Source organism: Rattus norvegicus, chromosome 8, assembly GCF_021556685.1.
Source record: "Rattus norvegicus strain SHRSP/BbbUtx chromosome 8, alternate assembly SHRSP_T2T, whole genome shotgun sequence".
Classification (NCBI taxonomy): Eukaryota; Metazoa; Chordata; class Mammalia; order Rodentia; family Muridae; genus Rattus; species Rattus norvegicus.
This window is the reverse complement of record NC_141541.1, coordinates 93,692,873-93,764,961: the sequence shown is the minus strand read 5'-3', so window position 1 is coordinate 93,764,961 and position 72,089 is coordinate 93,692,873.

Genomic DNA, 72,089 nt, shown 5'->3' with positions numbered 1-72,089 from the left:
AGAATATTTGGCAGCTGTGCAATTGTGTTAAGAGAATTGATTGCAAGTAGACCATTTGGGAAAACCAGGATCAAAGACAGCAATTGTTTTTAAAGGATACTTCGTATAAATAATTATAAAATTATAATATTGAGTATAAGTTGCAGGCTATGAGGTATACTCAGTATAAAGTAGCTTGTTAAGACATGAAAAGAAACAGGTTTCTTACAAGTGGAACAGCTGGGTAACAGATGAGATTAGCTTTCGGTGAATAAAAATCTCATTTCCAAAGAGAAACGTTTCATCTTGCATATACTGCATTTGACTTGCTGGGTTTATGGTGGAATTTGAAACATCATTCATCATCTACATACACTTGTACTTTGCAGTAAAATTTAAAAGGGAGACACTGTACTTTGATAGAAAGTGATGATGTAGTCCTACTATGAATTATTTTCACTAGAACGTCTATTTTCAATGTCAACTTACAACTCTAAAAACTGGTCCTTAAAATCCTGTACCTTCTAATTATGACCTAATTCTCAATGTTCCCACAAACTCCCAGAACAGGTCTACCAGAAAGGCCCATGAAGCAAAACTTATGAGATAGGAAGTACATTTAACATCAAGAGTAAAACAAATGACAAAACATTTAAATGTATTTCCTCTGTGCCTTTTAAGGATAACGCTATGTATATTTCATAAAGTATCCTCTATGTTAGCTTTCCTATAGGCTCTGCTATCTTTGTTTTTTCCATGATCTACTTACCAAATATCATATTATACTTGAGCGCATCCATTCTCTCTCTCTCTCTCTCTCTCTCTCTCTCTCTCTCTCTCTCTCATATACTTATCATCTATCTATCTATCATCTATCTATCTATCTATCTATCTATCTATCTATCTGTCAATCTATCTATTTATCTGTCTATCTATCTACATACAGCTACTATGGTAGGTACCTGGGAATTCTCATTTCAGGCTTTGTGTATCTCTTGCACCAGAAACAAACTAGAGTGCAAATGTCTGTTATGTCTGTTTACTCATTGCTAACAGGCAGTGAGAGTAACAACATATGGAGAGAGATAACAATGAGCAGAGGCTCTGTTGAGCTGGGAATTTCAGATGTATCACAAAACTCATACATTTCTATAAAGATGCTTTGAATTGTACACCCTTCTATAATTGGGACTTTTCAAAACTGATTCTCATATTTAGCTGAAGAAGGTATGGAAGAATAAACTTTAGTGATTAATAGCAGAAGGAAAACATCTTCAGCTAGCAAGGTGGCTCAAAGGTGAAGGAATTTGTTGCCTGCCTTGTGACCTGAATGTGATGCCAGCCCTTCTCAGAATCCTCCAATGATCACACATAGCAGAGGAGGAGGACCAGCTTTAGCAAGTTGTCACTGACCTCAACCTATATGCTGTAGCACACCTGTATTCATGCATACATACACACATATACACAGATAAATGTAGCAATAACAATAACATCTGCCTCCTTTATTTTCTCATGCTCAAGAACCTATAATACTGACAGTCCATGCTTCAGTACAGCACCAATGATAACCTACCTCTCCTAGTAAGATAGTCCCCACAGAATAGAATGCAGTTTGTCATAGAAAATGGTAATTTTTCATTTTAAAATGATCCCAGTAAACTGATTTAAACCATAGATGAACAGATTCAATTTCTTTTTCTTTTAATTTATTTTAGAGAGATTTCTTTTGTGCTTTTCAATTTATTCTTTAACAGGTTACACGTATTTGTATAATTTAAAGTGTTACATTAAGTATCTTTCATTTACATTCATTTATGATAAATTGTTCACTTACTTAGAATAAAATTGATATAGTGATACTTTCAACGGTGAGTTGGTGAATACTTATGGAGAGAAATGATAATGTATGTGAATATGGTGAAGAATATTTTCAGATTGACATAAGATGATGAAGTGTAAGTGGACTATGAGAATATTTGCTTACAAACACACATTTATATGTCCGTGATCCCTCAGGAACAAGCCAACAGATGTTTCTCTACAAAGTATTTCAGTTTGATGCTACCTTGACCAATTATTTTAATAGCAAATGTTTACTGAAATTTGCAACTTGATACTATACATGTATTTATATTTGTCCCTGAAGATTATTTTGTGATATTGTTATTTAAAAAACTTTGCATTTTAAAAATCTCTAATTAGTGGGAATGGATTATACTATTATTAACTATGATTAGTAATTCTGACCACATGAAATATTCAAGCTAAAAAATAGGAGAGAAGCTTATATAACTTTTGTACATAAAGAAAAAACAGTCTTTTTGCCTTTCTCATGGCAGAGACAAAAATAATCCCTTAAAATACAGAGTCCTTTCCTATTTGTATTATCCTATAACTGTTTTAACCTAAAACTTTAGATCTGAAAATTATTTATTTCATTCCTTATGGTAAGAGAAATGAAACTTCCAGATACATGTGAATTTTTTTCTTTCTGGATGTATTTGTTCAGCCCAATGACTGATCTTTATGCTATGACACCATCAGGGATACATGGTTTTATTAACTGTTTAATGTTCTAATCTTGGTTCTCTCTTTAATAAAAGATTTTTTTCTTTTGTTTTTGTTCCTTCTTTGCAAATTCTGTTGCATGGAAAATACAAAGCCATAGAAATAAGATGTTAGATGTCTATTATAAGAGCAATACTCTTCTCAAGGAAAGCTGTCAAAAAGTGTGTTTGATGTCAAAGCATGTGTGTCTGGGGAAACATTTGGAAAATGCACTATTTCTGAGTGCATAATATTAGAAGTGTCTGCTGAAAGTGTGATACAGACTTAGCTTGGCCAGGAAACTGTTTTCAGTCTGATATGCTGCCTCTGACTCACGTCACTGTTGGATTGAAGTCATATTGTTTTGGCATGGACTAAGTGACCTTCTTTAAAATATTCATTCTGTTCTTGTCTTCTGGGTCATCGTGTTCCTATTCACATGCAAATACATTGTTTATTAATTGTATAATGTGTTTTAATAGAGCCTTTGATGCACAAACGAAATTCATGATTATTAGGCAGTCTTTCCCAGAAGAACCAGAAAAGAGTTAGCTGAATTCCCTCAGCTAATTAATGCCTGGATGAGCCTCTTAAGTCTCCAGAGTAGATCATATGAGGATGTGCTAAGTCTCTTTGGCCCTCAGAGACATGGAGCTGGGGAGGTACACATCAGAATTAATTCTTGGCAAAAGAGAAGGTTCTGCTTGAAAGCAATAGTACATAATGATCTAAAGAGAGGTTGGAATTAGAGTTAAATTAACTGAAAAATTATGCTGATAGAGTATAGGGGACATTAAGTAACAATTTAAAACACAGCAAGTTTTGTTTTGTTTTAGAGCATTTGATAATAAGATTGTGTTGGGCTAAGGCTTTTTCACTGAAGGAAGAGAAATGGGTGAGAAGGGAGGAAAGCTAGACAGATAGGGATTTATATTGCCATTGAGGTAGGAGGACAAAGTTCAGAGACTGGTACTCTGAGGACAAAGTGGACCTCTTGATGAACAAGGGGTGGAAAACAACAAGGAAGATGGCAAGAAGATGGAATTAAGGAGATAATGAGCAGTTAGCAAGACCTCCAAAACAACATGCTGTTTGACGTCATGTGACACACCGAATGAAATCCTGTTGATGCTTCAGTTATGAAAAGATATGATCAAACTAGTTCTGGAGCAAGATGAATCTCATCCTAGGCAGGGTTGAAGGATATGTAGGGAGAAGCTTCATAGAAGGACAGGGAGTCAATTTACAGAGTGGATTTTTCCTTTGATAAAACCTATAATTGCTAATATATAGTAAGAGACTCTTACAGAAGCACATGGAAAATTTATACATAATCACAACAGAGAGTGCAGATAATCTGAGCACAAATGAAAAACATTTGTTGATGGCAGCATAAACTGAAAGCCAGCAGAAACAGTTGGGCTTCAGTGTGCTTTTTCAATTTTAATTCTTCTATTGGTGTGTGTGTGTGTGTGCACATGCAAGGACAAGTGTGTGCAAGTGTGCCTGTGCACATGATGTGTACATGTGTGTACACGAATGTGTGATTGCACTCTCCTGTGGAGATATTTTTGGATCCTGGCTTTTATGGTGGGATGTCTTTCTCCATTGCTTCTCATATTAATTTTTGAGGAAGACTGTTTTTGATGAATATGTCTGGCAAGCTCTTTACCAATTATGCTATCTAATGAACCCTGATTGACTTTTTCTGTTATTAGTAATATTTTTATATACTACATTCTGATTATGGTCTCTGCCCCCTCCATCCAGAGCCACACCATTTCTCTTCAGAAAAACAGATCAGCATTAAAAAAAACAATAATAAAATGCAATAATATAAAACAAAAACAAATCAGAGTAGGAGAAAACAAGCAAATAGAAGCAAAAGTACATATAGATGTCACAAAAACACATATAGACACACACACACACACGCACACACACACACCACATTGGCACACACAAGAATCCCATAAAAGTAGAAAATTGGAGCCACAATATATAAAAGACCTATAAGATCAAAACCAAAACCAAGCAAAGAAAACAAAACAAACAAAAAACATCTGGCACAACGAAAACAAAGAACCTTTAAAGGTACCATTGAGCTCATCTTTTGTTGGTCATCTACATCTGGGCAGGCTGCCTACCCTTAATAGTGGCCTGTTTATCTACTGAGACTTGTACAGAGAAAACTAATTTTTTACTTGCAAGTGTGTATCAATTGAAGCTAGCTACAACTGTTAAGGGATGGAGGCTCTGTGTCCTCTTTGCCTTTCAGATCTAGGACCCCATCTGGTGCAAACTTACTGTAGGCCCTGTGCATGTCACCCAAATCTCTAAGTTTATATGTGTGTCAGTTCTGCTGCTCAGAAAGTCTTGTTGCCATGATGTCCGTTTATCTCCTCTGACTCTTAAACTTCCTTACGCACTAAGACTCATTCTTTCTTCTGTTCTGTGGAGTTCCCTGAGTCCTGAAAGGAGGGATCTGATGGAGATGTCTTACTCAGGGATGAATGTTTCAAAGTCTCTCACTCTCTGCCCATTGTCTGGCTATGGGTTTTTGTGTTTGTTCTCATCTGCTGCAGGAGGAAGGTTGTCTGGTGATGACTAGGACATTAGTCTACGTGTATAGCAGAATACAGTTAAGAGACATTTTATGGATACTTTGCTTTATGGTAGTCTGGTTTCCCCTTGATCTCTGACCTATTTAGTCTCAGGTTCTTGGACACCCAAGCTGTGTCAGGTATGGGTTCCATCTCATTGAGTGAGCCTTGACATGAATTAGATCATGTTTGGTTACAGCCATGATTGCGCCAGCATATTACAGACATATCACTGCTGTACACTGAAGGACTTGTGGATGAATTGATATTTACATTTCTCTTTGGGCAGTACATAGAGTACTTTCCAGTATCATGAACATTGGGCAGTAGGGGTGAAGACTCTAGGTAGGAACCATCCCAACTCTTTGTTGTTCAATGTGTTATTTTTAGCTATCAGGGCTTGCTATCAGTTTGTAGAGAAAAACTTAGTCTTGTCAACAGCCTAGATTGCTTGGGAGTTCCTATGGGACTCTGTTGACTAACAATTAGATAAGATGTAACCAATTCACTGAGCTGGAAGCTTCATTTGGTGATGTCCAGTTGGGGGGGTCTGTCCTCATGTTATTTGGCAATTTCATTGCGCAGTTACTTTTCTCTTGGTGATTTGTATTGTGTTACATTTCTTATGACCTGATAAATAAGCAGAGTTATTTTCTTCCTCTTCTTAATTCTCAGGATTTCAAGTGTGTCTGCACACTTCATCAGGTAGAGTCAGAAACACAAAATATAAAAGTAGTAATGCAGATAGAGGACTTTTTTTCTTGCTCTAGAATTTTATGTGACTGCCTCCAGTCTCCTTAATGATCACACACATGAAGTTGACCAGCTAAGCTGAATAGAAAGCACAGGTAAATATATGAAAAAATGGGAAAGTAAAGTTTGACCGTTTGTGAAAGTATATAATGGACGAAGGGTTGTCACAACAATCAATGTTGCTGCTGAGATTATATATCCACAAGTGAAAGGATGATTTAGAACCTTATCTAACCTTGAAAAATATGTATTAGATGTGAACTAAAGTCTAAGACAAAGCCTAGAATGTCTGTAGAACTCAGAGAAACAGGGAGAAAGCTTTAGACCTCTGATCTGGGAAATGACTGTGCTGCTGTAACAGACACGCACACATACAAAACTAGTCAAGTTTTTGCTTCTACACAGCAAAGGGAATAAAAAGCAGAGAGAAAGGCAACCCAGGGAATGGAAGAAAACATTCATCACCACACATCTGACAGGAGGTTTTGTCCTTTTATATTACAAAAATATGATAGTACCCAAGAAGACTTTTCTCCAAAGAAGACACCTGAACAGAAAATGGGTACATCCTCACCATGGGCAACCAATGAGTGTTACTCTCACCAGGGACATGCAGACAAAGCTCCAATGCAACATCATCTTAAACCTGTAAGAGTTTGTATTGTCACAGAACGAACTGTTGCAGTTGAAGAGGACCCTGGCACACTATAGGTGTGGATATAAATTATAGATAATATTTAAAATAGAAATATCATAGCATTCACCAAACCCACACCTTGATGTGGGGTATATGACGGGAAGTGAAATTAGGAGGCTGGAATTATTTCCAATAGTCACAAGCATGGGATCTCATGAACACACTAAAGAATAAAGGAGAAGCAGTGGTGCATGCGCACTCACAATGAGATGATACAGAGAGGACGGAGGTGAAGTTAATGCGGGGCTTATCTTTTCCACTCTGAGTTTCAAATAAATAATAATTCAGTATATCCTTCCCCTCCAAAAAGCTAAGTTAGATTAAAAGAATTTTCTTTGCTTTTGTTCTTACAAGCAGATGTCTGCAAATATAGTACATACTACATTTTATGCTCACTATAAGCATCCCCATCTTACTTTAAATAAAATTGGTATTTTAAAAAAATATTTTCACAGTCATTTAAATGTTTGATCTACTACACTGATTTAATGCTTTTATTTTTAAGATTTTTCTTGAATGCACTGGACACTATACTAGGGCTTCTACATTTACTATTTATTTGTGTTTCTCTGAGATGTTTTTCTTTTTTCCATCTTTATTAAATTGGATATTTCTTATTTACATTTCAAACATTATTCCATTTCCCGGTTTCCAGGCCAACTTAACCCTAACCCCTCCCCCTCTTCTTCTATATAGGTGTTCCCCTCCCCGTCCTACCCCCATTACTGCCCTCCCCCCAAGAATCTCACTCACTGGGGACCCAGCCTTGGCAGGACCAAGGGCTTCCCCTTCCACTGGTGCCCTTACTAGGCCATTCATTGCTACCTATGAGGTTGGAGTCCAGGGTCAGTCCATGTATAGTCTTTGGGTAATGGCTTAGTCCCTGGAAGCTCTGGTCGGTGGACATTGTTGTACATATGGGGTCTCAAGCCCCTTCAGCTCTTCCAGTCCTTTTTCTGATTCCTTCAACGGGGGTCCCGTTCTCAATTCAGTGGTTTGCTGCTGGCATTCCCCTACGCATTTGCTGTATTCTGGCTGTGTCTCTCAGGAAAGATCTACATCCGGTTCCTGTCTGCCTGCACTTCTTTGCTTCATCCATCTTATCTAGTTTGGTGGCTGTATATGTATGGGCCACATGTGGGGCAGGGTCTGAATGGGCGTTCCTTCAGCCTCTGTTCTAAGCTTTGCCTCCCTATCCACTCCTACGGATATTTTTGTTCCCTTTTTAAAGAAGGAGTGAAGAATCCACATTTTCGTCATCGTTCTTGAGTTTCATGTGTTCTGTGCAACTAGGGTAATTCAAGCATTTGGGCTAATATCCACTTATCAATGAGTGCATACCATGTGTGTTTTTCTGTGATTGGGTTACCTCACTCAGGATGATATTTTCCAGTTCCATCCATTTGTCTATTAATTTCATAAAGTCGTTGTTTTTGATAGCTGAGTAATATTCCATTGTGTAGATGTACCACATTTTCTGAATCCATTCCTCTGTTGATGGGCATCTGGGTACTTTCCAGCTTCTGGCTATTATAAATAGGGCTGCTATGAACACAGTGGAGCATGTGTCTTTGTTATACGTTGGAGCATCTTTTGGGTATATGCCCAACAGAGGTATAGCTGGCTCCTAAGGTAGTGCAATATTTCCAATTTTCTGAGGAACCTCCAGACTGATTTCCAGAATGGTTGTATCAGTCTTCAATCCCATCAACAATGGAAGAGTATTCCTCTTTCTCCACATCCTCGCCAACATCTGTTGTAGCAGGAGGTTTTGATCTTAGCCATTCTGACTGGTGTCAGGTGGAATCTTAGGGTGGTTTTGATTTGCATTTCACTTATGACTAAAGATTCTGACATTTCTTTAGGTGCTTCTCAGCCATTTGACAGTCCTTGGCTGTGAATTCTTTGTTTAGCTCTGAACCCCATTTTTAATAAGGTTATTTGTCTTCCTGCAGTCTAACTTCATGAGTTCTTTGTATATTTTGGATATTATCCCTCTATCAGTTGTAGGTAAAGATCTTTTTCCAATCTGTTGGTTGCCGTTTTGTCCTAACAACAGTGTCCTTTGCCTTACAGAAGCTTTGTAGTTTTATGAGATCCCATTTGTCGATTCTTGATCTTAGAGCATAAGCCATTGATGTTTTGTTCAGGAAATTTTCTCCAGTGCCCATGTGTTCCAGATGCTTCCCTAGTTTTTCTTCTATTAGTTTGAGTGTGTCTGGTTTGATGTGGAGGTCCTTGATCCACTTGGACTTAAGCTTTGTACAGGGTGATAAGCATGGATCGATCTGCATTCTTCTACATGTTGACCTTCAGTTGAACCAGCACAATTTGCTGAAAATGCTATCTTTTTTCCATTGGATGCTTTTGGCTCCTTTGTCAAAAATCAAGTGACCATAGGGTCTTTTTTCATTTCTGGGTCTTCAATTCTATTCCACTGGTCTATCTACTTATCTCTGTACCAATACAGCTTTTTATCACTATTGCTTTGTAATACTGCTTGAGTTCAGGGATAGTGATTCCCCCAGAAGTCCTTTTATTGTTGAGGATAGTTTTAGCTATCCTGGGTTTTTTGTTATTCCAAATGAATTGGCAAATTGTTCTGTCTAACACTATGAAGAACTGGATTGGAATTTTCATGGGGATTGCATTGAATCTGTAGATTGCTTTTGGTAAAATGGCCATTTTTACTATATTATTCCTGCTAATCCATGAGCATCGAAGATCTTTCCATATTCTGAGATCTTCAATTTCTTTCTTCAGAGGCTTGAAGTTCTTATCATACAGATCTTTCACTTGCTTGGTTAAAGTCAGACCGAGGTATTTATTATTATTTGGGACTATTATGAAGGGTGTCGTTTCCCTAATTTCTTTCTTGGCTTGTTTCTCTTTTGTGTAGAGGAAGGCTACTGATTTGAGTTAATTTTATACCCAGCCACTTTGCTGAAGGTGTTTATCAGGTTTAGTAGTTCTCTGGTGGAACTTTTGGGATCATGTAAATATATTATCATATCACTCTGCAGATAGTGATATTTTTACTTCTTCTTTTCCAATCTGTATCCCTTTGATGTCCTTTTGTTGTCTGATTGCTCTGGCTAGAACTTCAAGAACTACATTGATTAAGTAGGGAGAGAGTAGGCAGCCTTGTCTAGTCCCTGATTTTAGTGAGATTGCTTAAAATTTCTCTCCATTTAGTTTAATGTTAGCTACTGGTTTGCTGTATATGGCTTTTACTATGTTTAGGTATGGGCCTTGAATTCCTATTCTTTCCAGGACTTTTATCATGAAGGGGTGTTGAATTTTGTCAAAAGCTTTCTCAGCATCTAATGAAATGATCATGTGATTTTTATCTTTCAGTTTCTTTATATAGTGGATCACATTGATGGTTTTCCTTACATTAAACCATCCCTGCATACATGGGATGAAGCCTACTTGACCATGATGGATGATAGTTTTGATGTGTTCTTGGATTCAGTTTGCAAGAATTTTCTTGAGTATTTTTGCATTGACATTCATAAGGGAAATTGGTCTGAAGTTCTCTTTCTTTGTTAGGTCTTTGTGTGGTTTAGGTATAAGAGTAATTGTGGCTTCAGAGAAGAAAATCGGTAGCACTCCATCTGTTTCAATTTTGTGGAGTAGTTTGGATAGTATTGGTATGAGGTCTTCTACAAAGGTCTGAAAGAATTCTGCACTAAACCCTTCTGGACCTGGGCTCTTTTTGGTTGGGAGACTTTTAATGACTGTGTCTATTTCTTTAGAAGTTGTGGGATTATTTAAATGGTTTATCTGTTCTTGATTTAACTTCGGTACGTGGTATCTGTCTAGAAAATTGTCCATTTCCTCCAGATTTTCAAGTTGTGTTGAATAAGAGCTTTTGTAGTAGGACCTGATGGTTTTTTGAATTTCCTCTGATTTTGTTGTTATGTCTCCCTTTTCATTTCTGATTCTGTTAATTTGGATAAACTTTCTGTGTCCTCTGGTTAGTTATCTGGCTAAGGGATTATCTATTATGTTGATTTTCTCAAAGAATCAGCTTTTGGTTCTGTTGAGTCTTTGTATAGTCCTTTTCTACTTGGTTGACTTCAGCTATGAGTTTGAATATTTCCTGCCTTCTACTCCTCCTGGGTGTATTTGCTTCTTTTTATTCTAGAGCTTTTAGGTATGCTGTCAAGCTGCTGATATATGCTCTCTCCTGTTTCTTTCTGCAGGCACTCAGAACTATGAGTTTTCCTCTTAGCACAGCTTTCATTGTGTCCCATAAGTTTGGGTATGTTGTACCTTCATTTTCATTAAATTCTAAGAAGTCTTTAATTTCTTTCTTTATTTCTGCCTTGACCAGGTTATCATTGGGTAGAGCATTGTTCAACTTCCATGTATACGTGGGCACTCTTTCCTTATTGTTGTTGAAGACCAGCTTTAGCCCGTGGTGGTCTGATAGGATGCATGGGATTATTTCTATCTTTCTGGATCTGTTGAGGCTTGTTTTGTGCCCTATTATATGGTCAATTTTGGAGAAAGTACCATGAGGTCGTGAGAAGATGTTTTGTTTTAGGATAGAATGTTCTATAAATATGTAAGTCCACTTGTTTCATAACTTCTGTTAGTCTGTCTATGTCTCTGTTTAATTTCTGTTTCCATGATCTGTCCATTGATGAGAGTGGGGTGTTGAAATGTCCTACTATTATTATGTGAGGTGCAATGTGTGCTTTGAGCTTTAGTAAGGTTTCTTTTATGTATGTAGGTGCCCTTGTATTTGGAGCATAGATATTTAGAACTGAGAGTTCATCTTGGTGGATTTTTCCTTTGATGAATATGAAGTGTCCTTCCTTATCTTTTTTGATGACTTTTGGTTGAAAATCGATTTTATTCGATAGTAGAATGACTACTCCAGCTTGCTTCTTCAGACCATTTGCTTGGAAAGTTGTTTTCCAATCTTTTTCTCTGAGGTAGTATCTGTCTTTATCTCTGAAGTTTGGTTCCTGTAGGCAGCAAACTGCTGGGTCCTCATTACATATCCAGTTTGTTAATCTGTGTCTTTTTTATTGGGGAATTGAATCCATTGATGTTGACAGATATTAAGGAATAGTGATTGTTCCTTCCTGTTATATTCGTATTTGGATGTGAGATTATGTTTGTGTGCTTTTCTTTTCTTCGTTTTGTTGTCAAGACGATTAGTTTCTTGCTTTTTCTAGGGTGTAGCTTGCCTCCTTGTGTTGGGCTTTACCATTTATTATCCTTTGTAGGGCTGGATTTGTAGAAAGATATTGTGTAAATTTGGTTTTGTCATGGAATATTTTGGATTCTCCATCTATGTTAATTGAGAGTTTTGCAGGATACAGTAACCTGGGCTGGCATTTGTGTTCTCTTAGGGTCTGTATGACATCTGTCCATGATCTTCTGGATTTCATAGTCTCTGGCGAAAAGTCTGGTGTAATTCTGATAGCTCTGCCTTTATATGTTACTTGACCTTTTTCCCTTACTGCTTTTAATATTCTTTCTTTATTTTGTGCGTTTGGTGTTTTGACTATTATATGACGGGAGGAGTTTCTTTTCTGGTCCAATCTATTTGGAGTTCTGTAGGCTTCTTGTATGCTTATGGGTATCTCTTTCTTTAGGTAGGGAAGTTTTCTTCTATGATTTTGTTGAAGATATTTACTGGTCCTTTGAGCTGGGAGTCTTCACTCTCTTCTATACCTATTATCCTTAGGTTTGATCTTCTCATTGAGTCCTGGATTTCCTGATGTTTTGGGTCAGTAGCTTTTTCCATGTAACATTATCTTTGACAGTTGTGATGATGATTTCTATGGAATCTTCTGCTCCTGAGATTCTCTCTTTTTTCTTTTGCATTCTGTTGGTGATGCTTGTATCTACAGCTCCTTGTCTCTTCCTTTGTTTTCTATATCCAGGGTTGTCTCCCTTTGTGCTTTCTTTATTGTTTCTATTTCAATTTTCAATTCCTTCACCTGTTTGATTGTGTTTTCCTGTAATTCTTTCAGGGATTTTTGTGATTCCTCTCTAAGGGCTTCTACTTGTTTACTTGTGTTTTTTTGCATTTCTCTAATGAAGTTCTTTACTTCTTTCTTAAACTCCTCCATCATCATGACCAAATGTGATTTTAAATCTAGATCTTGTTTTTCTTGTGTGTTTGAATATTCAGTGTTTGCTTTGGTGGGAGAATTGGGCTCTGATGATGCCATGTAGTCTTGGTTTCTTTTGCTTGGGTTCCTGCACTTGCCCCTCACCATCAGGTTGTCTCTGGTGTTACCTTGTTTTGCTATTTCTGACAGTAGCTTGACCATCCTATAGGCCTGTGTGTCAGGAGTGCTGTAGACCTGTTTTCCTGTTTTCTTTCAGCCAGTTATGGGAACAGAGTGTTCTGCTTTCAGGCATGTAGTCATTCCTGTCCACTGGCTTTCAGCTGTCCCTGTGGGCGGGAACCAGAAGGGCCTGCCCCTACTTCTCCTGGGTCCCTGTGCGCCGGGGGCCCAGATGGTGTTAGTCGTTTTCCTCTAGATTCAGAAATGTGGGCAGAGAGTAGTCTCCTCTGGTTTCCCAGGTGTGTCTGCCCCTCTGAAGGTCTAGCTCTCCCTTCCATGGGATTTGGGCCCAGGGAGCTGTTCATTCAGGTTGGGCCCAGTCTGGTCTGCAGGGCTCCTGCAACTTGGCTGTGCCTTATCTTCCTGTGCCCAGAGGCCCTATACAGTTTCCTCTTGGGCCAGGGATGTGGGCTAAGGTGGGCAGAAGTTGTGGTCTCTACTGCCTTGCAGTCTCAGGATTGCCCACACTTCTGAGTGATCAGCTCTCTCTCCCACAGGTTTGGGAGCAGGGAGCTGTGGGCCGGGATCAGCCTTTGAGATGTTTTTCTAGTCATGCTTTATTAGTTTTTTTCCCTTTAATTTTGGTTAAGTGTATGCTCTTCTCAGTTCTGTCTTTATTTCTAGTATGCTTTAAGTATGCTTTTCATCTATTAGTTCTTTTGTAAGATCCTTTTACTTTTAGTTCTAAATTGTGTTGTTAATTTTCGTGTCTAATTTTCTGCTTTTACTTGTGCTCTTATCATGAATTATATATTTTATTGCATCCATTTTCCTGGTGAGTCTCCCTTATCAGTGGGTATAGTACTTTGGACATTTAGTTTCTTCTCCACCGTACCCATCATTTGGACTTTCCAGTTATTTGTATCTTAATGCAAACATTCCGAGGTCCTCTGCAAGAAAGAAAGTGCCCATAGCTTCTGGGATATAGCTCCAGCCCTAATTTCACTGCATTTTTAATCAAAAAATTTAAACACTTATTTTTAAGAAACTGGCACATATAATATTTCAGAGTTAGTATGTCATCTATAAAGAACTCAAGAAGTTAGACACCAACAACCCAAATAACCGAATTAAAAATCGGAATGTTCAAAGTCCTTTGTAATCAAGGAAATGCAATTCAAAATGACTGAGATTCCAACTTACATCCACCGAAATGGCTAAGATCAGAACTCATGTGATAGCAACACTGGCAATGATGTGGAACAAGGGAAACACTCCTCCATAGCTGCTGGGAGTGCAGACGTGCACAACTTTGGAAATCAATTTAGAGATTTCTCAGAAAACTGAGAATAGTTCTACTGCAAGAGCCAACTATATCACTCTTGGGCATATACCCAAAAGATGCTTACTATACCTCAGGGACACTTGCTCAACTATGTTCATAGCAGCTTTATTTGTAATAGCCAGAAACTGGAAACAACCTAAATATCCCTTCACTGAATAATTGATAAAGAAAATGTTGTATATCTACATAGTGGAATACTATTCAGCTAATAAAAACAAAGACCATAATTTTGGGTGGCAAATGGATGGAACTTGAGACTATCATCCTGAGTGAGTTAAGACAGACTCAAAAGGACATACACAGTATGTACTCCATTATAAGTGTATGGTAGCCATAAAATATAGGATATCCATGCTACACTCCATAGACACAAAGAATCTAAACAAGAAAACCCAAGCAAGAATGCTTGACTTTCACTTAGAAGGGGGACTAGTTGTAGAAGGCAGATGGAGGGAGGGAACTGTGTAGGACAGTGAATGGGGAAGTTTCAGGATCAGGTGTGTAAAGAGACAGGGGAGATGGTAAGATGTCCATGAGAGTGAATGGGAATCTGCAGCTGGGGGAGTTGGAAGGGTAGGGGGGGTTAACCTCAAGTATGCCAGAGACTTGGGATAAGGGGAGCTTCCAAGAATCAGGAGGGGTAACATTAGTTGTGATTCACAGCTGTGGAAATATGGAACCTGAAGATGCCACCTCCTGTAGCCAAGCAGGAACCCCAGTGGAATGATAGGGACACCAACCCACCCACAAAACTTTCGACCAAAAATCTATCCTGCCTACAAGGTAAATTGCAGGGATAGGGGATAGAACAGAGACTGAGGGAAAGGCTAAGCAGTAATTGACCCGTAAGAGACCTATCCTATGGACAAGCACAAATCTCTAACACTACTGATACTCTGTTTTGCTTGCAGATAGTAGCACGGCTGTCCTTTGAGAGGCTCCACCCAGCAGCTGACTCACAGCCAAATATTTTATGGAACTTGAGAACTCTTATGGAAGAGCTGGGGGAAGGATTGAGGATCCTCAAGGGGATAGGAACTCTACAGGAAGACCTAACAGAGCCAACTAAACTGGACCCTTAGGAGATCTCAAAGACTGAACCACCAACCAAAGAGCATACAAAGGCTGGACTGGCACTCCTCCAACCCCCCTGTAGCAGATGTTCAGCTTGGTCTTCATGTGAATTCGAACACCAGATGTGAGAACTATCACTAAAGCTGTTGTCTGTCTGTTGAATCTGTTACCCTAACTCAGCTGTCTTCTCTGACCTCAGTGGGAGACGAAGTTCTTAGCTCTGCACAGACTTGATACCTCAAGGGGGTGGCCTCCACTTTCTCAGAGGAGAAGAGGGTGGGAGAATGGGGGAAAGACTGTGGGAGGGGTACTGGGAAAAGTGACAGTGAATGGGAAGTAAAGTGAATAAATAGGGATAGATAGATAGATACAAGAGTTTTGATGTTTAATTTAAAAAACATGGAAAATTAAAAATTCTCTTCATTGTGGTGGAATATTTTACAGTAGTTATCAAGTAAACCTTTATTGAGATGTAATAGTTGAAAAAAGTTTGGAGGGATATAAGGAAAACTGATTCTTCCTGTGGTATTCACTGAACAAGGCCATATAAGAGCTTTTGTAGTTTTACGATGTTCCATTTATTAATCATCAATTGTTGGTCTTAATACCTGTGCTATCAGTGCCCTGTTAAGAAAGTCCTTTTCTGTGCCAATAAATGGAAACCCATTCCCCACTTTATCTTCTATTATATTCAGGTTATCTGATCTTACTTTGAAGTCACTGACCTATTTGTAGCAAGTATTGCTCAGACTGTTACATACATTGTTCTTCTCCATGCAGCTGTCAAGTTTGACCAACACTATGTATAGAAGAAGCTGTGTTTTTCTCCAGGGTGCATTTTTGGATTATTTGCTGAAAATCAAGCATCTGTAGGTATGTGGCATCGTGACATTCCATTGATAAATTGTCTTATTTTATGTAATATCAGTGAGTTATAAAACCTGCAACACACAACACCAATTTGTCTGCAAGATATGCTCATACAAAAGTGGCACAGATGGCATGGGGTCAACCTTCCATACCACGTTTCTATTGGATTTATGGTCTACTCCATGCCATAGAAGCCATACTTGAGACTGCAAAAGAGACCAAATATGAGACCAGGTAGGTTGTGGGCATTGGGAGAAAACTTAATACTGTCATACTTAATATTTAATACAGTAATACTTAATACTGCTAATGGAACACAGCAATACAATGACTACTAATGAGGTTGTGTGTTGTTGTAAAAATATAATAATAAAAAAGAGGTAGAGGTGTCTTTTATCCCGCTGGGTCTACACCTCGGTGCCCAAAGATATCTGCTAGATATCTTGGTGGAAACACATCCCAACTCCGCGGCGCCCCAGACCAGTCGCCCCACACTCCATTACATTACTTAAATCTACACATTAAAGAACACACAACACAATAATCTTTGACTCAGTTGGTAAGATATAATTGCCCACTTAAACATACAATGCCCGGTACCATCCATCCCTTAGGAACATTGATAACAACCTGTAAATACACAGAGCACAATCTTTTTTTTTTTTTTGTTTTTTGTTTTTTACTTTTTTAAAAAAATTTATTTAATACTTAATAATAATTCTTTGGTTTCCGGGCAAACATCCCCCTCCCCCCTCCCCTTCCTTATGGGTGTTCCCCTCCCAACCCTCCCCCCATCTTAACATCACCTGCCATGGCTTCTACCCTCTCTCTGTCTTTCCTTCTGTCCTAGTCTCCTCCTCTTCCTTCAAACTTCCCTCCCGCCCATCCTTCCTTCTCCTCCAATGACAGGTCTCCTTCTAACCTGTACCTGCCCCTCACCTATATTTTACAAATTCAATGGGGAGGTGGTTCTGGTGAAGTCACCTGAGTTCTGAGTACATGATAGGCAGTACAGTAGGCAGCTGTCCTTGGGGCAGTGGAATTAGCATCAAAATACAGTAACTTCAGGGCAAACCACCACAGTTGTGCTACACTTAGAGATCTGAACAACACCCAAACTTTAGCAGAGAATTGGTTCTTACAGAACACGGTAATTAACACAGGGAGTCACAATTGAAAAATGTACAGAGTTTAGGGTACTCAACCTCTAATCAAACCCCTCTTCTCAAGGTTCAGGCATCTATGAGAAAAAAGAGGTTAAAATATTGTAGAAGCTAGAGGGAATGAGAAACTTAAAAGAAGCAACAGCTTTGAGACACAATAGACTGATGCACATGCGAACTCAGAGATTCATGAAAGCACTAATAAGATCTGTATAAGTCAAACCAGAGAGCACCTCTAAACTGCTAAGGGAAAATGGTCATAAAGTCTGACCCCTAACCAAGATGCTATTTGCAATTGATATTTTCTGGGAAAGAAAACAATTCAGTGTTTTTCAGTGGAGCGACACTGGCTGTATCAACTACATACAGGGCAGGCTTATGTAGTTACCTAACACAAAATAGACCCATACTTTGTTCTGTTTGTTTGTTTTTCTAATTGCTTTTCTGTTTGCTGTTTGTTTTTATCATTTCTTGTCTTATTTTGAGAAAGAGAGGGAGAGTGAGACAGACACACACACAGACGCAGACACACACATGCACACACACACACACGAGAGAGAGAGAGAGAGAGAGAGAGAGAGAGAGAGAGAGAGAGAGAGAGAGAGAGAGAGAGAGAATATAGGGAATAGGGAAGTAGGAAGGTCGGGAGGTTGGGAGGATCTGAAAGGGGTTGAAGGAAAGGAAAATATGATCAAAATATATTTATAAAATATTTTATTTTTAAATAACTATAAAAAGTGTAAAGACACTCTTATGGAAGTTGATCAGAAACACAGAATTTTATATCTGTCTTTAAAAGGATACACAGTTATCTTCAGTACCAGCACTGTTGGTATAGTGCTCAACCTCTCACTGAGAGCTGCTATCACATAGCACACATGGTTAAAAAGACACTGAAAATGTACTTTACATTTTGGGTATAACTACAATTTCTAGATGACAGATAAAACTGTAGAGATGCCATCTAACTTTACTTTGAATGTAGTTGCTTGTAAATTATATTACATTTTCCATTGTGAAAATAAGACTTGATCAAAGACCTCAATATAAAACTAGATACACTGACCCTGGTAGAAAAAAGTGAGTAATAGCCTTGAACGCTATGGCACAGGATATAAATTTCTGAAATGAACACCAATAAAACAGGAACTAAGACCAACAATTAAGTGGGACCTCAGGAAATTGAAAAGTTTCTGTAAGGCAATGGACACCATTAATCAGGGAGAGCAATAGGCTACAGAATAGGAAAAGATTTTTTTTTACCAACTCTATATTCAATAGAGAACTAATACACAAAATATATAAAGAAGTCAAGAAACAAGATATTGATAAACCAAATAATCAATCTAGAAATGGTGTAAAAGTCTAAACAGAGAATTCTCAATAAAGGAATCTCAAGTAGCTGAGAAACACTTAAAGACATGCTCAGTATCATTAACCATTATGGAAATGTAAAGCAATATTACTTCAATATTCCATCGCACACTTGTCAGAAGGATGAGGAACCAGAACACATGTGACAGTTCATGATGGCAACGATGTAGAATAAGGGAATACTGATCCATTGGTGGTGAGAGTAAAAAATTGGACAGCCACTTTGGAAACCAATAATGTGCTTCTTCAGAAAATTGGGAATTGATCCACCTCAAGACCCAGCAATGCCAGTCTTGGGCTTATACTCAAAGGAGGCTCGACCATATCACAAGGACATTTGCTCAACTATGTACATTGTGGCTTTAGTCATAATAGCCAGAAAGTAGAAACAACCTAGATTCCCCTCAATCAAAAATGGGTAAAGAAAATTTGGTACATTTACACAATAGAGTATTATTTAGCTATTAAAAATGACATCATGAACTTTTCAGACAAAGAAATGTAATTAGAAAAAAGTCATCCTGAATGAGGTAACCCAGACCCAGAAAGACAAATATGATATATATTCACTTATAAGTAAATATTAGCTGTTACTAAATGGTAATCAAGCTTCAATATACAGATCCAGAGATGTTAAAAAGGAAGGAGAAATAGGATGGATTTTGCAGGTTGACTGGGATCAGGTGGGGACAGGACCAGGAGGGATTAGGTGGGGGTGTGTGGAGGAAGAGAGTGTTAAGAGAGACTGATGAAACTGGTGTGCATTTGAGAATTGGTGTGGAAACCCAGTGCAATGAAAGCTTCCTAGAGTCTACAACAGTGATCCTAGTGAGGACTCCTAGTAATATAGAGTAATATAGAGTCCCAACTGGCCATCTCTGGTAGCCCTGCAAGGCTTCCAGTGGTGGGTCTGGGTTACATTTAATTGAGTTGATGGCTGACAGGGGTCTTGCAGAGATCCCCAAACAATCCGAGCTGATGATAATATGGAGGGTTGCCCTCCATAAACTGATAATGAGTGCCAATGGTTGAGGATAACATCCACACGGCTTATTGAACAGAGAGGATGAGCTGGGCACTTGCACAGAGCCTACAGCCTTATGTTCTAGTCTCTTTGGCATGGAAAGGTACTCTGCAGGTTACAGAAAGAGAAACCTGGACACCCAGCCACAAGAGTTTTGATCTATAATCTGTCCTGCCTGAAAGATATACTGAGACAATGGTGGCACAGAACTTGGGGGAGTGGCCAACTAATGTCTGATTTAACTTGAGGGTGAATTCACGAGAAAGAGCCCATGACTGACATCTTCCTTGAGGGCCAGGAACCAGAGTCTTAGGATAGAACCAAACATGATTGTCAAACAACAACAACAGAAACAAATACAATCACACAAACAACAAACAAACAAACAACAAAATGCATAATGATATTCTGTTATACCCATAGATAGGTGCCTTTACCTATCATCATCAGATAGACTTCCTCCAGAAGCAGAAATGAAAGAGGATGCAGAGCTCCATGGCCAAAGACATTTATGTTGAGAGAGAGAGAGTCTAAATTAAAGGTCTCTGTACGGTCCCTCATCTTGGAGCTCAGGAATCCTACAGAAGATGGGGAGGAAAGATTGTAGGAGACAGAGGAGATGGAGAATATCAGTAGAACATACATCACCGGAGAAATTAATAGGGCACATACAGGATCACAGAAACTAACATTGGAAGCACAGAACCTACTGGAGTCTGCATCAGGTCCTCTGCATATATGCTGTGGCTGTTGCTTGAGGATTTTGTGGGACTCCTAACTCTGAGAGGAGGTGTGTTTCTGACACCTTTGCCTGCTTCTGGGATTCTTTTTTTCTGTTGGTTGTCCTTTTCCAGGTTTGATGTCAGAGTTATGCCTTGTCCTACTGTATTTTGTTTCACTGCATTTGCTCGTCTCTTGGAGATCTGCTCTTTTCTGAAGTGAGAAGGGGGAGTGGATCTGGGGAAGATGTGAGGAGGAGGGAAGTTGAAAGGAGTGGAGGGAGAGGAAACTGTACCACATGAGAGAAGACTGTTTTTAATAATAAAAAATGAAAGAGTGAAAATGAAGACTTCTATTAAACAATCAAAAATGTCACCAAGGAAAAACAGAGAAGATTCTCACTTCTTTCTTACTCTTAGCATTCTGTGACTTTATTTTTTTTTTACCCTTAGTGTTAATGATGGTTCTTAAACGCTTTAAGCCCCCCACCCATTAGCCCACCACACACCAGAACTAGTGGGAAAGAAAGGACACAGCGAGGGAGTGGGAGGGAGTGGTGCTGTTTAGAAAGGTTCTTCGGAGCATCCCCCATCTGTGTTGCCTGGACATTGGCAGTTCAGTTCACAGGTCGGCGGCAGCAGCTCAATTCATTTGCAAACACTTCCAGGATGCACTAGCATCCCAGTTTGTTAGAGTCGGGACAGCAAACATGAATCAGCGGCGGTGGCATGACCTAGCAGAGACAGCCAGGACTCATGCTTGGCGTGAGTCAGCAGGAAGGACAGGGGGAGAACACCAGGCTCCACCTCCATCATGGTCCGTTGAGTTGTATTTATACCCTCCAAGTATCATGTGTCCTCAACAGGTCTTTGCTCCTCTTGTGTCTTGCCTCGGCACATGTGTCTTTCTCAGCTGACATCACTCTGCCAATCAGCTCGAGCTTGAGTCTGGGGAAGTGGCAAGAAACTGCAGCACATCACCAAAAGTTTTGCTGTTGTTGTTGCTGTTGTTGTTTTCTTTCTATGAAGTCCTGACAAATTTAGCTCAACTACACAATATAGGGTGACCAATACATTGGTGTCCTTAGCAAAGAATCAATCCTTTATCACATGTCCTTCATGTGCTTGCCTTAGCAGGACATCCTCTGACCCTTGTCTGCCTCAACAAAATATTCCTTCTTGTGTTTGCCCCAGCAAAACACCATCCAACTGACCTTCCAAAGAACCCTTAAGTTTCTACATCATTCTTCTCTTAATACTTATTTTACTTCTAATCAACTACTAATAAATGAAACCTTTGGTACATGGATACCCATAGCCCTTCTCATTTAAAGCAAGACTGCATTCTTACTCTAAAATTATGGAGATGGAAAGCCAGGAGCCAGAGTCACCGGAACCTGACAGCTATCATTTCTGCTTCATAATGTATCACATTTTTACCACTATCATTTGAAACAATTTTGGTTTCTCATTTGTTTGTTAGCTCCATGAAGTCAACTTTATTTCTTTTGAAAGCTCTAAAATTTCTGTTTAAAAACAGTAATATTGTGATTTCCTTTGATAGAAAAAAATACTACAAATTTAATGAATGAAAACTAAACTCATTTTAATTACTTCTTCAAACCCTCTCAAAAACATTGGGAAGTTGTACATGTCAAAATCCCATTAATAAGGAACGGAACAGATTACAGTATCCTATGGATGAGCTACTTTACTAAAGCCTAGGCCTCTAGTTGAAAGGCTAACACATGTCCCTGTTCTCTTGCCTATCTCTAATTCTCTTTCTCACGTCACATTTTATACTCTTTTTATATCATTTTCCATAGATAAACACTGCTAAATTTGCCTTTTTTAAATTTCTTCATTGTTTTTATATCTGTATTTGAATCTTGAAAAGACAATGGTGGTGTCCAGAGAGCAAAGGGAGTCAGCAGGCTTGTGTCGGATAGCCAAGTCCCCTCATGAGAGAGATGTTGGACTATTTTCCTGTGTCAGCCCAGATGGTTTGTATGACAGAAGGAGGCCCGTTCTTTTTCTCAAAGAGTAAAGAAAAAAAAAACAATTTCAATATTGAGCATGATGGTATCAATAATCAAATAGTGAAAGAAACAATATTAACATTGGGCCTAACTTTTCAGGGTGTTATTCACATATAAAGTATAAACTTGCTCTAAATATATATGTCACCACTTTGAGTTTCCATGGCATTTCAGAAAAGAAAACCAAAGCACAAAACCCACTTGTTAGTAACCTCTGTTAATTCCCAAGTCTTGGAACTAAGAAAGTACAAATGACCAAATATCTACTTCATACAATTGTTTTGATTATTGAGATAACAATTATAAAACTTCTCTGGATTTGCTAAGGGTTTTCACAGCTGTTAAATATTACTGTCTGACAATATCTCATTTGGAATTCATAATGTCTTTCATCTTGATATATGCATTTTTGTCATTTGAATTCTTTGCATCTTCAAATATACATTCATATTCCATGAAGACAGTCTTTTACAGGGGAATCATTTCTTTAGTCATGACTGTCACTGAGACTGGTTAATTCTACCTGACCTTTGGGTTGCCTAATCTCAAATATTCGTCTTGGCTGAGTCCTGGTTCCACTGCGTCCTAACTGCTTTGCATTTGCTATCCAGCCTGTCCTCTCTAAGACCTCCAACTTTTGAAAATGAAAATGATGTTATGACAAACAGATTTGTTATTGCTCATGGATAGACTGATGTAAGAAGACTGGTTGGTGAAGAATTAGCCTATTAGCCCCAAACTACGTCCAGACCATTTCTCATTAACCTCTACAAGAAAAAGAGGTGCCAATGACTTCTTAGGGGCTGGAACTATTTGCCTCTTTAGCATCCTTGCCTCTTTTGTCCTGCTATCACACCCCATCTAGAAAAATCATACCCTATGACAATTGTTTCTTAGTATTTTGTTCTCACCCAAAGACAGTCTGATAAATTCTAGCGGAATTACATAATTTCCCAGACCAACCTTATAAAATTTATGATCTCAACTTGAGTGGAGTTCAGTATCTAAGATTTGCTCATCAACTTCCTGTCTGGCCCTGCATCAGCACCTGCAAACATTTGTCGTCTTCAACAATGCTATGGCTTCACTTCAAGTTTCACACCCATTGCCTGGAACACAGAAGCTTTCTTGATATATAAAACAAACAAACCAACAATAACACCTTTCCTGTTCCTTCCATTCAAACTGGCCCTGCATACAAACTTTTTGTCCATTCTCTTCTTGGTGAATAGAGAAACTTCTCTCTCCATAAGAATTATCTTTTCTTTATAGATTTAGGATCTAATCTGTCCTGTATACTTGAAATGGGACATAAAATTTTATTTGACTTTTGATTGACAAATATGTGTTAGGAACTACGATGACTTTAGTGATAAAACTACACATGTTGAATGAACAGTTCAAGCTAATTTACTGGATTAATTATTTTTTGTGATTATTCTTCTTGTCTAACTTTTTTTTGCCTTCGAATCAACTATACCTTTCCCCTAGTTTAGTCTCTACACCCACTCTCCATGAAGCAGAGTTCTGTATTCTTTCTATGTGTTTGATTATTTTATATTTCATTTATAGGTGAGATCATGTGCTGTTTGTCTACCTTATTTCATCTAACACAATATACACCGGACTCATCATATAATGGCAGCCTTTGTGGATATTTTAGAGCTGAATAGTATTATATTTCTGATGTATAATACATTTGTTTACATCATCAATATATTTATGCTTATTTATTTTCTTTAAGTGCCCTGGCTCTCATGAATAATATTGCAATGAAAACAGGGCTTTGAATTCTTTCAAGATGTTTTCAAAAGTTAGTCTTCAGGTCCTTCGGTCCTTTTGCCTTTTTCATTTTTCCGAGAGAGAGAGAGAGAGAGAGAGAGAGAGAGAGAGAGAGAGAGAGAGAGAGAGAGAGAGAGAGACCACTGCTTCAGACATGAAGAACAATGAAAAACCAAAACCAGGATTCTGTCAAACTCCAGTATGGTGTGGTAATGCTTTTATTGGGTTGACTTATAAGAACGAGTAAGGAATTTAGCGTAGCTGAAGAGATACTTACAGTCTAAGGGGTTGCATGGCTGTCTTCTTTCCTCTACACAAGTATACACACAGCTGCACACAGAAACATGCAGGCACATTTTCAAATATGGATGTACTTGTTTATACTAACATATTCACACATGTACACACACATATGTAATATATATATATTTCTATACACAAACACACCAGTAAATTTAAAGTATCAAAAATGGCAATAATAGAAAGCGCGTCTATAATGCATTAGTGATCTGCCTCAACTGGCATTGCTTGCTCGATGCCATGTATAGTTAAAAAATGGCTTTTAGATTTGTAAGTTGTTAAAATAAAACAAATTTGACTGATTCCTTTCTGAGTCTAGGATTTCTCAAACTGTATTTTCCCTGCATGTTTTAAAGGAAACTGCTCACAATTATATGCTTTTCATTATGTAAATATTTTTAAATCATGAGCCCAGAGAGAAAAGTGAGAATCGGAAAGCACCTAGCTCTTATAATGGCTGCATACATCATAGTTAATCTCAAAATAAGTCCTAGATGTGTGTGGCATGGTGTTTTATGAATGGTTGGCAAAGGGTTCCCGTTTACTATACCAGTGGGAATGGTAAAACCCAAACCAATTTTGTACCTTGTGGCTTCCTATGAATAAAGTACCACATTGTTATTGTGCAGAATGAGGCAGTCGCTGCTGTGGAGAGAGTAGCTAACAGTGATATTCTCCACTGGAGGCTCCGACCTCTGTGTTACAGAAAGCTAGCTGGCTGGCTGGCTGGCTTGATGATGAATTCTTCTGAGCAAATTAAACGTTCATACATATCCAGAGGAGGTCTGTGTTAATGGCTTAAGAACATTCTCATTAAGCATAGGGAACATAATTCTCCTGTGTAGCATTTTCTAATTATATTGTCAAAGCATTATAGCTGCCTGCGTTTTACTGGCCTCTAACTTTACAAAAGCTTTTATATCTTTTAATGTGTTTATCTCCGCAGCAACCTAAGGAGGGGGGTCAGGAGGCAGCTGGTATATGAAATGGGATAATATATGCAAGTTATTTGTTAACTACAAAACCACATTAATGATGCCATTAGAATTCTTGCTTGATGCATAAAAAATGAGGCCGGAGATGACATACAAATGAGGCTGGAGATGACACACCATCCATCTCAGGTCACGAAGCACTGGCATAAGGGAGCTCAAGTCAACTGATTCACGCTCAAAACCATCATCATTTATTTTTTGTTTTGTTTTGTTTTTGTTTTTGTTTGATTTCTGTTGACACATAATTCTCTGGTTAAGGTATAACAAGGCACCAGCTTCATAGGTAACAGTGGCCAAACCGTGAGCTATAATGCTCTGAAAATCATAGTCAGATTTCACCTACAGTAACACACACACACACACACACACACACACACACACACACTCTTCATTTCTAAAAATTACTTGTGGACTGACCTGCCTAATAACCATGAAGTGCAAAGTGCCTCTGACCTTATGGCCAAAATCATTCTGATGCAAACATTATGAACTAATTCATAGCGGATGTTTCTGCATTTCATTAATAAATTCTGCCTCACCTTCTATTCATTAATCTGGTTTCAAGAAACTTCTGCATTCATGTCCATTATTCATTTGCTCTTCCTTGGCTTCATGGGGCTTTCTAATTGTGACAGATGGCTTGAATACACAGAGAGGAATTGGAGTGTGACTCTATTTCTACTTTTTAAATACCAAGCCACCTTCCACTCTTGCGTGTTCTCGTTTCCTGACAAGCAATTCTAATGAGAATTCTAGAGAAAATAAAGAACTAATGTTTCTGGATTAGGGTTTTTCATGTTGCTTACCTAACTTTTGTTTGCCGTTCTCCCTGCTTACATCAGTTCAGAACACAGGATTAGAGGGGTACACTGAAGAAACATTCTAATGATGGTGTGTAACTACAAAATGGTAACAGCACTGGACGTAGTGTTTACTGGACACTTATTTGTCATTCTTCACTGGCTTCGTTGAGAGCTTTCTGTGTAGAGCCTCATGGAGAGATGTTAAGTAATTAGACCCAAGTTAGTTCCACACTCCATGGTGCTGGTGCCAGGATTAAGCTCACATTTGTCCAGTGCTGTTCAGGGTTATGTCCTGTCTTCATCTGGCTGTTCTGAAACTCAAGATGGTCAGGATGATTGTGTGGATAATGAGAGACCCAATAAGCAGTCGAGTCCAGAACCTTCTGATTTTAATAGCTAAGATCTATTTAAAAAAAAAACCAACAAACCAACAAACCAATCAACAAACCAATAAAAAAAAATCCCAACCAACAATCCGAAGACCTAGTTCTTTCTGTAGTGTAAAAGAGAACAGGCCAAAGATAAAGGCAGACATCTACCTACTGATGGTGTTGTGCTGCAGTTGTCACCACGAGAGAAATTTCAGAGGAGTCAGTAAAATCACCAGGTGGTGATAGATTATGGGGGTGCCTTGTTCTGTCACATTATGTGTCATTGCTGAGCCTCTGTTTTTTTTTAATGTGTAAGATGGTGTTAATAATACCAAATTCATGGATTTTTATTAAAATTAAACATACATTATTAGTGTCTAGTAGATCCTTTAAACTTAGGGTAAATTTCTAAACATTGAGTTTTTTTTTTATCTGGGTACACCACTCATCTGTTTTTCCAAAAGATGCAAAAGGTGTCAATGTTGGCAGTGGAATCAACCTTGACAAACAAGACACAAGGAAACTTTTGACAGAGGAAGGGTATTTTCTGACTGGAATTTGTATTCCTCAAACCTATCTTCACTTGGGGTACATCTAGGTACCTCATTTAAACCATCAAAGCAAAAGGATTAAGCTCATTTGGTTAAAAGGGTATTTGTCAATAAAGGTGGTAATACTTCCAGGCAGCATTTATAATTCAAAACTTTACAAGCTGATAAGCCAAGGTAAGAAATTCCAGTAGGACTGAAGCATCCACATTTTGGTTTTTGTTCTTCTTGAGCTTCATGTGGTCTGTGAGTTGTATCCTGGGTATTCTGAACGTTTTTGCCTAATGTCCACTTGTCAGTGAGTACATACCATGTGCGTTCTTTTGTGACTGGGTTACCTCACTCAGGATGATATTTCTTTTTTCAGGAAAATAAATTTATTTAGACACATAACGAGGTCACCCAGTCATGGAAAGAGAAGAACCCACATGTTCTCATATACAGACCCTAGCCTATAATATATACATGTACGTAAGTAAATAAATGCACATTTGGTTGTAGTATAACATTTATAAAGGAGAACAAGAAAGACAAATGAAAATGAGTTGAACTATAGTATGTTTCTTGTAAGTTCACTGAATACTCTGTCAAAGTATAGCACATATTCAATGCTAAATATCCTTAAATGGGGAGTGTAAACATGTAATTCTGTAAAGGCTTATTATCTTACTTGGAGAGCTGAATTTTAAATCATTTTTCATTGTTTGAATATTCCTATGGGATTTAGTTCTTTGGAAATATTACAAAAGTTATTGTATTTTATTCTTTACACTTGAAGTTCAGCTACCAAAACAATGAGTGTGTATATTGCTAAATGTTTAAATTAATTATAATTTTGAAATTTCTGAGTTTTCCTGGAAATGCTAACTATTGTCTCTGAATCTGAAAGAGAAACATGCCTGGAATTTGAAAATTCTGTGAAACTTGTTTCTTTTTTCACTGTCTATTATAATTCTAAAATGTGTCAATGTTGTCAAATAAAATTACATTTTAAAATTTAAAAGATAAAAACTAAGGAAATCGATTTACAGTGCTTTTCCAAAGAATAAATCACTTCCAGAAAACATAATTCTATCCATTTGCCTACAAAATTTCATGAAGTCGTTTTTAATAGCTGAGTAGTACTCCATTGTGTAAATATATTTTCTGCATCCATTCCTCTGGTGAGGAACATCTGGGTTGTTTCCAGCTCCTAACTGTAATAAACAAGGCTGCTATGAATGTAGTGGAGCATCTTTTGGGTCTATGCCCAGGCATAGTATAGCTGGGTCCTCAGGTAGAACTATTTCCAATTTTCTGAGGAACTGCCAGACTGATTTCCAGAGTGGTTGTACCAGTCTGCAATCCCACCAACAGTGGAGGAGTGTTCCTTTTTCTCTACAGTCTTGCCAGCATTTGCTGTCACCTGAGTTTTTGATCTTAGCCATTCTGACTGATGTGTGGTGGAATCTCAGGGTTGTTTTGATTTGCATTTCCCTAATGACTGAGGATGTTGAACATCTCTTTATGTGCTTCTCAGCCATTCGAGATTCCTCAGTTGAGAATTCTTTGTTTAGCTCTGTACCCCATTTTTAATAGGGTTATTTGGTTCTTTGGAGTTTTCTTGAGTTTAGTCTTCTTGATATGGTCCAGCTGCATATGTAGCAGAGGATTACTTTGTCAGTCATTAATGGGATGGGAGTCTCTTGGTCCTGTGGAGTTTTGATGACCCAGGGTAAGGGATTGCTAGGGTGCTGAGGTGGGAGATGGTAGGTGGGTGAGGGAGCGCCCTCATAGAGTCAGGGGGATGGAGTAGGAGGTTAAACTGAGAAAGAGGATAACATTTAAAATGTAAACAAACAAACAAACAAATAACCAATATAAAAGAAACCTAGGCAATTGAAGATTGTAGGTTTGCAATACCAGCTCCAAGGAGGGTTTAGTGCCAAGGTAAAATTGCTGAGTATCTTGAACCTTTGAACAAACCCTTTTATCCAGAGGTAATCAGTCCTAAAGTGTATTAGGATAGTAATTGGGCAGGTTTCGCTGCAGCACAATAAAACCCAGTTGTGAAATAGATGGTTGACACTTGTGTTTTAGTCTGGAACTACTCCAGAGCCTAAAATGAGCTGTGATATCTTTTGAAACAGAGGAAGAGTCTTTCCTCTTCTTGTGCTTGGAGAGACCAGCTGGGTCACCACTGTCTTAACTATCATCCTCCCTTGATTAAGTGCTAGAATGTAACAAATGCCCCATAGACCTGTATATTTACTTAGTCAGCAGAAATGTATTAGAAGTATTTAGTGTAATTTTTGTAAAATCTCAGGTAATAAGCTGAAAATTGAGTCATTCTTACCCCTTTTGAAGATTAGAAATTAAGTTATAAACAGGTTAGTTTTTTCTCGATTATTCTAGATAGCTGTATTTAAGTGATCCACATAAAATTATTGAAGTTATCATTCAAACCTAATCAGTATAATTTCAGAAATACTTTGAATGACTCTCCCAACTATCTAAATCACCAGAAAAACAAATAAAGGAAGACTATGCTCTCTTCCTTCTCTTTTAGGTACTTCTTGTTTCTACTTCCTAGTTCTTATGTCTATATTCAGTTGTTCTTTCTTGAAATTGTTATTTTTCAGGGCATGGAACATGTTGTGATTTGTAACTTTCTCCAGAATGATAATTTTTCAAGGATGAAAAATTGAGGCTATGCATTCATTTAACATTTTTAAGATCCATAAAAGAGAAGTAATAAATATTGACAAAGGCTGCATAATCTTTTCTAGAATATGCTGTCTGTCTGTACAGAACAGAAACTGGTCAAACCAACTCCAATGAAATTTGAGTCCTGCTGCACCAGCAAGATGTCTTTCTTGGCGAAGCACTTGCATATAAGACTGAGGACCTGACTTAGATCCACACAGTCCATGTGAAGGTAGAAGGGGAGAGCCAATTCCACGTAGTTTTCCTGTGACCTCCACAGGTATGCGGTCGTCTGCAAGTGTCCACATTCACATCAAGTGCGAGTATGTTAACATCAACAACAACAAAAACAAGAAAGGTAATAATTCAAGCCCTATCATAAACTTATGTGAAATATCCAAAACCTCTAGAAATAATTGTGTACTTGACCTTGGGATATCAAGAGTCTGGGTGGTTGACGGCTTCAGGAGCATATTATGACTTTCCTATTTTCTCAGGAACACTTGGTGGAATGATCTATGATTTGGGCATAAAAGGGGGATCTGGATCAATCACATCCACAACTGCAAACTCTAATACATTAAATGAAGGTAAGACAATTCAATAAATATCAAGAATATAGAATCGGGGCCCAGGAGCGGCAGGACCCCTGTGCCTGAGACACCACCAGAACCAGAAGGAAACAGACCGGATAAACAGTTCTCTGCACCCAAATCCCGTGGGAGGGAGAGCTGAACCTTCAGAGAGGCAGACAAGCCTGGGAAACCAGAAGAGACTGCTCCCTGCACACACATCTCGGATGCCAGAGGAAAAAGCCAAAGACCATCTAGAACCCTGGTACACTGAAGCTCCCGGAAGGGGCGGCACAGGTCTTCCTGGTTGCTGCCGCTGCAGAGAGCCCCTGGGCAGCACCCCACGAGTGAACTTGAGCCCCGGGACCACAGGTAAGACCAACTTTTCTGCTGCAAGAAAGCTGCCTGGTGAACTCAAGACACAGGCCCACAGGAACTGCTGAAGACCTGTAGAGAGGAAAAACCACACGCCGGAAAGCAGAACACTCTGTCCCCTTAACTGACTGAAAGAGAGGAAAACAGGTCTACAGCACTCCTGACACACAGGCTTATAGGACAGTCTAGCCACTGTCAGAAATAGCAGAACAAAGTAACACTAGAGATAATCTGATGGCGAGAGGCAAGTGCAGGAACCCAAGCAACAGAAACCAAGACTACATGGCACCATCGGAGCCCAATTCTCCCATCAAAACAAACATGGAATATCCAAACACACCAGAAAAGCAAGATCTAGTTCCAAAATCATTTTTGATCATGATGCTGGAGGACTTCAAGAAAGACGTGAAGAACTCCCTTAGAGAACAAGTAGAAGCCTACAGAGAGGAATCGCAAAAATGCCTGAAAGAATCGCAAAAATCCCTGAAAGAATTCCAGGAAAACATAAATAAACAAGTAGAAGCCCATAGAGAGGAGACACAAAAATCCCTGAAAGAATTCCAGGAAAACACAATCAAACAGTTGAAGGAATTAAAAATGTAAATAGAAGCAATCAAGAAAGAACACATGGAAACAACCCTGGATATAGAAAATCAAAAGAAGAGACAAGGAGCTGTAGATACAAGCTTCACCAACAGAATACAAGAGATGGAAGAGAGAATCTCAGGAGCAGAAGATTCCATAGAAATCATTGACTCAACTGTCAAAGATAATGTAAAGCGGAAAAAGCTACTGGTCCAAAACATACAGGAAATCCAGGACTCAATGAGAAGATCAAACCTAAGGATAATAGGTATAGAAGAGAGTGAAGACTCCCAGCTCAAAGGACCAGTAAATATCTTCAACAAAATCATAGAAGAAAACTTCCCTAACCTAAAAAAAGATATACCCATAGACATACAAGAAGCCTACAGAACTCCAAATAGATTGGACCAGAAAAGAAACACCTCCCGTCACATAATAGTCAAAACACCAAACGCACAAAATAAAGAAAGAATATTAAAAGCAGTAAGGGAAAAAGGTCAAGTAACATATAAAGGGAGACCTATCAGAATCACACCAGATTTCTCGCCAGAAACTATGAAGGCCAGAAGATCCTGGACTGATGTTATACAGACCCTAAGAGAACACAAATGCCAGCCCAGGTTACTGTATCCTGCAAAACTCTCAATTAACATTGATGGAGAAACCAAGATATTCCATGACAAAACCAAATTTACACAATATCTTTCCACAAATCCAGCACTACAAAGGATAATAAATGGTAAAGCCCAACATAAGGAGGCAAGCTATACCCTAGAAGAAGCAAGAAACTAATCGTCTTGGCAACAAAACAAAGAGAATGAAAGCACACAAACATAACCTCACATCCAAATATGAATATAACGGGAAGCAATAATCACTATTCCTTAATATCTCTCAATATCAATGGCCTCAATTCCCCAATAAAAAGACATAGATTAACAAACTGGATACACAACGAGGACCCTGCATTCTGCTGCCTACAGGAAACACACCTCAGAGACAAAGACAGACACTACCTCAGAGTGAAAGGCTGGAAATCAACTTTCCAAGCAAATGGTCAGAAGAAGCAAGCTGGAGTAGCCATTCTAATATCAAATAAAATCAATTTCCAACTAAAAGTCATCAAAAAAGATAAGTAAGGACACTTCATATTCATCAAAGGAAAAATCCACCAAGATGAACTCTCAATCCTAAATATCTATGCCCCAAATACAAGGGCACCTACATACGTAAAAGAAACCTTACTAAAGCTCAAAGCACACATTGCACCTCACACAATAATAGTAGGAGATTTCAACACCCCACTCTCATCAATGGACAGATCATGGAAACAGAAATTAAACAGTGATGTCGACAGACTAAGAGAAGTCATGAGCCCAATGGACTTAACGGATATTTATAGAACATTCTATCCTAAAGCAAAAGGATATACCTTCTTCTCAGCTCCTCATGGTACTTTCTCCAAAATTGACCATATAATTGGTCAAAAAACGGGCCTCAACAGGTACAGAAAGATAGAAATGATCCCATGCATGCTATCGGACCACCACGGCCTAAAACTGGTCTTCAATAACAATAAGGGAAGAATGCCCACATATACGTGGAAATTGAACAATGCTCTACTCAATGATAACCTGGTCAAGGAAGAAATAAAGAAAGAAATTAAAAACTTTTTAGAATTTAATGAAAATGAAGATACAACATACCGAAACTTATGGGACACAATGAAAGCTGTGCTAAGAGGAAAACTCATAGCGCTGAGTGCCTGCAGAAAGAAACAGGAAAGAGCATATGTCAGCAGCTTGACAGCACACCTAAAAGCTCTAGAACAAAAAGAAGCAAATACACCCAGGAGGAGTAGAAGGCAGCAAATAATCAAACTCAGAGCTGAAATCAACCAAGTAGAAACAAAAAGGACCATAGAAAGAATCAACAGAACCAAAAGTTGGTTCTTTGAGAAAATCAACAAGATAGATAAACCCTTAGCCAGACTAACGAGAGGACACAGAGAGTGCGTCCAAATTAACAAAATCAGAAAAGAAAAGGGAGACATAACTACAGATTCAGAGGAAATTCAAAAAATCATCAGATCTTACTATAAAAACCTATATTCAACAAAACTTGAAAATCTTCAGGAAATGGACAATTTCCTAGACAGATAGCAGGTATCGAAGTTAATCAGGAACAGATAAACCAGTTAAACAACCCCATAACTCCTAAGGAAATAGAAGCAGTCATTAAAGGTCTCCCAACCAAAAAGAGCCCAGGTCCAGACGGGTTTAGTGCAGAATTCTATCAAACCTTCATAGAAGACCTCATACCAATATTATCCAAACTATTCCACAAAATTAAAACAGATGGAGCACTACCGAATTCCTTCTACGAAGCCACAATTACTCTTATACCTAAACCACACAAAGACACAACAAAGAAAGAGAACTTCAGACCAATTTCCCTTATGAATATCGATGCAAAAATACTCAATAAAATTCTGGCAAACCGAATTCAAGAGCACATCAAAACAATCATCCACCATGATCAAGTAGGCTTCATCCCAGGCATGCAGGGATGGTTTAATATACGGAAAACCATCAACGTGATCCATTATATAAACAAACTGAAAGAACAGAACCACATGATCATTTCATTAGATGCTGAGAAAGCATTTGACAAAATTCAACACCCCTTCATGATAAAAGTCCTGGAAAGAATAGGAATTCAAGGCCCATACCTAAACATAGTAAAAGCCATATACAGCAAACCAGTTGCTAACATTAAACTAAATGGAGAGAAACTTGAAGCAATCCCACTAAAATCAGGGACTAGACAAGGCTGCCCACTCTCTCCCTACTTATTCAATATAGTTCTTGAAGTTCTAGCCAGAGCAATCAGACAACAAAAGGAGATCAAGGGGATACAGATCGGAAAAGAAGAGGTCAAAATATCACTATTTGCAGATGACATGGTAGTATATTTAAGTGATCCCAAAAGTTCCACCAGAGAACTACTAAACTGATAAACAACTTCAGCAAAGTGGCCGGGTATAAAATTAACTCAAATAAATCAGTTGCCTTCCTCTATACAAAAGAGAAACAAGCCGAGAAAGAAATTAGGGAAACGACACCCTTCATAATAGACCCAAATAATATAAAGTACCTCGGTGTGACTTTAACCAAGCAAGTAAAAGATCTGTACAATAAGAACTTCAAGACACTGAGGAAAGAAATTGAAGAAGACCTCAGAAGATGGAAAGATCTCCCATGCTCATGGATTGGCAGAATTAATATAGTAAAAATGGCCATTTTACCAAAAGCGATCTACAGATTCAATGCAATCCCCATCAAAATACCAATCCAATTCTTCAAAGAGTTAGACAGAACAATTTGCAAATTCATCTGGAATAACAAAAAACCCAGGATAGCTAAAGCTATCCTCAACAATAAAAGGACTTCAGGGGGAATCACTATCCCTGAACTCAAGCAGTATTACAGAGCAATAGTGATAAAAACTGCATGGTATTGGTACAGAGACAGACAGATAGACCAATGGAATAGAATTGAAGACCCAGAAATGAACCCACACACCTATGGTCACTTGATTTTTGACAAAGGAGCCAAAACCATCCAATGGAAAAAAGATAGCATTTTCAGCAAATGGTGCTGGTTCAACTGGAGGGCAACATGTAGAAGAATGCAGATCGATCCATGCTTATCACCCTGTACAAAGCTTAAGTCCAAGTGGATCAAGGACCTCCACATCAAACCAGACACACTCAAACTAATAGAAGAAAAACTAGGGAAGCATCTGGAACACATGTTCACTGGAAAAAATTTCCTGAACAAAACACCAATGGCTTATGCTCTAAGATCAAGAATCGACAAATGGGATCTCATAAAACTGCAAAGCTTCTGTAAGGCAAAGGACACTGTGGTTAGGACAAAACAGCAACCAACAGATTGGGAAAAGATCTTTACCAATCCTACAACAGATAGAGGCCTTATATCCAAAATATACAAAGAACTGAAGAAGTTAGACCGCAGGGAAACAAATAACCCTATTAAAAAATGGGGTTCAGAGCTAAACAAAGAATTCACAGCTGAGGAATGCCGAATGGCTGAGAAACACCTAAAGAAATGTTCAACATCTTTAGTCATAAGGGAAATGCAAATCAAAACAACCCTGAGATTTCACCTCACACCAGTGAGAATGGCTAAGATCAAAAACTCAGGTGACAGCAGATGCTGGCGAGGATGTGGAGAAAGAGGAACACTCCTCCATTGTTCGTGGGATTGCAGACTGGTAAAACCATTCTGGAAATCAGTCTGGAGGTTCCTCAGAAAATTGGACATTGAACTGCCTGAGGATCCAGCTATACCTCTCTTGGGCATATACCCAAAAGATGCCTCAACATATAAAAGAGACACGTGCTCCACTATGTTCATCGCAGCCTTATTTATAATAGCCAGAAAATGGAAAGAACCCAGATGCCCTTCAACAGAGGAATGGATACAGAAAATGTGGTACATCTACACAATGGAATATTACTCAGCTATCAAAAACAACGAGTTTATGAAATTCGTAGGCAAATGGTTGGAACTGGAAAATATCATCCTGAGTGAGCTAACCCAATCACAGAAAGACATACATGGTATGCACTCATTGATAAGTGGCTATTAGCCCAAATGCTTGAATTACCCTAGATCCCTAGAACAAACGAAACTCAAGACGGATGATCAAAATGTGAATGCTTCACTCCGTCTTTAAATGAGGAAAAAGAATACCCTTGGCTGGGAAGGGAGAGGCAAAGATTAAAACAGAGACTGAAGGAACACCCATTCAGAGCCTGCCCCACAGGTGGCCCATACATATACAGCCACCCAATTAGACAAGATGGATGAAGCAAAGAAGTGCAGACCGACAGGAGCCGGATGTAGATCGCTCCTGAGAGACACAGCCAGAATACAGCAAATACAGAGGCGAATGCCAGCAGCAAACCACTGAACTGAGAATAGGTCCCCCGTTGAAGGAATCAGAGAAAGAACTGGAAGAGCTTGAAGGGGCTCGAGACCCCAAAAGTACAACAATGTCAAGCAACCAGAGCTTCCAGGGACTAAGCCACTACCTAAAGACTATACATGGACTGACCCTGGACTCTGACCCCATAGGTAGCAATGAATATCCTAGTAAGAGCACCAGTGGAAGGGGAAGCCCTGGGTCCTGCTAAGACTGAACCCCCAGTGAACTAGACTATGGGGGGAGGGCGGCAATGGGGGGAGGGTTGGGAGGGGGACACCCATAAGGAAGGGGAGGGGGGAGGGGAAGTTTGCCCGGAAACCGGGAAAGGGAATAACACTTGAAATGTATATAAGAAATACTCAAGTTAATAAAAAAAAAAAAAAAGAATCATTGTAACACCTACCCCACTTTCACAGTGCTGTGAAAATTAGCTAAAATAACAGAAATCCTACATAGTCCAGCACCTGATAGGCTCATGGTAAATTGCTAATGCTATTAGAATAAAATACATCAAGATTTAAAGACATAGTTTTATAATAATTACAAATATGTCATGTGTGTGGGATTCAAAATGCTCAGAGGCAGAAGCCATTTATTTAGAGGTCTCTGGTATGAGATGTCAGAAATGCTTATAGTTTATAGAAGTAAAAGGTGTCTATATTTCTAAATGAGAAAAGGGATGAAGCACAGAACATTAAATGTTGGCCTTGAACTCGAGATGACAAGACATTAAGTTCCTGACTTTGAATACATTTTGTAGTGTTCACTAAATACCTCTTTAGTATTAGGTATCATTTTCTCAATCTGAAAAATGTGGGCAATGATGCAAAGTATTTCATAGAATTGTTAACAAGAAAATAAAAGGAAAATACTTAGATTAACTCCTTATGCTTGATGCTGTTAGTGCCTATGTCATTCACAAAGAACTGTTTGAATATCTACAATGTATTGACTTTGTGTTTGGACGATGAAAATTCATTTATAATGAGGCAATTACCATGTTCTTAAGTAACTTCATTTTTCAAACAATGAACAGCCTAACTACTACTGTTTAAAAGGTACCCTTTCTTGGCTGCCACTGCAGAACCGAAGCTGCAGGATCTCCATACCACAGGGCAACAACAGGATATCTGAGAGGAGTTCCAATGAGTATCCAGTATTGATAGAGTAGCAGAAGCCAGAGGCTTCACACCAGACCAGTTAGTGACTCATTGCAATGAACATTTGCAAGGAGAGATTCATGAACAAAAGGGTATACTGTGTCACACACTACAGCTTCCACAGTGAGATGTGTTGTTGTTGTTGCTGTTGTTCTTGTTGTTGTTTTGGATTTTTTGTTGTTTAATGTTATTTTTTAATTTTTGTTTTCTTTTGGTGGGGAGGTTGCAAGGGCAGAGGGTGGAAATGGAGGGACAGGAAGATGAGTGGAATTGAGATGCATCATATGAAATTCATAAATCATTATGAATTAATAAGGGTATCCTTTTTTATCTCAATTATCAGTTTATAAATTCATTACAATTATGAAATGGTTTATTTAAATCATTAAAATTAAAAGCATTGCATCACAGAAATTAAAAGCCTTCAGGTAAAAACATTTGAGTCCCATCTGGGTCCCATCTGGAGGATATAGAATGACTCCTCTCCCTCTAGAGTGAAGTTGCTTCCTGTAGCATTATTATTCAGCATCAGCATCTTTCACACCCTGTTCCTATGATGTCATTTTTTTACTTGTTCCAGTATTTGTGTTAGGTACTTAAAACTTATTGTTTGCATTAAGCTTGTGTTAGGGCACTATCAACCAACTTAGAATCTTCTAGACTGTGCCCTTAGAGCCTCATAAATATTTTTATGTGTAATGTTCATATATATTCACTGAAATTTACAGAAAATATATGATTTCTTGAAATTGTACATTATTCAATACCAAATATACTCTATTAATGAGTTTCTTCACTGCTAAAAAATTATGTATTTACATGTCAACTGTTCTCTACTCTTCATAAATCCTCCACAGTTTGATTTGTATTTGCCTAAGAATGTTTGGATAATGTATGGGGAAGATGGCTTAGAGATTTGAACAGACTTGATCTGTATTGTTATTTTTCATTTATAATAATCAAATATATGCATTGCTTGACAAAAAAAAGAATATAGAATCAGAATTGGTATTGAAAATGGTGGCAGTCATAACAACCAGGCTATTGGAATTTTAGTGGCATGCTTTATATAATTGTATATATTACTTTTCTGATCTTTCCTGTGATGTCTGGTGAACCTAAAAGAATTTAACTTCCTATGCTTAAGTATCTAATTTGGACACATATATAAAACTACTCATAAACTCACAAAACAACTGTTTTTACTGAGATAAATTGAGAAAGTGCACAAAATCTTTGTCAAGTAGTGTGAAAATACAAAATTAGTCAAATTTATTTTCTTGTACTGGACTTTGATCTTGGACTTGAAATAATTTTCATTATCTCTAACTTATATTAATAATTTGGTTACCATCACACTTGTGTACTTCAAGTCTTTTGTTTATAATAAGATGAAAACATAATTATGGTGCAAAAGTAAATTTCATCTAATTGTGAGTTCAATTAATTATATGTAATACTGATATTATACATGTCCCAGTATAGACTAATTTAAAAGTAGAGTTACTTTAATTTATAACACTTTACACCTATAAACTGAAGATATATACATGAGCAGAATTGCAGTATGGTTTCTGAAAAGACACAAACCTAGCAAACTTGTCCTTGATCTTGATTAATTTAAGGGTCCAAAGTTACATTTTAAAATTTAATATACAATATTATGGCTAGATAATATTTTACCTTCAAGATTAATACAATATTTTTAAAGTTAAGTTTTGGTTATTTAAGAGTTAGCATGAATGGATTCTCATATAAATAATTGCCTTTATAACTCCCATCCTCCATCCTTCTTCCTGCCCCTCAACTCCATCTCCATCATTAACAGAGTAGATCCTCTCAGCGAATATGTCTGTGGTGTGTGTGTGTGTGTGTGTGTGTGTGTGTGTGTGTGTGTGCGCGCGCGCGCACGCCCAAGTGATCGACATTGGATCAAGAGATGGATACTGGATGTCTTCCTCAATCTCTTACCATCTTATGTTTTGAAATAGAGATTTCTCACTAGAGCAAGAGCTTGCTGCTTGGCTAGGCTAGGGAAATAAGATCCAATCCTTGCAGGTTCGATGGTTAACAGCATGAGTCCCAGCACCTGGCCTTGTCCTTTGGCAAATGTTAGGAATTTGATCAGAGAGCCTCATGCTTGTATTTACTGATGTCATCTTCCCAGAGTCCCTTTCACCTCCATATCACAATTACTCTAATATCTGCCCCCACATTTGTCACTCATCATCATCTAGCTTGTGACCTATATCCATATTTTCCATATATCTGAAAATTAACATGTTGCATGTGAGAGAACGTAGTAGTATTTTTCTTTCTTAGCAAAGGCCACTTTACTTGAACATTTTTAGGCATAAACTGTTTTTTTTCAATTTTTATTGTTTTATTTATTTATATTCCCATCATTGCCCCTTCTCTGTTTATTGCTTAAGAGTTAGGAAATGAAACTTTCTTGTTAGATGTCCATCAACAGATGGATAGATTAAAAAAATACAGTTATTTACACAGTGAAATTTCATTTCTCCATTAAAATAAAAGTGAATACATGGCATTTGCAGAAAGAGTAATGAGAGAACCTTAAAATTTTATATATTTTATGATTCTACACTTTAATTTTCATGTGCAATAAAATTAGTGAATAGTAAAAAAATAGTGGACAACTACTTTTTTCTGTAATAAACTATATTTCCTCTCCTGGGCATTTATGCATTCAGCTGGGGATATTAAGTATATTTCATTGTTTAATAAAATCCCTGTAACTTGAAATATGATTTAGGGTGCAAGAAGACATCATTGAAATTGAAGCCTACCTGAAAGAAATTCTTTCTGTCATAAGAGGCATAAAGCACTCTAGATTAAAAACTCGATTTCTAGAAAGAGGCAGGCAACACGTTACTTAATCATTTGACACCCACTCATTTAAAACTAAATTTCTCCATTCACAAAATGAAGCAAAAGCATTCTTATTCTGCCTAAATATTTGCTCACAAAAGTATAAGAATAAATAAAGTAGCCAAATTATTTAGCACAAGAAAGTTCACAAAATGATGTGGGTAAATGATGTGATGTAACCTGTTGAATGAGATGGAGACTAATAATGAGAAAGCTGGATAAACAAAATAATTAAGGCTGTTTTTGGAGTACAAAATAATTGTTGTTATTCCTGAGGTTCAGATTTTAATTATTTATCATGATTCCATTTTGATGTTTAAAATTAGACTCTCTTGAAATTACCTTCAGGCAAAAGTCTTTGAACCGAAAACAGTTGCTAAAATATGTAAAACCTAAATCAGAAAGGCATTTCCATGCTGAGGATGTCCAGCCACTGAAGGAGCAATCGGAAGCTCATCAAACCAAGTCAATCAGAAAAATCACAGTGTGGTAAATTATGTGCTGGCCACTGTTTGCAGAAATTAGCAATCCCATAGTTAGAAGAGAAGGAATATGCGAGTTCCTGTGGACAGCAGCTAGAAGGCTGAAGCAGTGTACATGATAGCTGACATCCATTTGGAGTGAGATGGTTATAGAATTGTGCATGAGAGGACCAGAGTCAAAATTATCTAATCCTGGCCTGAGGTTTCTATCCTGCCTTAGCCATTTAAGTTGCTAGATGAAAGGGTTATTACTTACTATGTTTCATCTGGGTTACTCTTAACTCCAATTGCACAACACTTTGGGCCACATTCTATTGACTTCTAACCCATGGTGGCTTCTCATTCCCCCTCCTGCACTCTTCTCTGTTTCTCTCTGACCACAAACCTGGGAACCCTAAACCACATCTATGTCTCTGCTGTCCAGCTCCTAGCTGTTGGCAACTTTATTTACCAATCAGAAATAACTTGGGGACAGGGTCACTTAGTACCTATGTGCAGACTCTCTTGTCACTGGGGCAACCAGTCTTGAGCACCCAAAATTAACGTTACAATATAAGCAGCATTATGCAACTCACTACAGAGGACAATACCACTAGAATCATAGTACCTGAAGACCAGCTTATAGGTATGGTTAGTAAGAAATAGATTATTTAAAGGTACAGTGTCATTCCTTACTAGGTATATGGTACACATCTCTAATTACAGCATTTGAGAGGCTGAAGCAGAAGGATCTCTGTAAATTCAAGGTGAGCATGTATACATAGCAGGTTCCAAGCTATACAGAGAGAACATAGTGTTTCCTCAAGGAACAAGCTTTATTTCAGAAAGGGAAAGAAAGAAAGACTCTGGACTTCTTAATTTTGAATGATCTTGAACTCTTTTTTATTATTAAGCAATAAAAACACAAACAACATTTTGAAACATCCAAATGGAGATCAGCACACATTCTGATGCAGAGGACTGATGACCTAGTCCTCTCTTGGTTATCCAGAAGTCCACTCACTTTTCATGCAATTCAATCTGCTCCATAGCCAAAGTGTTGAGGGCTTGGGGAAAAGTGACTTCCAAAGTTGCTAAACTTGACTTTTGACCTGAAAAGAAATTATGTGATACATATATAAAAATAATCTAAATAAATATATTCTTTTGGAAACAAGTTGTATGTGTCTATGTTGTGTGTATGTGTGCGTGTGTTGTTTGTAGTCATTTCTTTCCTCAACAGACATGCTTCTTCATCATTCTGTAACTCTATTACTTAATACTTGATATTTCCTAGTAGAGAGCATGGAAATAGTTGAACAGAGCTTATTAGAGATGTTTATAATGAAGAGGAGCAGAAATAACTTTAGTAATATGGTCATTTTAATATGAAATTTAAGAATTCACTTAAATCCATGCTAAACCCAAAGTAATAGTTTAAAATTAGAAGTGTGAAAAATTAATATAAGGAGTGTAAAATTATATTGTTCCTCCTGGGCTTTATTATGAAAAAAATTAAAGTCAGAAGGTAATTTAAGGTGTCATGTGAGGTCTAGGTGGTGTTTAAAACCTATCAGCATATCTAAACACTTACATCTCACCAGCTAAGACACTGAGCATAGAGCATAAAACACATTTCAATGGACAGAACCCTCCAGAGAATGTTCTATTCCTTTTGCTGGCAAGACTTAATGGCAAAATTGTTTGGCTCTGACACCAGAGGAAAACGTTAAATTTTCATATTCCTATGAGTTCAGGGCCTTTAGAAACAGCCCATGCTTGCTGTTGAAGCCTAGAATTTCTGCCTTGTATTTTGACAGTCCAGAGGTCTCTCTCATAAAACATTCTTTCAAGAAGAACTGGAGATGTCATGAGAAAAATAGCCAGAGTTAACCTACACATTGTTCTACTTGTAAAATACAGGGACAGAGCCAGTGTAGGCTGTGGAGTGTATAGAATTTGAGGAACAGATTTTGACGTCTCCAATCACATGGGATGGTGGGACTTGACCTTGGTTTAGAGAGAACTCACCTCTATGTGTCGAGTTTGCTTTTATGTTGCTACGATAAATGCAAAAGCAACTTTTGGAAAAAGTGTTTGTTTGGCTTCTGTGTCTCCATCACAGTCCATCATTGAGAGAAGTCAGGGGCAGAACTTAGAGGCAGGAACTGGAGCAGAGACCATTCAAGAATGGTGCTTCTCAGCTTGCTCCAGACCCATGTAAATTTACCTTCCTTAAAAAATGTGAGACAACCTTCCCAGAAGTAACAATACACACAATGGACTGGACTCTCTTCCATTAGTCAGCAGTCAAGAAAATGTCTCCAAAGCTATGTAGACCGGCCACTCTGATGGAGACCATCTCTCCATTGAGCTTTTCTATACCTAGATGTCTCTAATTTGTGTTATGTTGTCATAAACTAACAAGCACAATATGACAACACTCGCTCATAATGTGGTGTGTATTTTCCTTGTTGAACACCATCTTAGGAAGTAGAAAATCCATGCCTCCACTCTTACAATCTTTAATATGTTGTGGACGCCAGGGCTGGAAAAGTGGGTTAGAGGTTAAGAGGATAAGGTTAGCAGTTCTTCCAGAGGACCTAAGTTCAATACCCAGCACCCACACGCTCACAGCCATCTATCTGTAAGTCCAGTTCCAAGGAATCTGATCTTCTCTTCTGACCGCCATAGGAACCAGCAGGCAAAACATTCAAGCAATATAAATAAATATACATTTCTACTTTAATGAAAAAAGTCAAGTAAAGACATACCCACCTACAGAGATAGATAGATAGATAGATAGATAGATAGATAGATAGAGAGAGAGAGAGAGAAAGAGAGAGAGAGAGAGATCCTAGCTAAAGGAAAGGAAAAGAAACAATGTCTCACATACTTTCACAGACCCCTCCCTGCCACATTCGCTCTGATTAGTTTATAAATAAAATGTGGTATTCCTAATTGTTTCTCAAGATAAAATATTTTTCTTTTTTCAAAAGTTGTAGGCCCCAGTAAAAGAGTCTAAAATGCTAAAACTACTGTGGCTGGCAGGAAGCTAAAAGAAATTCATCATTTGGGGCCTGATTCCAACTCACTGTGGGTGAGCTCCACCTACATAACTGGTGAGAAGTGCTCTGTGAGAGGCAAGAATACTTCCGAATATGTCAGGGAAAGCCATACCTTACGAATTAGACACAACAGAAATTTTCTTGTAGAAATGAGGACAAAAGATTGCAGATTATGAGATTCAGGTTGAATCAGGAGTGCTTTAAGGACAGGGCTCAAAATTAGCAGCAAATTCTTAGGGGAAGCTTACAGAGAAGTACAAGGATTTCAGAAGGCATGGCATTCCTAGGTATAAAATAATGGGTGGCCAAAGATGATCACTCATCTTATAAAGTATATCAAAACAAAGAAAGGAAAGCCACCTCAATTAAAAAGTTATGATACTCTGTCCAAATGTCAGAGTTTATTTTCAGATCCCGAGCCACGTTCTTAAAGAAAGATAGGCCATTCATGAGGAAGCTTCTTGTAATACCATAGAAGCTATTTATGATGTTCTCATTGAAGCAATCTATACTTTTCTATAAGTGAGGAGACTCAAGTTATGGGAGGGCCATTGGAAATGGGGTTAAGTGCAGATTTGATACCCTGGGCTCTAAGATATCTAAAAATTTTAGAGGAAGAAGCTTGTAGATTAAACTAAACACAGAATCAGCTTTCTGAGTCTAAGCCAGTGGTTCTCAACCTTCCTAATGCTGTGATCTTTTAATACAGATTTTCTATATTTTGGTGACCCCCAAACATAAAATCATTTTTGTTGCTACTTCATAAGAGTAATTTTACTACTGTTAGGAATCACAATGTAATACAAATATTGGGTATGCAGGATATCTGATTGGCAAACCCTGTGAAAGGTTCATTTGATTCCCACATGGGTCATGACCCACAGGTTGAGAACTACTGGTCTATGCCACTGTCTGGTAGTTACTTTCCCCATCTGAGTCCCCACTTGCGCTCCAAATTGAAATGAACACATCTGGTAGTTGGAAAAAAGAGTAATTTAGTTCATTACCACTGTTTGGCCCAGGTGTTGCAGGCTCAGTCCCCAGTCCATGACACACAGGTGAGGTCGTAGAGGTATTAAAAGGTGAAGCCCAGTAGAGACTCACTGCAAGAGCATTTCAATTCAAACTGTGTGGCCACAGTCCTTTCTTTTGGATTTCTTTTTGAGCCAGACGTTGAGTGACATTTCTCTTCCACATGCCTCCATTGTGACACACTAACCACAGACCTAACAACACAGGGATTGACCTAGCATGAAACAGTTCTTCAAATACTATAAGCCAGAATAAACCATTTATCTTCAAAAGTTTATTATCTCAGGTGTGTTCTACAGAAACGGAAGACAGACTAGTACATTTTACCCTGAGAGCTGATAATCACCATAGTTAGGAAAATTAAATGGAAGATCTGCAATGGGTAAATTCTGTATCTCCCATATTCGTCCAAATCCTACAGAGTAGTGATGATTATTTTAAGGTCACATCTCAAAAATAAGATTTGAGAATAGTACCCTTAATATCTTCAAAGAGTCCAACACAGTGAGTCCCACCACATCTTTACTTGACTATCAGCCTATTCTCAGTAAAGCAGATGAATCCTTACAGCTTAAGGAACACAGATGTGGGTGAAATTTTTGAGCATTTGCAACTGTTATGTTATATATGATATTTCCTTCTAAGGTCAACAGTAACTTAGATGTGATGGTCTGATGAGAAGAAGAGAGAGGAAAGGGAATCACTTGAATTTTTTTAGGGACGACCATGATTTTACCCTTTCCTATTTGCTGAAGGGTTATGCTAATTTTCAAGAATTTCAGGGAATTCTGAAAGGGGAACAATTGCATCACCTACATATTCCAAACAGGTTCCACTCTATTAATCAACACCAGTGTAATCCAATGAGCAAGCAAAGGGGAGAGGGTTGGCTAGTGCCATTTGATATATCAAAGGTAGAAGATAAACTGGGAATTTTGGTCTATTCTTTTAACCTGAATTAGCCATTTGTTTTCTGGGAAATTAGGTACCATACAATAAAAACAAAATTTATTCTCTGGCTTTGGTGAACAGCTTGGCTATTTTTAAGATCCTGGAAAAATAACCTTTGGAAAACAAGGTACCAGGTAGCACGGGGAAGAAATGCATGGAGGTGAACCAATCATATCTTTCTTTGTAGTTTAAATTTTTAAACACAGAGGGCTTGTTGGCCTTAGAGGAGCATTCTCTGTAAAGACAGCTCATTCTAAGAGATGATGAAGAACTTACTTATGAGAGCTTACATTCATATGCAAGCCCAAGTATTCAGAGTCCATGCCTGAGCTACAACTTTCATGAAACTCTTACCACTCTTCTTGCACTTGGAAGCACAAGAAGTAATCTATTTTTTCACCAAGCTAGAATAGGTGATTGACAGTTGTTATGTACCAGGTAAACAGCCATAGCCTCCCTCCCCCCATGGTAAAATACAGTAGAATCACTCTCCAAAACTAAAATCTAACCTACTAATTTTGTCTCACTTATCCAGTTACATGGAAATCACTTGAATAGCTTGTGGCATAGTTACCTCCTCTCTTTCTTCCCCTGGACCTTAGCACTTCCTAGAGTGGGCCTTCGTGACATTGTATGTCTACTTCTTTTAGGAACTGTGAGCATAGTATTTTTTTCAGTAACAATTAACTGTACATCTCTTGGAATCTTCAACCCTGAACAATAGCTACACTTAGGGTTGTGTCATCAAATGAATGCATCTTACTCCTTATATTTAAGTATGAAAATTTTGACCTTCATTGTGACATTGTCACGAAGAGAAGCCTCTGAAAGATGAGTAAGATATGGAGAGAGAATCCCTATGGATGGGATTCTCTTAAAAAAGAGACCCTATAGAGCTCTTTCACTCAGTATGTTATGTGGGGACAAATTAAGAAGATGGTGATTTGTGAATTTGGAATATCCTTAGCAGTTATTAAACCTGTTGGCACTTGGATCTTTGGCATTCCAGTCACCAGACTGAAAATTAGAACTCTGTTGTTTATAAGCCATCCTGTTTTGTATTTTGCGATACCAGCCTGAATTTACTAAAGCAAAAAAGACTAACTAACAGAAATTTTCATCAAACAGGATTATTTTGTTATATAGGAACAAGGAAATAGCCACCAAAGAACAGGTACAGGCAAGCAATGTCCAAAGAGACAGAATGACTCAGCTCTCAGATGATACTCAGCTAACATCATCTTTGATAAATTTAGTCCTAGCTCAATGAACTCACATGAACATTAGTCACAATGAAGAGTGTCAAAGTGTATTTGTGTCCAACACACCCAGCTCAACTTAGACTGATCTAGGCACCATACTTGGGGACATTCAGCCTTCTGAAAACAAAAGCCAAATACTCAGCCCCCGGTATGCGATACCTTGATGAAAGTGTCTTGGAAAGAAGAAATTCTGTATTCTATCAGCACATATTCTAGGGTTAATCCTCATTTTCCTACCTGTGATGACTAAACCTTTGCTATTATGCAAGGGATTTTACATTGAACTGATAGCCAGATGTATTATATAATACTACCTTAGACTAAAGTGAGAGGAAAAAAACCTTAAGTCTTTCCTGTTTCATCCCATAAACACTTTCTAGAAGCTGTTGATAAACAACAGATTGAACAGAATTTTGAAGGTCTAGGTCAGGTGGGAGATTGAAGATAATACTTTAGGAAGATGACATACCATATTACAGAAAGCATCATGTAACATGAACGAGGGCAGTATGTGATGTATGATAGACTATATGGTCAAAGAACCAACACACAACCTCATGTACCTCCTTTATTTCAGATGTCTTAATTTCCATCCCTAATGCTTGCACCAAATGGCAAAATAATTCTCCCCATACCTTCGAAAAACAGTTGCTGCCTCAGCTTTCCAGGTTGCAGTAAATAAGCAGGTAAGAAGAGAAGTCATCATTGCATCAAAGGAAGTTGGCTCTGATCAAGCATGGTAGGCCTAGCATCAAGATAATTCACTGTTAAATATCTTCCCATCCCATTTTTTTCTGATCCATGGCTAACAAGAGAAGATGAGAAGGGATCTACATTCACTGGGCATGAGGTTTTAGGTCAGCCATTCTCAAACTTCCTACTATCCCTCATGTTTTAATGACCCCTACCCATAAAATTATATCTTTGCTACTTTATAACTATAGTTTTGCTACTGTTAGAATCGTAATGTAAATCTCTGATATTCAAGGTATCTGACATGCAATTCCCAAACAAGTCTTGACCCACTGGTTGAGAAGCACTGTTTTAGGTGGTACCCCTAAGAAATCCTCCTATACCCACACATGTGGGAAGAACAGAGGAGAATGATATGGAATGGTCAGGAGAGGAAAAAAGAAAAGCAAGCACAGCTGTACTTGAGTACAGTGACAGTGTTAGAGTTCTAAAGCTAGCTCCTGAACCTCTGAACCTCTTCTCAATGACTCCAGAAACGTGAGCAGTCAGAAGTTAAGCACTGCTGTGCTGTAGGAGGGGTATGGAAAGCAGACTGTGTGAGATGCATGTATATGCCAGTTAAGCGCCACTGGAGTCGTCAATTAAGCTGCAGAAAGTGGTTGCTGCTATGCTCCTAAGTGGATGCATTTATGGGAATTCCATTAGAGCAAATGTTTTGTATTTCACATGGTTATACCTGATTTCTGGCTGTGTCCCACGTTTAATGATTGGTCAGAGTCAAGCAAAATGGCCTCTTCATTTATCTTAGTGTGGAAAAAATACAAGGCTCTATTCAAACTCTCAGTGTGAGCAATTTCACTTATTTTTCTTTGCCTTATTGTGCCAATAATCTAACTTACCAATTGACTTTAGTTACTTACTTCCTACCCCACCTGAGCCCTGTCACAAGCTTGCGAAGCTTCATACATGTTCTCTGAGAATAGTGACTGAGCTATATCCCTCTAGATCCTGAACCTATTTCCCTGTACATTGTCTTTAATTCTATGCAATTCCTTCAGTGTTTTCATCCATGAAAATATCTTTTCCCCTTTCTTAATATTTCCCCTGATAACATACATATAATATGATTGATCCTTCCTCAAATGTGAATTCATTGTGACATAATTCAAATCCACTATCTAAATTCTGATTTGTAACTCACAAGAAGTCCATCACAATTTTGTATAAGAGTGCTATTATACTTCATGATAACTTGTGCCATCAAAACTCACTTTGTAGTAACATTTGACACCAACACATTTTTACTATTTATTTCACTGATTTTACCAAGACCTCATAGTTCTTTTCTTTTGCTTTTGGTCCTGTGGATTTCCACTGTTAAAGCACCTGGCCTCCCTTTCTACAGACTTCTCCTTCTCTGGCCTCCTTTTGCCAAATTGTTCAAGAGTAGTTGACTCTCCAGGAACTACAATCCTCATCTTTTTACTCGTATAAGGCTTAGGGATGTAGCAATTCTTCTTCTACTTCTTCTTCTTCTTCTTCTTCTTCTTCTTCTTCTTCTTCTTCTTCTTCTTCTTCTTCTTCTTCTTCTTCTTCTTCTTCTTCTTCTTCTTTTTCTTCTTCTTCTTCTTCTTTTTCTTCTTCTTCTTCTTCTCCTTCTTCTTCTTCTTCTTCTTCTTCTTCTTCTTCTTCTTCTTCTTCTTCTTCTTCTTCTTCTTCTTCTTCTTCTTCTGCTTCTTCTACTTCTCCTCCTTCTTCTTCTACTTCTTCTCCCCCTCCTCCTCCTCGTCCTCCTCCTCCTTCTTCCTCTTCTCCTTCTTCTATAGCAATGATTCTTAACCCTATCCTCATTTACAATGATTAAAAAATTAAAATAATCACTGACTTTTTTATTAGATATATTTCTTTACTTACATTTCAAATGGTATTCCCTTTCCCGGTTTTCTGTCCATAAACCCCCATCCCCACCCCCCTCCCCCACATGGGTGTTTCTCCAATCTACCCCCTTACTGTCCCCCGACATTCCCCTGCACTGGGGGTCCAACCTTGGCAGAACCAAGGCCTTCCCCTTCCATTGGTGCCCCAACAAGGCTATTCTCTGCTACATATGCAGTTGGAGCCCTGGGTCAGTCCATGTATAGTCTTTCGGTAGTGGTTTAGTCCCTGGAAGCTCTGGTTGGTTGGCATTGTTGTTCTTATGGGTTTGCAAGCTCCTTCAGCTCTTTCAATCCTTCCTCAAATTCCCCCAAAGGGGGTCCTGTTCTCATTTCAGTGGTTTGCTGCTAGCATTGCCCTCTGTATTGGACATGCTCTGGATGTGTCTCTCAGGGAGATCTATATCTGGTCCCTTTCAGCATGCACTTTTTAGCTTCATCATTCTTATCCAGTTTTGGTGGCTATATATATATGGGCCACATGTGGGGCAGCCTCTGAATGGTCATTCCTTCAGTCGCTGCTCTAAAATTTGCTTCCATATCCCCTCCTCTGGATTTTTTCCCTTTTAAAAGGAGTGGGAGCATCCTCATTTTGATCATCCTTCTTCTTGAGCTTCTGTGGTCTGTGGATTGCATCTTGGGTAATTAGAGCTTTTGGGCTAATATCCACTTATCAATGAGTGCATACCAAGTATGTTTTTCTGTGATTGGGTTACCTTACTCAGGATGATATTTTCTAGTTCATTCCATTTGCCTATGAATTTCATGAAGTCATTGTTTTTGATAGCTAAGTAGTACTCCATTGTGTAGATGTACCACATTTTTTGAATCCATTCCTCTGTTGAAGGACAAATAACCCTATTAAAAATGGGGTAGTGAGTTAAAACATTCTCAGCTGAGGAATATCGAATGGCTGAAAAGCACCTAAAGAAATATTCAGCATCCTTATTCATCAGGGAAATGCAAATGAAAACAACCCTCAGTTTCCACCTCACACCAGTCAGAATGGCTAAGATCAAATACTCAGGTGACAGCAGGTGCTGGCAAGCTGTAGAGACAGAGGAACACTCCTCCATTATTGGAGGGATTGCAAACTAGTACAAACACTCTGGAAATCAGTCTGGAGGTTCCTCAGAAAATTGGATATTACACTACCTGAGGACCCAGCTATACCTCTCCTGGGCATATACCCAAAAGATGCTCCAACATACAAAATGACACATGCTCCACTATGTTCATAGCAACCTCATTTATAATAGCCAGAAGCTGGATCACTGACTTTTAAAATGCTCTGAATCTTATGATGTAGTTGAAGATAGTTAAACAGAATGGGTGTAAAGTCTTCAATATTTTAGTTCACTAAGTTGGGTATTCGCATATTCACATACACAATGCACACACACGAACACACACAAATTGAAAGTAATTTCCCATGAGAAGATAAACTTTGATTATGTTTGTGGATGTTTATAATAAATGTTGGTTCAAAAGTAAAAAAAAAAAAAACCAAACCCTTATAGATGACTCACTGTAGGGACAGTGATGGCTGCCATATGATGTAAGTAGATCATTGCCACTATTTGATACTCACCACTCCTTTCTCTAACTCTACCACGTGTTATACTCAGAGCTTATTGTTATCAGGATTTTGCATTTTAAATTCTTTATTCTTTGATTTCATTAAATTATTTATTAACTTAAAATATAACTATTTCCTTTTGCATATTTGTGAAATTTATATGTAGGTATTACACTACATTTTTGTGCATTATATGTAGGAGCATATTACTAGGTGCTCAAGTTCGGTCAACATTGTGACATGCTATTATAAGTGTGTGTGTGTGTGTGTGTGTGTGTGTGTGTGTGTGTGTGTGTTACCAATTATTTTACATTTTTTCAATATATGATCTATCCATTTTAAGTATTCTGCTATTAATGGCAATTAGCATTTTCAGTTTGGTTCCTTTTAGTTGACCTCCTCTTACAAGTCACTGTATAAATATTCCTACCCCAACATGAGATGGAAGGATCTGAATGGCCCTACTACATCTCATTATGAAACTTAAAGTCTTCTTAGGAATCACTGTCCCCTAGTAGTAGACATCTGAAATATGGGGAAAATGCAAAACTAAAAACAGCTTTAGAATTAAATATGCAACTGTTGGCCAAAATATTTAATAAAATAACTAAAACCAATGGACTCAAAATGATTGAAGATCCAACTTTGAGTTCTCAGTGCACAGAGAAAACAAGCTGAGGGACAAGGAAAATAGATCAGCAGTTATAATATTTGCATTAAATGAATGAAGAAGCCATAGATATAAGACCTATCAGCAGTCAGACAAGGTAGAGACAAGAGATCAATGTCACCATTGGATACAGAGTGAGTTTGAGATCAAGGATTAAAAAATGGAAACTGCTAACCAAAATGCACACACAAATGACCATGCAGAGGTAAATGGCTGTTATTTTCATAATCTTATTTTCCCTTTGTTTTAACTTTGAAAGTAAATCTCACTGATTATTGTGACTTTTGCATTTACTCCAAGATTATTTTAATACATGGAAAAGTAATTTACAGGAACCTTTACAAAGAAATGTCATGCTGATAATTACATTTTCAAAGCCCATTTTTTCATTTGATCTTTTAAATGTTGACATGGGATGATTTTCACCAAGATTTCTTGATTACCTATTTTCTCAAGTCTTTAATTAAAGTCTTAGACATTGAGAGTTGTAGGTCTCTGGTTTTGTTTCACATTTAACTCTAGATCTAACATTATCTGGCTTTCATCTTTCTTATCCCAACACCAAACAAATATTCCAAATGTTTTCCTGCATTTTTGGATATATTTAGCATATTGTTTCCAGAAATAGCAAAACCAAACCAAAGGGGGGGGGTGGCAAGGACAAAAGAACAAGACTAAAGCAAAAATGCCCTGTTAAATTTAAACACCAGATAACAAAGACTCCCAATTGATTCTCTTTTCAAAATGCAAATGTAGCTTAAAGTTTTTTATTTTATCTGGGAAGCTCATTTATTGAAATGTGAAGTTGACTTGAGAAGCAAAGCTGTGGTTTTGTGGAATGTCAAGTCCACACACAGGGCGACTGTTTGTGGCACAAAGTTGAAGAGTGTGGGGTTACTGGGTTAGGTTTGACAAGAAGCAAAGTGTCAAATCCCTGATGAGGAGGATATGTTCATGTTGACAAACTTATCATTCTTTGTGTCTTGTTGAGATTGGGACAGTGTACATTGTAAACAGCATGAACCCAGTCCCCTCCTGCTGCCATCCTAGGTACTTTCTTCAACTTAGCCAGAAGCTATCTCTAGAAAATTTATATGCTTATTGACTTTGGATGAAATGAATACGACATCCCAGAACACTAGTGAGTAAATAGAAGATTGAAATGTATTACATTTGAATTCACAGGCTTGTAGGTGACTCTCCTTTCTTGTGATCATGTTGTTAATTTCCTTACATTTATTTTTCTATTTGACCTGTAATTAATCCCTGAGTTTTATTACCTGGTCACTGTTGATTACTTTTAAGATGGTAGTTCCCTAGATACTTTATTTTGTTCAAGGCCGGGGTAAGCAAAGAAGATATGCTATTCCTGGGAACTTCAACTTTTCCTTCACCTTAGAATTCCTTGGAGAGTTTACAAGGTATACACTTCCCAGTTGGGTCTCTAGAGACCAAATCAGGTTTGCAATGTAGGAACTGGTATCAGGCATTTAAAATTGTCATTGAGTGACTTTTGTGTTGGTCCCAATGTCACATTAGTTTACCACACCAGTGGCTGTAGTATTTGTGGGCAGCAAGGTAAAAAGAAGTTGTTTGGTGGTGTCAAAAGTCTAAGAAAGACTAACTTGAGACATACTCCAGTCCAGAATATTAAGATCATCCTGTCCTGCTGTATGACTACTAAATTTCTTTAAATCGTTTTGGCAACTATTATTAAAAATGTTAACTTCATGCATGTATGTAATGCATTCTAATCACTCAAATTTCCCACCATTTTTGACCTTCTCACCCCGTCAACACCCACGTTTTTCCTACAAGCTTCTTTCCCATATTCCTCTCTTTCTGTTAACTTTTCTTACCCACTGGCTTTGATTGCCCTCTGGGTTTGAAACTCTCACTTGGTAAGCTTAGCAATGAGCACACAGTGAAAACATTTATGGTACTTTCACTCAGAATACTTCCAGAGGCAAGGAAGTTCACCAAGGAAAGGTAGGGGTCTTTAAGACTATCCTTGACCTTGACCCTGATGGACAACTGAGAAGCCCAATCTTGTGCATATCTAGTGCAGACTATGCAGCTAATGTGAGAAAATGATAGCTCTGTCTGGTTCATGTCTGGAAGAACATTTGTCAACCTTTCTTCTTGTCTCCTGTCTCTTATATTCATTCTATCTTCCCTTACACAGTGATTCCTGAACGTGAGAGAATTCTTTCTTCTTTAACAAGTATGGACACATATGTTTAACGAAAATCTAAATCATTCAATTTGATCAAATGAAGACTCATACCAGATGCTGGGGTGCAGCCTGCTAGCTCAGAGAGGATTAGAAAGCACCTTGCTGACTTTGCTCAACCGACAATGTCCCAAAAAGAAAATAAAGTTCTCCACACTGTCAAAAGCCCCTCAAACTGAATGTCCCTCTTTCTACTTCCTGTGCATCTCTCTATCTGTCCTCCGGGCTTCCTCTTATTCTCTATGGTTAACTATGTTCACCCCCTGTCAACTGGTTCTTTGCTCCACTTCTTGACCTATGATTGACTTTGTTTAAACTTGTTTACAAGAAACAGAAAGTTCTTGGATTAAAGGCATGTGCTAGGATGGAATCACAACTAGAAACAGGTTTTTCAAGTAAATATTACAATCTTGGGGTTCACAGTATGATCAAATATCCTATAACATTTCTCCCTTTTCATCTAAAGAAAAAAAGAAAAAGATTAACCCTAACAAAGTAAAAAACTATCTAGAAGAATAAAGCTCTTTCTGCCAAGATTTCCACTATGTTCAGCTTGGTTATGTTTGGAAGTTTTGGATTAATTATTTTTGAGTTCAAATTCTGTAAAATGTTCGTTTTATCTCCTATGAACTCAGCATTTTGAATTATTTTTGAGTTCAAATTCTGTAAAATGTTCGTTTTATCTCCTATGAACTCAGCATTTTGAATGTCCTGACAGTTTGAAGTCAGAAGCTGAACTTTGATTGATGTTTGTCAGATTGGTGGGAATCCTGCTAGACTGCAGTAGTCACCCAAAGTGTTCACTGTTTGTACAGAACCTGGTGGCAGAAGAGGCATGGGGCAGTGCTTCCCAGTGGTTAGTGTTACTACAATCCAGGTGGATTCATCGTTGCAAGGTCCCATTTTCTCCTTGGAGGTCTCAAAGATTACTTTTATGAATGGCAGAAAATGTAAACAACTTAAATGCCATACTCAGCATATCTTAGAAAGGTTTGAGGACAACAATCTATAAGTATATCAGAGGGACACAAACATTGTTTCTAGTTCTCTCCTTCAACTCAAACCTGAAAACATGTGCAGGCAGCTAGATGCAGCTTCTTTCTGGAACTAGTTAGTACTCTGTAACCATTAGTGTCACAACAGAAAGTTTATATATGTTGAGGCCTGCTCTTTTAAACATAACTGTAGCCAGTTTGTATTCAGTCTCCGTTTTGCTCATAAGGTAAAATTAAGTTCAGGTTCTCTGACCCCATAATTCTACATAGCTGACACTAAAAATTGTCCTAAAGGGTCATAATGCTATGGTTGCAATAGTCATGCTTTGTAATCTCAGTGCTCTGAAACGCCCCTGTTCCCCACCCATCTACCAACCCTCTCACTTAGGACCAGTTTAAAGGTTAGTTGATGACTTTTTGCCTAGTTGGTCAAAATGTAGTACTGCCTCCACTCTTGCTTTCTGAGTTCTAAACTTGTTTTTTATTTCCTATAAAAGGCCTGCTCTAAGAACAGGCTAGGACCACAATTAGACTCCTGAGTCCATTTCATCGTGGTCTTGATTGGATCAGTCTTGGGTGTGTGTTTTATAAACTATTCCTGCTTACCTGAGATTGCTGTGCTCAGGATTTGTGTGGCGATTCCCAACATATATATATATATATTCTTATATATTCTTATAGATCTTGAGATTTTATATGTTAAGAAAAGTTATGAAGAGTCAAATGAAAGCCAAAAGATAATGAGATTAACGGCAATAGAATAGTCCCTTATTTTTTATTTTTGTCTGTCAAATGCCAGGTGGCTTTTATGATGTGAGACTTAGATTTTTCAATTCTGCTTTAACAAACATTCATGGGTTTAGAAGTAGGAGGCCATGCAAACTCCAAAGTCAGCTTTAACTTTTAATTGAATTGGGATCACTTAAAGTCCATTTGTTACGTATGTCTGAGAAAGCAGCAGAGATGATCTGGATGTGGGCTGTACAACAGTATACCAATTAGGAGCTAAATTTGAGTTTTGTCTCTGGGTTGGAGATTAAAGGCATGGAATACCACTGCCCTGCTCAAATATCTTATCTTAGCTCCAAATCATTCCAACTCCTAGAGAATTAGAAAACAAGATTGAAATGTAAGTATCCTTTGAATTTACTTAAATCATTATAAACTCTTAACTGTGGTTTTAATATCAATCAATAAAAATATCCTTTACATTTAAGAACAAAACTCAAAAGCTGATGTCCGAAATGGTGTGGGCCATGTGGCAATCTACAATCTAACATTCTAAGGTGGAATTAAGGCATGTGGTTTAAGAAAACTCATGTTTCATTTCCTGCCAGTAAGGCAAGTGTAACTTTGGTAAGTTATCATTTGAAAATATTTTTATTTTTATATTCATTTTTTATTCTTGATTTAATGAAAGGCATTTGTTAGTCTTTACAAGTTAGTTTGGATTAAATGACCAATCTCTCTGATGAACCCCTCCCTACTCAGGAGTCCTCTCTTGTTCAAATCTAATCTTTATCAGTTTTGATGGTTCCCCAGGCAGGTCACTATCATGCCAATCCCATACAGAGACCACCTGTCTCAAGGTTCTATTGCTGTGGACTCTGCTCACATTCCCAGCAATCTGGTAAAAATCAAAACTCAATAAGCTTGTAATTTATCAATCAGATTTATATCAGTAAATTCTCACCCCCCAAAATGGCTACACAATAAACTCGGAAACAATTAATATTGATATAAACTACCCACTTAAGTAAGACAAATTGTCCTATAAAAATTCAACCCTCATGAAATATTCATAACTACTTATGGTCCTTTAAGGCCATACAGATCTGGGTCATCCTTCTCTGTCTCCATCTTGGTTCTTCTCCTCTTCCTTCTCCTCTCCTTGCTTCAAAACTCTGTGCCCACCTTACTTTTTCATTGCCCAGTCACAGGCCTTGCCTTATCTTGTGCCTGCCCTCACCTGCATACAGACAGCAATCTACATACTGTATTTTTTATTTATTCTCATTAACATGCTTTCCATTATAATAAGGAAAAAAATCTGTTAAGTGAAGTAGCATATATTACATTGTGTATTCCTTTCTGAAATATATTAATATGTATTCATTTAATTTATTTCATATTTCTCAATCTATCTGTATATATCTCTCAAAAGAAAATTGTATACTCCAACCTCAAAAACTATTAAATATTAATAACCAAACCTATAGTAAATTTACCCTTTAGAACCACAGTCTTTCACCCAGAAATCACACAACATCCTCATTAATTATAGATAAATGCATAAAGCCCTAAGAAACATATACAAATATTTGATATATATATATATATATATATATATATATATATATATATATAATGTGTGTATGTATGTGTACATATATGATGTGGATGTATAAGTGTATGTGTATTATATGTGTATGTGTATATATATACACATACATGTGATGTAAAGCAAGTCACTTAACTATTTTTAAATACATCATTAAACTGTGTGATTTACAATCAAATAAAATCCAGTAAGGCTAATTCCCACACACCAGGCCAAATTATTTACAGGAATTTAAAAGCTTTTACTCTATCTTTCTACTCATTATTACCAATGTCTCTTCAAAATCTTTTGCTGTCCACTAAAGATTCATTCAATGAGATAGAAAACATGCTATCTGAGAGATACCATTTACAGAAATAAACCATTAAAACTCATCTCTAGTCTTTAGCATCCCTGAAGATACACACATAGACAAAATGTCCATCAGGCTCTGCTTTCTTAGATTCACCTATCCCTCCTGACTCTTCCAGTCTTTTCTTCTTTTTCATACTGATCCCTGAGGCGTGGGTCTAAGATATGGTATCCACTTAAGGCTAAGTATTCATCGTTTACTTATTTTATGACCAATTGTGGCTCTCTGTGTTAACTGCTGTTTACTGAACAAAATGTTTCTCTGATAAAGACCTGAGGATGCAGTACTCTATGAAGATAGTGAGAAGTCATTTGGTGTCTATTTAATATTTTATCCACTTAGTAGGAAAGTAGTAGTAAGGTCTTCAATACTTCAATGTAACTACAGGTTCTTTGCCCTAATAACTCTGTCGGGTATGGACTCCTTTGAGTAGACTTGGCCTAAATTCCAATCACAGTCTATTGGTTACTCCTATAACATTTGTGCCACTATTGCAACAATGGTCATACTTTGGGTAATTGTTAAGATAGCTTGTTGAGTTCATATCTTGGCAAGACTAATGGTTATTTTACTCTTCCTGTAGTATGTAGAGTCCCTCCAGCAATATGAACTAGAAGGACAGTCACTTCTGGGGCTTGCCATGGTGGTGGGATCACCGTGGGAACAGAGAATAGCAGGAAGAAGTGTGGCATGGTGCATGATGTCCCACTTCTACTTTTAATATTTACTACAGTACATCATAAAGAAAACAAATTTGAGATCACAAAATGTATCATAATAGTAGCAAACATACTAGATCACTTTTTACAACCTATGCCAACCTATTTCAGTGTTATTGGAATATTGCTATATAGTTTTTATAATTTTACAAAACTATAGTACTATAACTTACTACTTCTTGGTATTCTTTGATTAGCCATAAAATGCACTGTAAAGTTAAGCATTATTCCCTCTAGTATTTTATTATTACAAGTAAGTAAGGGAATGGCACTACTAGGAAATGTGGAGTAGGTATGGCCTTGTTGGAGGAATTATATCCTGTGGAGGTGGGATTTGAGAGATTCCTCCTAGCTACCTGAGGATACCAGTCTTCTCCTGTTTGCCTTTGGAACAAGATGTAGAACTCTCAACTCCTCCTGAATCATGCCTGTGTGGACACTGCCATACCTTGATAATAGATTGACCCTCTCAACCTGTAACCCAGTCCCAATTAAATGTTCTTTATAAGAGGTGCCTGCAGCTGAGGCTTGGCACTGTGAGAGACCATGGAAGGCCATTGGTCAAGGTGCAGCCTCAGTTGCAGTTAACAGCCCAGGACTGAAGGGGTCACACAAAGGAGTTGAGGCGTTACACCATTAAGAGAGCCTATGTGAGGCTATTGGTGAACCCTAGTTGCAGTGGAAGCCCCCCCCCCAGTGTATTGGAGATGCCAGTACCATGGGATGATCACCAAGATCAGCAGTGGCAGTGAAGTGGATCAGCCTGAGCTTAGAAAGATACAGAGGGGAAGTGATGTCAGCCCTTTGGAGGAGCCCAGAAGATCATGTGTAGATCCCAGACATTGAATCAAGAGGCAGTAACATTGGAGTTGCCTTGGAAACTCTAAGATGTCCAAGATGCCAGAGCCATGGGCTATCTACTGAGGCCAGCTGTTAACAGGGAGTGGAAACAACCCAGGAGAAAGAAGTTTGTTGCAATAAAGATGAAAATGGAGTTGGAGATCTTAAGGCTGCTTCGGAATCAGCCGTGGAGATGCAGAGGTTAGAGTTCGCCTACCTGTTTTCTTGTTTTGCTTTTGGAATTACAGTTAAGTGATTGGATGAATCCCAGAAGAGACTTTGAACTTTGGACTTTTAACATTGTTGAGACTGCTATAAACTACGGGGACTCTTGAAATTGGATAAAACATGTTTTTCATTATGCTAGGTTTAGGTACGGCCCCCATAAACTCACATGTTTGGACAAGCCTATGGGGCCAGGAAGTGGGATGTGATGATTTATCTATGCTTAGCCCAAGGAGTGGCACTATTAGAAGGTGTGGTCTTGTTGAAGTAGGTCACTGTAGGTGTGGGCTTTAAGACCCTCATCCTAGCTGCCTGGAAGCCAGTATTCTGCTAGCAACCTTCAGATGAAGATGTAGAAATCTCAGCTCTGCCTGCACCATGCCTATTGGATGCTGCCATGTTCCCACCTTTTGATGATAATGGACTGAACCACTGAACCTGTAAGCCAGCCCCAATTAAATGTTGTCCTTATACGGAAAAAAAAAAAGAGGTTCCTTGGTCGTGCTGTTCCTTTACAGTAGTAAAACCCCAACAAAGACAGTACAAAAGCACCAAATTTTGGCAAAATGACAAGTAATTACTATTCAGAATCAATTTAGTAAAGCATCGTCTTCCTGATCACAGAGAGGAAGCATACAGCATTCTGATTGGTGATTCAGGAGCCAGTCCCAGTCAGGCTTCAATTCCCCAGTGAAAAAGGAATTCTTGTCAATTCTGTTTGGACATTAGAATTATTTGTGTAGCTCCAGAGAAAAGTTGATATTTAATCACATCTCAGAATTTTTCAATCAAAGCCTCTGAGAGCAGTTTTTCTAATGGTCTTTTCAGGTGATTCTAATGAACAGTCAAGGTTCACAAACTCAGATGAACCAAGCAAAGAAATGAAAATAGTTAACACATGGTTGAAAATGAGTTTTCTCAGCCATCTGTGAAAAGCTGAAATGTTGAATGTCAGTTGGCTCCAAATGATATCGTTGTGGAGAGTAGAGAGGAAATAAGGGTTCCCTCACAGTGTTTGGAGGTTGAAATAATTAGTTTAATGGAATTTCCAGTAGAGGGATTATACTCTGCAGGGCTTAGAGCTGAGTGTAAAACACAATCACATGACCACTGGGTATATTTGTTTTGTAGTTGAAAGGAAGGCATGCAGTTTGAAGGGACTGAAACCATTTAAGCCTTTACCAGATCAGTTGGGCAGAAATAAAGCAATCAAATGGTTCCATTTTCTGGAAGTAATGCTCTTAATTTTATTTGTACTGATTGGCATTTCAAAGTCTTTAGTATTAATTAGATTATTTAGAAGTCAAAATATTTGCTAATGATTTCAATTTAATTAAAAGTCATGAAATAAAATAACTAGATGCATTACTGTATCTCAAGTCATTGAATTTTCAACACCAGTGATGTCTTTTAATGGAATTTTAGACTTCAATGCTGGCGAGTCCTTCAGTTTCTACTTGCTTTGGCCTCTGTTCACAATAAGACCTTGTGGAATGTCTAAAGTGTTATATTATGTCCAACAACCAGAATATAGTTTTTGGTTATACTAAGATGAGGAACATTTTAAAATGTTGATCTTGATATTATCAGTAAGATGTATTTTCTTTTTTCTTTTGAAAATGTTTTGCATACAATACAGTTTGACTATGATTTTCCCTCTCCCAACTTCTCTTAGATCTTCCCCACCCACACAAATCCATACCCTTTACTTTTCTCTCCCTCATATTAGAAAAGAAACTGGAGTCTAACATAAAATACAGTAAGAAAATCAAACAGAAAAAAGGACCCAGAGAAAAATCACAAGAAACAAATACAGATGAAGACATACACATGTTCACATGTAGAGAAAACCCAATAAAAATTAGAAATATATATAATGTATATATATATATATATACATTAGAAAAAATTCTGGACAAAGCATTGTGAAGCAAAAATAAAACAAAAACAAAAAAGCCCTTTAAATATCTGCTAGGCCCATTTGATTTATGGCCTACATTGAGCTCCAGCATTTTTCTGTTTAGATTTTGTCTAGATGAGCTGTCTATTGTCAGGAGTGAATTAGTGAAGTCACCCACTATCATTATGTGAGAATCAATAGAGAATTTTTAGCTGTAGCAGTGTTTCTTTTACGAACTTGGATGCCCCTGTGTTTGATGCCTAGATGTTAAGAATTACAGTGATTGCATGTTATATTTTTCTTTTAATAAGTTTATAGTATCTTTCATTATCTCTTGATTATGTTAAGTTTGAAATTTATTTTTTCACATATTAAAATGTCTACATGGACTTACCTTTGGGTCTATTTGGTTGGATTATCTTTTTCTTCCTCTTTCTTTTACCTTAAGGTGATGTCTACCCTTGATATTAATGTGTTTCTTAAATGGGAAGGATGGGTCCTATTTGCAGTCCAATCTGTGAAGTGTTTTTTTTAATTGAGGAATTGAAACCATTGATGTTTCAAGTTAACAAAGAACATTATTTTTTGATTCAAGTTATTTTTGTTGTTGTTGTTGTTGTTAAGGTGTGTGTTTTTTCCCTATATTTTGACTAACTGGTCAGGATTATTTATTTATTTATTGTGTTTTTTGGATGCAGATAACGTCTTCATGTTGAAATTTATCTTCTAGTGCCTCCTGCAGAACTGGATTTAGATAGATTAATTCTACTTAAATTAGATTTCATCACGGTATGTTTTTCTTTCTCCATATAGTGTGATAGAAAGTTTGACTGGGTACAGTAGTCTAGGCTGGTATCATAGTCTCTTAGAGTTTGTAGAGCATCTCTCTAGACCTCGTTTTTTAGAATCTCCAGTGAAAAATAAGGTGTAATGCTAATAAGTCTACCATTATTACCTGGTGTTGTACCATTGTAACTTTTAATATTCTTTTTTTGTTCTACAAGTTTGGTGTTTTTTTTTTTTTTTAGTCCCCGTGCAGTCTCCCAGGCTTGTGTGTGTTATGTTTTTTTTTTTTTTCTTTTTTTTATTAACTTGAGTATTTCTTATATACATTTCGAGTGTTATTCCCTTTCCCGGTTTCCGGGCAAACATCCCCCTCCCCCCTCCCCTTCCTTATGGGTGTTCCACTCCCAACCCTCCCCCCATTGCAGCCATCCCCCCATAGACTAGTTCACTGGGGGTTCAGTCTTAGCAGGACCCAGGGCTTCCCCTTCCACTGGTGCTCTTACTAGGATATTCATTGCTACCTATGGGGTCAGAGTCCAGGGTCAGTCCATGTATAGTCTTTAGGTAGTGGCTTAGTCCCTGGAAGCTCTGGTTGCTTGGCATTGTTGTACTTTTGGGGTCTCGAGCCCCTTCAAGCTCTTCCAGTTCTTTCTCTGATTCCTTCAACGGGGGTCCTATTCTCAGTTCAGTGGTTTGCTGCTGGCATTCGCCTCTGTATTTGCTGTATTCTGGCTGTGTCTCTCAGGAGCGATCTACATCCGGCTCCTGTCGGTCTGCACTTCTTTGCTTCATCCATCTTGTCTAATTGGGTGGCTGTATATGTATGGGCCACATGTGGGGCAGGCTCTGAATGGGTGTTCCTTAAGTCTCTGTTTTAATCTTTGCCTCTCCCTTCCCTGCCAAGGGTATTCTTTTTCCTCATTTAAAGAAGGAGTGAAGCATTCACATTTTGATCATCCGTCTTGAGTTTCCTTTGTTCTAGGGATCTAGGGTAATTCAAGCATTTGGGCTAATAGCCACTTATCAATGAGTGCATACCATGTATGTCTTTCTGTGATTGGGTTAGCTCACTCAGGATGATATTTTCCAGTTCCAACCATTTGCCTACGAATTTCATAAACTCGTTGTTTTTGATAGCTGAGTAATATTCCATTGTGTAGATGTTTGGTGTTTTAATCACTATGTAACATGGGAATTTGCTTTCTAATCTAGTCTATTTGCTGTTGTGTATGTTTTTTGTACCTTGATAGGTGCTTTCTTCTTTATGTTAGGGAAATATTTCTCCATGATTTTGTTGAAAATAATTTTGTGCCTTTGATCTGTTTCTTCTCCTTCCTCTTTGTTCCTTTTATTCTCAGATTTGGTATTTTCATAATGTCCTAAATTTCCTGTATGTTTTGTGCCTGAAATTTTTCAGATTTAACATTTTCTTTGACTGACGTATCTATATCTTCTATCTTTTATCTAATCCTTGAGATTCTTTCTTTCATCTCTTATACTGCATTGGTGAGGCTACCTTCTGAAGTTTTATTTGACTCTCCAAATGTTTCATTTCCAGTTTTATCTCAGTTTGGGTTTTCTTTAGTGGTACTTTCTACCTCCGTGTTCTTTATGAAATTGTCTTCGTTATTTTATTCTACTGTTTGTGGTCTTACAGAATTCATTAAGGGATTTATTTATATGTCCCTGAACATATTCAAAATAGCTATTTTGAAGTCTTTTTCTTGTGTTTCATCCATATTGCACTTATCAGGGCCTACTGCAGTAAAAATTAGTGGGTTCAGGTGGAGATATACTCTCTTTGCTATATTGATTGTGTCTTTACACTAGTGTCTACAGATCTGGTATTGAGAGGACTAAAATTCTAGGTGTTCTCTAATCTTGTCTTTATTGGTTGTGTGCGCCTTTCCTTGGTTTCTTTTACCGTCTTTGGATCTTAGGAGAGTGCAGTGATTGTAGCTTCCCTGATAGAGAATGAGTTCCTAGTAGGTGTGGCCACAGGGTGTCTTGGGCAGAACATGTGTCTTGGGAGCTGACATGGAGGGATGGAGATGGACTAGAAGGAGAGGTTAGGAATGCCTAAAGAAAGGAGAAAAGCTGGGTCTGCCATAGGTTCTTCAGATTCTCCAAGGAGTTAAAGTAGAGAGAGAGAGACAAGCCTATACCAATGATCTGCTACAGGGCTGAATATGAAACTGTAATATGAGACTGTAAAATATTCTTAATTAGATTTGATTTGTTGATTTGTTTGTTTTATTTTATGATTCTATTTATTATTTATTTATTGTGTGTGTGTGTGTGTGTGTGTGTGTGTGTGTGTGTGTGTGTGTGTGTAACAATAAGGCCAGAAGATTACAAGCAGTTGTGAGCCACTCTAGAATAGCAGCAAGCAATGTTAAAGGCTGAGCCACCTCTCCAGTCCCATTTATTTAATTTTTAATGTTTAAAAATTTTTAATTTTTAAAGATAAAGTCAGTGTCTTACAAAAGTGTGTACATACATGTGTAAGAGACACCCATTTATCTACAATGCTATTATTTTTAAATACCCAGCTGTAGTCTTCAATTGTAACACTTATTTAATTTTTGTATATCCTTCCATTTGGCATTTGTTTGAGGAGGATATATATTCAACTTGTGACTTCTCTATAATTTCATAAAGTTATATTTTCAATAACAAATTCCATTAAATTATAGATTTTGTTATATTATTATGAAAATTAGTACCTATGTGCTGACTTATTGTAAATTATAAATCTGTGCAAGACTGTATTTACTATCTACAGAAAGAACTTATTTAGTCCATGAAAACTTAAGAGATTATTCAGACACTGTTTTTAATTCAAGATCCATTGCTGTAGAATGAATATGCACATTCCTTTCATGGGAGCTGAACCTTGAAAAGCTTTAATAAGATTTTTAACTTGGAAACAACTGTTTTCAATCATCACTTTGAATCTATGTTCAGCACTGCCCCCCCCCAACCTTCTTGTACAAGGTTTCTCTATAATTCGGATTGTCCCAGAACTTAAAATGTAGATGAGACTGGACCAGAACCTACAGTGACCTACCTAACTCTGCCCCCAGGTGTTGGGATTAAAGGTGTATGCTCTTTTTCTGACTCTAGTCACTTTTGTAAACATCAATTTCTGTAAATTATTAGTCAATTTTTGCCATAGTTGTATAAGTTATATTTAAAAGGGAGTGAAGCCCTGAGGGCCAACAGAATGGATGGAAATACAACCTTGGGAGGTGGAGGCGGGAGGTGGGAGGTGGGAAGTGGGAGGTGGGAGGAGGGAGGTGGGAAGTGGGAGGTGGGAGGTGGGAGGTGGGAGGAACCCTCTAGAATGTACCAGAGAACCATGAGGTGAGAGAATGTGTAGTCTTAAAGGGAAGGATCTTAGATGAAATGCCCAACAGTGAGAAAAGGGAACTTGTAATCTACCTCAAGTAGAAAGACAGGGTATCAAGTGGAGGGATGGGGCATTCCACAGTCAAAAACTCTGATTCAGAATTGTCCCTGTCTAAAAGAACTGCAGAGATAAAAATGGAGAAGAGACTGAGGGAAAGGAGGTCCAGTGAGAGACACAAATTGGGATCCATTTCAACGGGAGGATCCAAGGCCTGATGCTATTACTGATGCTACAGTGTGCTCACAAATAGAAGTCTAGCATGGCTCTCCTCTGAGAGGCTCAACAAGCAGCTGACTGAGACAGAAGCAGATACTTATACCCAGCCAATGGACAGAAGCTGAGGACCCCTATGGTTGAATTAGGGAAAGTCTGGAAGAAGCAAAGGAGGAGGGTGACCCCATAGGAAGACCATCAGTCTCAACTAACCTGGACCTCTGAGATCTCTCACACACTGAGCCACCAACCAGCAGCATACACCTAGCTGGTCTAGGCCTCTGACACATACACAGCAGAGGACTGCCTGTCTTGGCCTCAGTGAAAGAAGATGTACCTAACCCTTGAGAGACTTGAGGCCCCAGAGAATGGGGAAGTCTGGCAGGGTGTGTGTGAGGGTGTGGGGGTGAGGGAGTGTGAGGACAGTCTCTTGGAGGTGGGGGTGGAGGAGGATAAGGAACTGTTGGGCAAAACAAGAGGGCGATAACACTGGACTATAAAAAAGATTAAAGATAATAAAGGAAAAAGAAAAGGAGTTTATAATAAATTAATAAGAAATTGCACTTTTTCTTTTAAAGTAACTTCATGAACTAAGTTACAAGCAACAAGGAATTAATTTGATTCTTCAACACTATATTCTGCTTGTTTTGGTCTGAGATTATTCACACTTTCCTTGAAGGATGCTCTGCTCTCTCTCTCTCTCTCTCTCTCTCTCTCTCTCTCTCTCTCTCTGTGTGTGTGTGTGTGTGTGTGTGTGTGTGTGTGTGTGTGTGTGTGTGTGTGTGTGTGTGTGTGTTTTGACTTAAAAAGTGTGGAAGGGAATTTTCTTACCGTATATAAATAAATTAGAGGCATGTACAGAAATATAATTACCAACTTCATTCCTAAGTCTTGTGCCTTCAGAGTGGTTTCATAGTCTCAAAATACACTAGTGAAGCTAGAGTATAGTTTCTGTCAACTTCTCTTTTTTATATTGGGTTGTTTTTCCTTCCATGCATTTCTCTTTTCCTACTTGAGCTGCCATCACAGAATACCATAACCAAGCAAGCTGTTAAATAAATGGGGAGTTAGAGATCATTATTGCTTCCTGTGGCCTTTCTTTTTGCTTCAATGTGGCCTCTTTTTACCATATCCTCCATTTACAAAAGGGACAAAAATTCTCTTAGGCCTCTCCTCTGCAAACATCAATCCTACTCTTGGTAGCTTCAACCTCATGATTGAGTCATCTCTTCTATGTCCCACTCACTTTTATAATTAATTACCTTGGCTGTCAAGATTTTAGTGAAATTTGAAGAGAAAACCATGTCAACTGTCTTTTGTTATTATTCTTTTTATAGTATGCTAAGAAGAACAGGCAAGTCCAAAAGGTTCTTCTGGCTTTCCAGAAATTTCCTGTGTATTTGCCAGGATTTGAACTGATAGCACTTTCCAAGAAACCATGCATTCCCCAAATCTTTGAATTAAAAAAAATTATAAAAGAGTCTTTCATCTTTACTTTTATAAACAGTACTATGGGCTTTAACATGTTCTCAAAATCATGGGAAAACGACAAAATTTTCATTGAGTGAGATGACAGAATATGATTAGATAATTCAACTGAACCCAATTTATTCAAGGCTAGTGATGTGTTCAAAAGAATTTGATGTTTCACCAAGAAAATAGAGTCAGTTTTCAAGAAGAATTTCATGGATTTCCAAAGAAATTTGAGCTTACAACTCTATTTTAGTGAGGAGTTCCATTGTTTAAAAACAAACAGCTGCACAAACTAAAATTGAAGACCTGTATGTTTCCATGTCTAAATCCTTGAATCTTTTTCCTATTGTTTTATTTTAATGCTAGTTTTTAATCTACCATATCCCTTAGTTTGTCAAGAAATTATCCTTGTGAGGACAGAGGAATAAACAATAAAATATGTTGTTCATTTTCCCCCAATTGTTTCTCTTCATTGTTTTTCTCTGCATATTTTAATTTTTTCTTAGTTGTCCAAAAACATCAATAGTGCTAGATGATAGAGAGTTAACACCAGTCTCTGCTTCTCTTTGTAAAATCAGGTGACTAATATCATATCATTCATTCTTTACAGAGTTGGTTTGGAACTCCATAAACCTAGAAACCTTGAGCATGTTCATGAAAATGATCAAATAGCCCCAAACATCTCTTTTTTCTCACAGTTCAGAGGTTAATTTTAAAAATTAAAATTTATTTTTATATTTATTCATTATTTTAATTTTTCATCTGAACCCCCTCATTGGATAATAGGCACCCTATTGTTCTTAGTCTCATTTGGTTTAATACTCTAAATAAGTTTTCTGGAGGTTCTCTCATATTATAGAAATGTGTTAAATGCTAATTGAGGTATTAGCAACTGTTAGGAATTGACTTCATTGTGGAGTACAGACTCCCTATTTATTTATTTATTAATTTATTTATTAATTTATTTATTTTACTTTGTACTTAATAAAGATATAATTACATCATCCTTCCTCCTCCATCTAGCCATTCCCATATCATTCACACCAGCCCCTGTCAAATTTATACCTGCTTTTTCCTTAGTTATTATTTTTACATGTATAAATTATACTTGTGAATAACTACATAAATGCAACCCACTGAGTTTGCTTACTTGTTCATATATGATTTTAGGGATGGCTATTTAGTATTGGATAATCACTTTGGATGTTCACCCTGGGGAAGCCTAATTCTCCTTTTCTTAGTAGACATTAATTCCTGTAGCTCTTGATCTATTACTGAAGCCTTATGTGATTTATTCCATTCACATTAGTATGTCAGCTGGTTATCACTATTCAGATCTTAAGTGGCCAGACAGTTGTGGTTTTGAGAATGGTTGTGGTTGTGATAGGTAATTTCCCTATGACAGCTAGAAGACACAATCCCAAATCAGAGTTCCTGACCCTTCAGCTATTACAATCTTTGTACCTCTTCTTTTGCGATGTTCTCCAAGCTTTGGGTGTATGGGCTGTGCTGTTGATGTATTAATAAGAATTTTGTACTCTACCGTCAAGTGTACTCTGAATTTTGATCAGCTGTAGCTTTCTGTAATATTCCTTATATGCTGCAAATTATAGCTTCTTTGATGAGGTGAAAGCTAGATTTATCTTTCAGAATATGGATTAATATTTACAATGAAATTAGGAATTGTTCTGGTTTAGAATAGTGGTATTAGTAAGCTTTTCACTAAGGACTTTTACCTTACAAGAGTGGGTAGTTTGCTAGGTTCAATACCAGGCATGATTTACCTCTTGTTGAACAGGCCTTAAATCCAGTTAGACAGCCTTTGGCTACTGCCAAAATGGAAGTGTCATTATTACACTTAAAGATATCTTGCCATGATATAGTCCATGGCTGTCTCAATTGAGTTCAACCACTAATTGCTTTCCTTCCTTAGTGGCTTTCATATCACCTCAATCTTCATTTTTTGTTGATTCCTGAATGGTAGCTCAGCTTATTGTAAAGTAACTGAACCATTGTCACACTTCAAGCTCTTGGTGTTAACTGGCATGGATTTTTGGTTACGTAGCCATGAGTCACATAAAACAACCTATGAAGAAAGCTTCTCATTGCAAGGAAAGGAACTCTGACTTTTATGCTCCCCAAGCTTTGCGGGTTCCCATGGTCATTTAAATGACCACAACCGCCCTTCATTTATTGCCAGATGACAGAATAGAGAAGTTTGGATGGTGAGAACTAGGTGGATTTACAGGTCTAAAACCGATAATTTTAATTTGGATAATTCTTTTTATATATTCTTGAGAAATAGTCATTTTGCTTACTCTACAAGTAATCATCAACTTGTCCTCACTACAAGGCACATTACCAAAATCCAAACCATGGTAATGGCTTCTTGCTTTCTAGCTTGTGTCACCATTGTCTGAAAATTGAGTATTAACAATAATAGATGTTAACATAAGTCTTGATAAGATCCGTTATAATCTCATCGACTTGGATGACTCTTTTTCATGTTATGGAAGTGTTGAAAGGGAATCAAACAGGGTGAAGAAACAGCCAAAGTACTTAGGTCTTATCCAGAACCTTCCCTGTTGCACTGCTGTGAGAAAATTTCAGGCATAGTGAGCAAGAAACAGAAGGAAAAAGGTAGAATCATAGGTTTCTTGCCTAAAATAAAGCCAGCAGCATGTATACATCAAGATAGCACAAAACTTAAAAACAAAGAACCATGGCCAGGACTGAATGAGAGTGCAGATCAGGCTCACTCTGTAGAGGATGGGAAAGGACATATGTGCTTCCCATCTTTTATGGAACTGGAAGGTAATTTAGTTGTGCAAATCCCCAAAAGACCTCACAAAGCAATATCTATCATTTAACAACAAAATGTTATCTACATAGAAAGCAGAGGATGTGGTGGCATTGCTTTAATAACCTTGCAAACAAGGGGCACTCATTTCTTTTGTGCTACCATCCGAATAGGTAACAACCTAGAGGGGAATGATGTGGTTCATGGTTTCTAGACTTAAGCCCACTATTTCTTGACCACATTATTGACCAAAGAATTATGGTGACAGGAGGGAGTAGCAGATAGAGAACATGCAAGAGTGGGGACTATGTATAACCTTCCAAATCTTACTCATCTTCTATTATTAAATGCATATTTGTCTTACTTCTCCCCTCTAGGCTCCATAGCTCCACAAAGCTCCACATAGCTCAGCTTGAGCAAGTGTTCTAAGCACAACTCTGGCAGGGACATTGAAGTTTCCAATCGTAACACAGATTCTCAAGGCTGAAATTCTGACACCATGCTCGGGATAGCTTTGTGATTTGCGGACAAATTACTTTGCCTATTAAAAGCTCTAATTATCTCGGCTGTGCAACAAAAGTGCTGATAGGACTGACTTTACAAGGCTGTTTTGAGAATTTAATACATAATTCATGAGTGAACATGTAACTTGCATACGGGATTTAAACTCTCATCATAAAAGTTTCCGGAACTCTGAGAAACATTAATCTATTGAAAGAAGATAGATTAGAAAGTGTAGGAATTATACTATTCTCATATCATATACCCTTTCCATAGCAAAGGCAAAGAGGTGATGAGGCATGGCATAGCAATCATCTTCAAACATCAGTGTAGTTTATCTGAATAAATAGTTTCTGAAGAGAGGGACTGTTTGCAATGCTACTCAAAGCTAGGTGTAACATTGGTTATTTTGTGTGACACAGAAGAAACTTATAATTTTATGACTAATCTGTGAGAGATAAGATATAAATGTGGGTATAATAGCATGTGCCTGGGAGAAGGAAGCACTTTTATAAAGGAATGAATCATTTGGATCCATTTCAGTTCAGACTGAAAGGCCCCTGTAATTTAGATCAATCAGCTTTTCTGGTTCTCTTGAACACCTCATTTCTATATGGGAAGGTTGGTGAAGCCAGAGCTATGACTGCAAAAAGCAATTCTCTGGAGCCCAGGTGGCTCCTGTCAGTTGGTGGAGACATCTGGAGTGGCCTTCTTACCGTACTTCTCAGGCTTCACTCAGAAATGAAGAAATACCATCATGATTTTTTCCTTAATACTTGCTTTGAGTGAAGGGTTAGTATCTACACATGTACAAACAGAACTGCATCTTTGGTATAAATACAGATTGAGCATTGCTTATGGAAAATGCTTTGACAGGGCCTTTCAGCTATCAGATGGTTATGCGTGTTTTGTTGGTTGGTTTTGGTTTTGTTTTGACTTATTACATGAAGTTGGTGTGCAATTTGCCACTTGGAATAATGTAAAGCACTTTGAAAGCTTTAGATTTTGGAAGGTTTTAGATTTTGGGTTTTAGCTTTCAGAACATAATAATTTCTTTTTTTTAAATTGAAATTTATTAATGCAAAATGGCAGGTCCATGACTACAAACTGCAGAGAAA